The 72,089-nt window shown below is 37.4% G+C and overlaps 5 protein-coding genes across 7 annotated transcripts; 4 read left to right on the plus strand and 1 right to left on the minus strand.

Annotated features, from left to right (window-relative positions):
* The first annotated feature begins 12,216 nt into the window (after nucleotides 1–12,216).
* On the plus strand, nucleotides 12,217–14,353 carry LOC135733810 (ecto-ADP-ribosyltransferase 5-like). The gene is made up of 3 exons (XM_065252592.2): nucleotides 12,217–12,338; nucleotides 12,463–12,537; nucleotides 12,628–14,353. Exons 2-3 carry the CDS (start codon nucleotides 12,481–12,483, stop codon nucleotides 13,414–13,416), a joined length of 846 nt encoding a protein of 281 aa, XP_065108664.1. The 5' UTR covers nucleotides 12,217–12,338; nucleotides 12,463–12,480; the 3' UTR covers nucleotides 13,417–14,353.
* A 6,447-nt stretch (nucleotides 14,354–20,800) lies between these two features.
* LOC135733748 (erythroblast NAD(P)(+)--arginine ADP-ribosyltransferase-like) lies at nucleotides 20,801–21,731 on the plus strand. The gene has a single exon (XM_065252537.2). The coding sequence runs from the start codon at nucleotides 20,810–20,812 to the stop codon at nucleotides 21,515–21,517; it is 708 nt and encodes a 235-aa protein (XP_065108609.2). The 5' UTR covers nucleotides 20,801–20,809; the 3' UTR covers nucleotides 21,518–21,731.
* Nucleotides 21,732–32,450: 10,719 nt separating this feature from the next.
* Nucleotides 32,451–40,563, plus strand: LOC135733811 (erythroblast NAD(P)(+)--arginine ADP-ribosyltransferase-like). Of its 3 annotated transcripts, none has more exons than XM_065252594.2 (3): nucleotides 32,451–32,547; nucleotides 32,827–32,953; nucleotides 39,264–40,563. In XM_065252594.2, exons 2-3 carry the CDS (start codon nucleotides 32,897–32,899, stop codon nucleotides 40,017–40,019), a joined length of 813 nt encoding a protein of 270 aa, XP_065108666.1. In that variant the 5' UTR covers nucleotides 32,451–32,547; nucleotides 32,827–32,896; the 3' UTR covers nucleotides 40,020–40,563. The 3 variants fall into 3 exon arrangements, with proteins under 3 accessions (XP_065108666.1, XP_065108667.1, XP_065108665.1); XM_065252595.2 differs by lacking the exon at nucleotides 39,264–40,563 and adding an exon at nucleotides 33,042–34,295; XM_065252593.1 differs by lacking the exons at nucleotides 32,451–32,547; nucleotides 32,827–32,953 and adding exons at nucleotides 38,635–38,766; nucleotides 39,049–39,175.
* Nucleotides 40,564–56,849: 16,286 nt separating this feature from the next.
* LOC135733749 (uncharacterized) lies at nucleotides 56,850–61,255 on the plus strand. The gene is made up of 8 exons (XM_065252539.2): nucleotides 56,850–56,886; nucleotides 56,980–57,468; nucleotides 57,639–57,728; nucleotides 57,899–57,988; nucleotides 58,160–58,222; nucleotides 58,414–58,478; nucleotides 59,227–59,273; nucleotides 61,192–61,255. The coding sequence occupies exons 1-8, from the start codon at nucleotides 56,850–56,852 to the stop codon at nucleotides 61,238–61,240; spliced, it is 930 nt and encodes a 309-aa protein (XP_065108611.1). The 3' UTR covers nucleotides 61,241–61,255.
* A 3,390-nt stretch (nucleotides 61,256–64,645) lies between these two features.
* Nucleotides 64,646–69,804, minus strand: LOC135733750 (uncharacterized). The gene is made up of 13 exons (XM_065252540.2): nucleotides 69,759–69,804; nucleotides 69,256–69,627; nucleotides 69,021–69,122; nucleotides 68,333–68,565; nucleotides 67,786–67,964; nucleotides 67,593–67,686; nucleotides 67,146–67,490; nucleotides 66,941–67,058; nucleotides 66,422–66,513; nucleotides 65,972–66,086; nucleotides 65,381–65,653; nucleotides 65,073–65,246; nucleotides 64,646–64,987 (listed from the first exon to the last, which is right to left on the minus strand). The coding sequence occupies exons 1-13, from the start codon at nucleotides 69,790–69,792 to the stop codon at nucleotides 64,797–64,799; spliced, it is 2,322 nt and encodes a 773-aa protein (XP_065108612.2). The 5' UTR covers nucleotides 69,793–69,804; the 3' UTR covers nucleotides 64,646–64,796.
* Nucleotides 69,805–72,089: the final 2,285 nt, after the last annotated feature.

The raw sequence follows: 72,089 nt of genomic DNA on the forward strand, positions 1-72,089 counted from the left end.
AGAAGCCACCCCCTTGGTCCGCCCATGGGTAAAATACTGCCGCCGAGGGGTGTGTGACCCCAGAGTCATAAACCGTTCCCGTTCTGTACATTAAAAAAGCTTCTTTCGACAGTCATTGTGCCTAAGAAAAAGCTATCAAACTGCGAACAAAAACTGTTACTTGTTCATTATCTTGTGGTAAACTGTAGATGATCTTATGAATCAGGCATTACAGAACAAATGTGGGTGTCTGATAAGCCTCTCAAAACACTTAGGATGGGTGAAAAATTGGGGGCCGGTCATTTAAGCATGTGATTTTAGCTTGCTTTGGTATAGGTACAATGATAAGATGTTTTTCAAAGCACAACAGAAAATATCTGTTATAAAGATTTAACAGAACCATGATAACAGATTACCATGATGACCCTTGCAAACCTTTATTAATACAGTACTGAGATATCTATACTTTAGTAAAATACTTTAGTGATATCTATACTTTAGAATAACCAGGTTTAAAACAGATGTTAAAATTACTAAAAGGAATTTTTGGAAAAAAATACACATCAAAAACGTTTTACTTCCTCTTTAGTCAATGTGTCACGTCAGTGTATTATGCTGAACCTGTATGTTTATCTTGTTGTTAACCATAGTCTCTCACCGTTCTTACCACATGATATACTTATTCTAATCACAGGCTTTCTGATCATTTAACCACACTTTATTTCAAGTAATGTTTCGAGGTAACACTTTCTTTTACGGTGTCTTTGTTACACATGTTACATGTAATTATGCATAATTACATGCAACTAACCCTAAACCAAACCCTAATCCTAACCCCAACCCTATAGTAAGTACATGTTATTAATGATTATTACTTAGTACTTAAATGTATAATTACACTGTAACAGTGATACTGTAAAATAAAGTGTGACCTGTTTCGATTACAAATATTTCATACAAACCTGCATACTATACAATTATAACCATTCCAAATAATTTAACGTTAAACTAGTTTTAGACAGACACGATTCGAAATACTGATATTTTTAAACTGTAACTGTGGGTTAATTTTTACTTGTTTACTTTTAACTTGTTACATGCACTCTAGAAATGGCTGGGTTATTTTTTACTAGGGATGAAATTGCTTTGTAATTTAAGTTGTTGGTGTTAGATTCATGCCAATAATGTATTTGAACAAACTAGTATTTTTGTTTATTACTGGCAGTTTAAATTAGAATAGTTTTAACACATACAACGTGGCTGTCGTGGTGTTATTGACTTGTGTGTTATTGATTAATAAAGAGGCAAATTTAAGGCAAGTTACGGCTCAGTTTTGGAAGATCTGGTTAAATGCTGGTTTTAATATGGTTAGAACCTGTTCTGGCCCAGGTCTGGGCCGGTTATGGGCTATTATCTGTCTGAGACATTGGCCAGTTATGGTCTGTCTGTAATCCAAACCTGGGCCACTGTAGGGCCATCATTCTTCGTTGAAAGTGGGCCGAGGAAAAACTGTGGTGTGGGCTTGGCCGGAACAAAATTGCTATGTGTGATATAGTCAGTTAAATCAGGATGTTAGGACCGGTAAACAGAAATACAAAGACGTACAATACAAATGGTATTCACTTCACTTTTGGTTGACACAAACGATACAGACTCTAAAGAAAACACAACAGGGATGCAATTCAACTTATGGTACCACTGTTAAATTTGATGGTGTCAAGAGCACAGAGATTCGTTTTGGCTCATTTGCGTCCTCCTCTCTTGATCGTAAAGTAACAACTCGTTTCGGAAATCAATCTTGTTTTGAAATCGAGACTTGAAATATCACAATGTCATTATCTCTGACTGATCATCATTTACATACTTTTATTTCCCTTTTTTATGTAAAGCTTGGCTTTTATAAAAGTTAATGATTGCAGTTTTCATTATATCTGCATGATACTGTTTTTTTTTTAGATTATATGCAGAATTAAATGCATTTGTTGCATACAAGTTGTTCTGCCGCATACCATACGTACACAACGTTCCATTCTGCTTTAAACATGATCTGGAAGGGGGGTCCTAAGGACTGGAATTGAGATCCACTGTGCTAAATGACTAAATTTAAATGTAATCAGGTCTCGGTGTGGCTAGAAAAACTGAACTTAGGTGTAATAAACCACATTTATGTTTTAATGGGGGTCATGTGTGTTTGGATTTTCTTTTCCCTATAATAAAAACCTTCATACAAAAAATGCATGTTGTGTGTACTTGTGTTATCTTTGATTAATATTTAAAGTTGTTTTATGATCTGAAATGTTAACCTCAACGTCGCCCTGTGGCGTTAACCTCAATACTAGCTAAATGCATGGAAAGAGTAGTCAGTTATCATCTAAAACCATATATATCAGAACAATTAGATGTACTGCAATTTGCATATAAACCGCAAAGAGGAACAGAAAAGCATTTAATTATAACAAGAGACACAACACACCCCTTGAATCATGTTTTTAAAATGATTACCATCACGTCGTCGTTACAGAACACCAAAAGCAACTAAAGCAATATATAAACAAACTTTCGTACCAAATGCAATACGTTTTTTAAATAAGGGTTAGGAAATATATATTTTAATGTATGTTTTTTTAATATTGTATGTATATATTTATATCAATTTTATTATTGTGAATGTTGTGTATTGTTAATTGTTATGTTGATTGTATGGGAGACCAAAGATCAATTATCAGCTTTGGCTGAACAATAAAGTACTACTACTACTACAACAAGTGTTACTGTTACGAACCCAGAAGTTGTTTAGAGGTTAAAAAAAAACAGGAAGGGGGCCAACACTTTTTTCGCACTCTGTATTCAAATAATTTCATATAGTTAATAAATGTTAAAATGAGTGTACAGAGTTTTGCGTAAAAAAAATCAGAATAATTGCAAATGTGAAATTTGGTAATGTTTTGGTATTTTCCTTCCTGTTAGACTGCCTATCCAGGAACCATTGGGGGGTGTAAAGCCCAAGTTGCCACTGAGACATGGGTGTCCAATCCTGCTCCTGAGTGTCGATGTTTCTGCAGAGTTTTGCTTCAACCCTAATCGAACACAGCTGATCCAGCTAATCAAAGTCTTCAAATACAGACTAGAAACCTTCAGGCAGGTGTGTTGAGGGAGGTTTCAGCTAAACTCTGCAGGACATTGGCCCTCCAGGACTGAGTTTTGACATTCCTCCACTAGGAGAATACTAACAACATTAATTGGCCATTCTTTAGCCACTCAATTGAACTGGAATGGCTCAAACCAAAAGAGACTTTTTCAGAACCTGAGGCTAAGGAGGGTTGTAACAGGTAAGCTAGAATTTGGTATTAGAAATAGCATCTATAAACAAATTCCCACACAGTGGTATTTGTTTTAAGAAGGTTGCGGTCATGACGATGTTGCTCTTGTTCTTTTTTGTCAACCAATCAAGTAACTTGTCATAATGAGTAAAAAATGAACAAATAAATTAATGAGTAAACTCCTGCCCTGCCCCCCGATACTATCATATATCGCCGATCTCACATGCTGACGATAGAACGATCTCAAAATGGGGCATATCGCCCAACACTATTGTGTATACAGCAAGGTTTTTGGGTGGATATGGAAAACTTTATTAGAAGGAAAACATCTCTGAAAAGCAAATAGGCCTATATCAAATACTACATCCCCCACACCATTACACCACAACCACCAGCCTGCACAGTGGTAACAAGGCCTGATGGATCCATGTTCTCCTTATGCCAAATTCCATCTACCATCTGAATGTCTCAACAGAAATCGAGACTCATCAGACCAGGCAACATTTTTCCAGTCTTTAACTGTCCAATTTTGGTGAGCTCGTGCAAATTGTAGCCTCTTTTTCCTATTTGTAGTGGCGATGAGTGGTACCCGGTGGGGTCTTCTGCTGTTGTAGTCCATCCGCCTCAAGGTTGTGGGTGTTGTGGCTTCACAAATGCTTTGCTGCATACCTCGGTCGTAACGAGTGGTTATTTCAGTCAAAGTTGCTCTTCTATCAGCTTGAATCAGTCGGCCCATTCTCATCTGACCTCTAGCATCAACAAGGCATTTTCGCCCACAGGACTGCCGCATACTGGATGTTTTTCCCTTTTCACACCATTCTTTGTAAACCCTAGAAATGGTTGTGCGTGAAAATCCCAGTAACTGAGCAGATTGTGAAATACTCAGACCGGCCCGTCTGGCACCACAACCCATTCTCACAAGATGCGTACAAATGACACGCAGTGTGATTATCGTGCAATACAGACGCCAAATTCCGCTTTTGCGTGCATATGATACGCCAGTCCTTCCCATTCACTTATATGGCGAATCGTTTCGTGTCGTTTTATTTATTGTTTTCTCATTTGTTTTCTGTTTTTAAACCATTTTAGCTTGGGTTTAGGGTTAGATTTCAGATTTGTTTAAACCGGTTATTTAATATACAGGTTTCTATATGTTTTTGTCTATATTAAGCCATGGTCGCTTGGAGTTGGGGTTAGAGATGGGGTTTGGGTCAGGATGTCATTTTTAAATAACAAAAAGTTGTTCTAACCCTAAACCCAAGCGAAAATGAAAAAAAAAAAAAACAGAAAACAAATGAGAAAACAATAAATAAAACGACACGAAACGATTCGCCGTATAAGTGAATGGGAAGGACTGGCGTATCATATGCACGCAAAAGCGGAATTTGGCGTATCTATTGCACGATAATCACACTGCGTGTCATTTGTACTCTTTTTGGTGAGAATGGGCTGGGCACCAACAACCATGCAACGCTCAAAATTGCTTAAATCACCTTTCTTTCCCATTCTGACATTCAGTTTGGAGATTGTCTTGACCAGGACCACACCCCTAAATGCATTGAAGCAACTGCCATGTGATTGGTTGATGAGATAATTGCATTAATTAGAAATTGAACGGTGTTCCTAATAATCCTTTAGGTGTGTGTGTGTGTGTGTGTGTGTGTGTGTGTGTGTGTGTGTGTGCGTGTGTGTGTGTGTGTATCGCAAATCGCAAGATGAATACCGTGCATGGGCGTCGGAACCATTATATGTGGGTGGGACAGGACCCACCCACTTTTTAAGATCAATGATAATGGACCCACCCATTTTTTCTCTAATTTAGCGCATTTGTCTGTTCACTTATCAAAGCGCTGTTAGTCAAAATCCATTCCACTAGAGCAGGGATCCCTAACCTTTCCTTTTTTTGCCCCGTTTCAGCTTTTAAACATAATTCGCGGGGGTGAGTGGTCGCTGAGTTGCTGTTCGAACAAAGTGCTGAAAAACCTCTTTTGCCAAATGTATAACTTTTTTAACAGAAGTAAATGTCAAACAACCATGCATTAGGAAAATTAATAACTGCTTTATTTATAGAATATTTTCTATAGACGTGTAAAACCATATTATAGCGGATTATTTTACTTTCACTGTTTCACGAGTTTGCCTGCCCATTTAGTCTTAATAATTAACGGTAAACGAACTTAGCTTGCTGTTCTTAAAGGCAGCTCGAACCTTAGGTCGGACTCGAGCCCCAAGTTCAAGAAACAGAAGAAAAAAGGAGGAGATGATGAGGAGAGATGCCACAGAATTGCGTCTGTCGTGGAGGCACAGAGACTCCCGTTTTGCTTTTAATGATAATTAACACAGCACTAAATGTGGTTCCTTACGTTAAAAGTATAGGCTACTTGTTAAAATATTATTACTGCTGTAAAATAGTTTATTTTGATTATGGTGCCACGATCGCTGGATAATTTTCAAGTTTTTTTACAGAAGCCTGCAATACTTTTCATTTGCCATATCACAGAGTTGAACGTCTTCACATATTGTTCACGTACATTTGCAGATAATTCATAAAGTCATACCTCTGTTTAATCGATTGTGTTTTAGAAGTACACATGCTCAAACTCTTATGACAGCATTGTTTCCCGACGGATACCATTAAATAAAGTGATCTCATTTCCAGAATCTCACATTTATATTTCTCTAAGAGAGAGAAAGAGAGATTGGGTATAACAAATAAAAAAGGTATACAAAATTTGTATCAGTTTACCTTCATTCGTTTTTCTTACCTTTTATTTCCTCAAAATAAAAAGTAAACATTGTAGCCTACTGTCAGCAGAGTAGAGAAAAAAAATGACACCGAGAAAGATAAATGAAACATGACATCTGTCATTATTTAAAGGGCTATTACCAGAATTTCGACCGCAATAGGCTACTGTCTTTTATTTAATAAACGCAAATCTTCAGGCTAATTAAAAGTAAACATGAAAATGTCATCTATTGCAGTAAATGTATTTTTTTGGGGGGGGGGTTACGTGACTTTTCATTTGCTTCCGACGCCCATGATACCGTGAATTGGATCGTATCATGAGATTTGTGTATCGCTACAGCCCTATCTACAAGTTTCACTTTTTGAATGGAATTTGTGAAATAAATAAACTTTCGATGATATTCGATGATATTCTAATTAGGGGTGTAACGGTACGTGTATTCGTACCGGACCGTTCCGGTTCCTAGCTTTCGGCACGGTGCACATGTGCACCGAATGGAATCTTTTGTGTGCGGAACATAGCTCATTTTTCGTGTTTCCACATGAACGTATTAAGTGGCGGAAGTCTCCGCGTTCAGCACAAGTCTTCTGTCAAACATATAACATAATTCAGCCCGCAGAAAGATTTTTATTTACTTAGTTGTATATTCGTTTGATTATTGATGTAAACGTTTGCGTGTCGCGTCTGAATGCGCGTGTTAAACGCATGTCAACGCGCTGTTTTGTTCTTTCAAAAGTGCGTGAGAGGTGGTGCGTCTTGCGTTGCTACGCCATCATGAGTCGCGCTTTCTGTGACAGCGAGAATAAGGAATGCATGATCAGATTTTTCATCTGCACCTCACGTCAATCATATCATTGACACAATGCGATCAGTCAGTCTGGACAGAGAAGAGCTGTAACCCGGGCTTACTCAGCTGTTACTCAGCTGCGGAGGGGTTCGTTAGTTTAAATCACAGCTTACATTGGCAACACAAGCAAAGATTAGGAGAAACGTGCAAAAGATAAAAGATGGCTATGTATGCAACTCACTAACCTCAATATGAGTGTATAATAAGTAAATCATCATGTTGCTTGTTATGCAGTTACACATAGAGCAGTAATATTATTTTTTATACAGAGATGGTACATAGCCAATTCAATACTGCGACTTAAAAAAATCCCAAATAAATCAAAACAGAAAAAAAAATTTGGTGGCAAAAATGTAGGCTAATAGTTCATAAATGTAGGCTATTCGGGAATTGAATTTGTTAGTTAACTCTTTCACCGCCAGCATTTTTAAAAAAAGTTGCCAGCCAGCGCCAGCGTTTTTCATGATTTTCACCAAAGTTTAATGCCTTCCACAAAGATATTTTCTTCTTTAAATATATAAACATATAATATACCAAATGAAAGAACAGACCCTCTGCTTTCAAAAAAAAAAAAAAAAAAAAAACGTTTCATCCTACCTTCAGTGGTTCTTTTGCAATCAGCTTTTGAATATGGGTAGGTTTCTGAAAAAACACCACATTTTGAGCAAAAAGCAGAGATAATTCCATTTTTGTGACGGACTTTTCATAGAGATCCCATTCAGAGCGATCTTTAAAACAGACACGGACATGCAGCCGCTTGCCATAGGGCAATACTTCCGGTTTTAAAAAGTTGCGGAAAATCTCGTCATTGGCGGGAAAGCGTTTTCTCTTAATTGACGAGATATCTCGTCAATGGCGGGGAAAGAGTTAAGTGCAAGGTTTTAGTAGAAAAATTTTAAGAGAATGTTAAGAAAAGATTTACCTACTGTTATAAAATAATGTAAAAAAGTAATAAAAAGTGTTTAAAAAAAAGTGTAAACAAATTGTTAAAAAAGTTTCTAGTAATAAACAACCTGCAGTTTAATGTATGCATTTTCCCCCTTACTGTACCGAAAATGAACCGAACCGTGGCTTCAAAACCGAGGTACGCACCGAACCATGATTTTTGCATACCGTTACACCCCTATGACCAGCACCTGTTTGTGCATGATGAATACTATGTGCATTTTTTATTCATTCTATTTTGACATTAACTCTTTCGCCGCCAGCATTTTTTTTTAAAGTTGCCAGCCAGCGCCAGCGTTTTTCATGATTTTCGCAAAGTTTAATGCCTTCCAGTAAATGTTCTTCTTTAAATATATAAACATACAATATATCAAATGAAAGAACAGACCCTCTGCTTTCAAAAAAAAAAAAAAAAAAAAAACGTTTAATCCTACCTTCAGTAATTCTTTTGTAATCAGCGTTTGAATATGGGTAGGTTTCTGCAAAAAACATCACATTTTGAGCAAAAATCAGAGATAATTCCATTTTTGTGACGGACTTTTCATAGAGATCCCATTCAGAGCGATCTTTAAAACAGACACGGACATGCAGCTGCTTGCCATAGGGCAATACTTCCGGGTTTAAAAAGTTGCAAAATGGCGCCACCTGGTGGATAATAGCGATATTGCGGAAAGACGGAAATACTCGTCATTGGCGGTGAAGCGTTTGCTCTTGATTGAAGAGATATCTCGTCAATCAAGAGAAAACGCTTCCCCACCAATGGCGGTGAAAGAGTTAATTGACTGTCGTATTATATGTGTACATGGACATTTCTAGTATTGTCTGTACCTTGTTTTTTATTAATACAATTTTGAAAAAAAAACAACAACCGCAATTTAATTTCCACCCTTGTATATATCACTAAATAATACATACAAATATGACAGCAGATGTGCAATATAACATTCTGAAAAACAAAATCATATTAAAAATAAAATCTATTATTACAATGAGTGACACATTTTGCATATAAGAAACTATTCTAATTTATATTCATTGTGAACCATATTTACAACTATCAATGTTTGCCCTTTTCAGTTATTTTATGATTTTACAGTATGAAAGCTTTTTAAACCATATAAAATACAATGTCACCTAATTATCTGTACGCATTTCACCACAAATACAATAATTAAAGAAACCTCTTCCATAAGATTTAAGTTAAATCGTCCACAAGTTATTAACTAGCTGTCCCTAGTTTCTAAAAAAAAAAAAAATAGTTTGGCAATATTTCTATACTACATGTTCAATTCTCAAAATAGCAATTTCTTTTCATTTATATCAGACATTTCCCTATAAGGCTCTGTATGAGATCTCTTGTCTGATTTAAACCAGTTTGACACAGCTGAATTAAAATGTGTTTTTTTTATTTTGTTATTGCAGAATTGCAAATTATTATTAGATCTGATGTATGAGAACTGAAATAAGGAACTGAAATAACTGTGCTCTTTGACACTTGTGGCACATTAAATGCACACTTATGGGGTGAAGTCAGCATGTAGCTTAAACTAGAAAAATGCATTTCCCGAGGAACTGCAAAAGTGTGCTTGCTCTGGTGCGGTCACTTACGTGATTTGTGAAAATTTTAGAATGTTTTTTATATGAAAATATATCACGATTGTCATTTTTGACAATCAAAATAAAAAGGTCCGGTCCAGCGCGACCTAACGTAAATGCGTAGTGACGTAGGGAGGTCACGTGTTACATATATGAAACGCACATTTGCGGACCATTTTAAACAATAAACTGACACAAAGACATTAATTAGTATCATTCGACATACAACAACGTAGGAACGGTCCTCTTTCAACACACTTGTAAACACTGAGGGGGAGTTTCGCGTTCGCCCTCTGTGACCTCTTGACGTCATGACGTATTGCGGGAGGTCGCGCTAGACCGGACCTAGACGAGAAATTGTGCTTTAAAAGTGTATATTTTCTATTTTGATTGTCTAAAATGACAATCGTATTGCTAGATAAGACCCTTATGCCTCATTTGGGATCGTTTAGAGTCCTTTGAAAGTGTTGAGTTAAGTATTAAGTGTTGGGCCCTTCATCCTGCAATGTTTTCCTCAAAAAACGTAATTTCTTCTCGACTGAACAGAGAAAGACATAAACATTTTGGATGACATGGTGGTGAGTAAATTATCTGGATTTTTCTTTTAAGAAAATGGACTAATCCTTTACAGTTTTTTACGATTGCTATGACAGATTTTTCAATACTTTTAACAAGTTTCCAAAACTCTTAACACAGTTAGCACTACATCCACACGTGTATGCTATACTATTAACACGTTTCTTGTTGCTTTAACACAAAATGCATACAATTAACACAAATTTAAAATGCTTTAACTTCTTTTACAGACAAGCTCAAACAAGACCAAAACAATAGATTTTGAAAGTCAAATTTACAAATGCTTTCACACAGCATGTCAAAACAGATAACATCATGTGATAAACTTCACTTATAGTCAAAGTAAACAGCTGTTCATATGATGAATTGAAACATAAATATATCCCCTGTATTTTATTCCATTGGGATTGAAAAAAAACGTATTGTACCAAATACCAATGCAAATATCAATCACAGCTGATTCCCACCTAGGAAACACACTCAGGTTCTTTCAATTGCACTACTATATGGTATACGTAAGGGATAATGTAGAGGCAGCCGGTAGTTATTGGGAAATAAGCCCCGACAGTGTGATCAGGATTGTATCACGCTGAAGGGGCTTATTTCCCAATAACTACCGGCTGCCTCTACATTATCCCGCTTATTACACGGCTACTTGCCACATAAGAAAAAAAAACTGGACATGAATATGAATTTGAAACATTTTATTGGCATATTTGTTTTAAATTAACATTTTTATCCTTCCGCGAAACTTTGCACAGATGCATAAAATGATCGTAATACCTTATTAAGATCCTCTGCTTCATACTTGTCTGTCTCCATTTTTTTCTCTTTTAGCCAGTCTTTGAGAAGTTTTAATGCCCATTCTGTATTTTTTTGTGTGTTGGCTTCGTAGCTGTCATGCTCTATTTTGTCAAGTTCAGTCTCAGTAAGCTCTCTGTGTCTTCGTGGTTGTCGAGTGTTTGTCACAAGATGGCGCCAAACAGACAGTAATCTTTATTGATCTTTATTGGCGCGGAGCGATTTTACTCGTGCAAGTAGTCCGGCTATGCGTTATTATTTTGGACCGGTTATTATTTGAAAAGAACGAACCTGCAAATGTCTCAACTGACCAATCAGAATCAAGCATTCCAGAGAGCCGTGTAATAAAGTAGAGTTAAGGAGGGCCTCTATAGGTTGATCTTGTGTGGAAAAGGAAGAATATGAGCAACAAAAAAATAAGATGTCTGCACGAGTCAACGGAAGACCACCAGGACAAGGGAGAGGTTTTCCTCCAGTCCCACCTGGATGCAATAGATGGTGCAAAAGACATGGCAAAAGATTCCTCACAAGATGCCTTGCCAGAGAAGATATCAGGTGTAATGCGAATGAGAACATGTGGCCAAATAAAAACGCAATAGATAAGATGATAGGATTTTCCTTTGACGTTATTTTTCAGTGGCTTTCTCTGTTTGTATTTTTTGTATTTTTACTTTTTTTACTATAAATGGAAGTAATATTGAATATGTTTGTTATCTTGCAGTAATGTCCTGTTGTAAATACTGTAAAGTCTTTACTGCAACAATTCTGTCTACTTTTTTTCATAAACCGTACTCTAAGATGGATGATTCATTTTTGTCTTGAATTACTGTAGCAAAACAAACATAATGCATGCATTTACTAAACCCAACTAAACAAAAATATAAACAAGTTTTCAAAAGAAACTGCAGTGCAAAACTCAGTCTATAATCAATTCAATCTACTGTCTATTGTATAAGGACAGACTTACACATAACGGTATTACTAGTTGATTCTGAGACATGTTTACAGTGTTTTTGTAAACAGTGTGAGAGTTTAGTTTACAATGTGTGTTTTTGAGGATAAAATTAACTGTTTTGCCAGTTGTGTGTTTTAGGTGTGTTAGTGCGTTAAGAGTTTAGAAAATTTGTTAAAAGTATTGAAAAAAGTGTCATAGCAATCGTAAAAAACTGTAATAATAAGAAAACTTATGAAGAACAAGTCATTTAAAAAAAACTGCCAGATATTGACAGACATAACTGTATCATATGATTTCCTAATGTTTATAAAGCAAACTTTGAATATCTCTGAATATTAAATGGGTGTTGTTCATTTTTCTTCATAGCCTTTGGACCCCCCCCCCCCACACACACTACTTTCAAATATAAAACCCTCAGTTTGTTCCTCATTGCCACTCTGCAGATGTGATCTCAACAGTTTGCATCGTTTCAGCATAATTACTTTACTAAACCATAGCTTTGATATACTTGTTACTCTATTCATCAAACACTGGAACATAAGTCGCCTGAAGGTCGTAATATCTAAAAAAAGGTTAGTTACTGTAAATGTTTTTGTTTTACATTTAACATTTTTTGTTATTTATTTTTTTAAAGTAAAAATGGCTCTAACAATTTTTTTTTACTGTACTATATTCATATCTGATTTCCATTCAAAGGATTCAGACTAAATCAGGATGTTGACCACTGCAGCTCTTTTTCTCATTGTCGCCAGTAAAGTTGTCCAAGGACAGGTAAGATTGAATTATGAATTGACAATTACTGTATGATCAACATGATAACAATAGATATGAATTTATTATTATTTTATCCCATTGCTATAGGATAACAATCAAGCTGTTCTATCCCAAGCACCAACATATCCATTAAGTATGTCAGAATATTCAGTTGATGACCGGTATGATGGTTGTACAGAGAAGATGGCAAACCTGGTGGAGACAAAATATCTATCTGAAGAAATCACTGCTAACATATCAGGCTTTGGAACTGCTTGGAAGACCAGTGAAGGAAAAATCCCTGAACCAAAAGATAACTTAAATAGAAACCATTTAATTGCCATTTCCGTGTTCACTGGTCATACCGTATATAAACAATTCAATCAGGATGTTAGGAGTGGTAAACTTAATTACAAAAACATGAAATACGCATGGTATTCACTTTACTTTTTGTTGACAGAAGCGACACAGATTTTAAAGAAAACACAACAGGGATGTAAATCAACTTATGGTGGTACCAGTGTTAGGTTTAATGAGAATGTTCTGCACAAAGAGATTCGTTCTGGCGTATTTGCAACCTCTTATCTTGAACGTAAAGAAGCAACCAATTTTGGAAATGAATCTTGTTTTGAAGTCACGACTTGTTATGGTGCTGAGGTGACAAAATACTCTGAGGTTCCTTCCCAGAAAGAGGTGCTGATTCCCCCATATGAGACATTTAAAGTGACTGAAATCAAGCATGACTGGTGTAAGACTGTGTTTGTGGTGAAAAGCTCTGGAATAACAAGTGACTTAAACTGTGCAGTTGGATCAGTCGAGTCCCAGATATCTCACAGATGTCTGTCGCTTTGGCTGACTAACTTTTACATCTTCGTTCATTTCTCTTTATTATACTAAATATTACTTTAACTTCTTATAAAGCCACACACATAACATACAGGAAAAAATATACCCTGTCCATGAATTAAGAATTTATTTCTACAGTTAATTAATACATGATTTTAACAAGCTAGCTCCTTATTTTTGGGAAATCATTCCCATGCTTTATTTGATCATTTCTACGTTTTAGGTAAACCGTGTGCATGCTATTTTTTACCAATTTCTGCCAGCAAATTCATACATTTATTGTCTTTTTACTGTGCAGTGATGCAACTTCTTATCCAACCTAAAAGACTGTTTTGGTTGTTTGTCCATTCCCCCAAATAGGACCAACAGATGAGTTAACTAAATTAGCACCTCTACGGAGCAGGTAAAAATATATAAATATATTAGGGTATGAAATTATATTTCGGGGTATCATTTTGCTATGCTTACATGCATTGGGTTATGATTATCAATTTAAACTCACACAATACCTTGGCTGCGTTCAGCCTCAACAAAACATTGCACAACGTTTATTAAACAGAAACAGTGATGCGTTGAACTCCCTGTTGTGATGACACAAGAGTTGCAAATACGGTAGCTGAGAAGGCCATGCTTTGTGTTATTTTTTAAATGTTTCTGGAGCCTGATGAAATCATTATAAATACGTGTGTAATACTGTAAAATACGCTCGCACACTGTTTTGAACTTGAACTAGGTGTTTCAAAACTTCTTGTAAACATGTTTTTGCCCTCCAGTTTTTGCAGCTTGTTTGCGACCCTGAATTAATTTGCGTTGCTATTGGTAGATTGCGTTGGACATTATGGAAATCAGCTGTTGCGCCTGTGTTTTTTAATTTGTGCCTTTTTAGTAAATAACCTGCAGATATTTCCACTCCCATCTGTGCTTTTTTTGGAATCGCACTTAATTTGTGCTCCCGTGCTTAATTTTCTCTGTTTAGTAAATCTGGCCCTAAAACTAACTCTTAAATACATTTTATTACTTGGTAAGGTGTTCTGCATGTTACGTAAGGGATAATGTAGAGGCAGCCGGTAGTTATTGGGAAATAAGCCCCGACAGTGTGATCAGGACCCGACGCGAAGCGGAGGGTCTTGTATCACACTGAAGTGGCTTATTTCCCAATAACTACCGGCTGCCTCTACATTATCCCGCTTATTACACGGCTACTTGCCACATAAGAAAAAAAACTGGACATGAATATGAATTTGAAACATTTTATTGGCATATTTGTTTTAAATTAACATTTTTATCCTTCCGCGAAACTTTGCACAGATGCATAAAATGATCGTAATACCTTATTAAGATCCTCTGCTTCATACTTGTCTGTCTCCATTTTTTTCTCTTTTGGCCAGTCTTTGAGAAGTTTTAATGCCCATTCTGTATTTTTTTGTGTGTTGGCTTCGTAGCTGTCATGCTCTATTTTGTCAAGTTCAGTCTCAGTAAGCTCTCTGTGTCTTGTCGTGGTTGTCGAGTGTTTGTCACAAGATGGCGCCAAACAGACAGTAATCTTTATTGATCTTTATTGGCGCGGAGCGATTTTACTCGTGCAAGTAGTACCGGCTATGCGTTATTATTTTGGAGCGGTTATTATTTGAAAAGAACGAAACTGCAAATGTCTCAACTGACCAATCAGAATCAAGCATTCCAGAGAGCCGTGTAATAAATGTAGTTAAAAACTACATAAAACACTGAAGTACAGCATTTTTTAATACTTTAAATATAAAGCATAAAACTCTTCTTAAGAATCTTTTTTCATTTTTTTGTGGGTCCCATGTTTGGTTTTAAAAAAATTTTACCATTGCAAAAGTCATAACATTTTAGATAAAATGCACATTTTAATTATGTCCCCAGGATTTACCCAACAACCCCCTCCCCCCAAATTTTTTTTTTAGGAATATTCCACAAGTCACATTTTCAAGAGAAACTTACATAATCTGGTCTTCTGAAGGCCATGTGAATATCAAAAGTCTTTTTTCTCATTTTCTTTTGAGTATATTTTATGATTTTGATGCTATGAATGTAAATGTTAATCTAAATGTTAAGTCATGTTACCTATATCATTTCTTTGATGTTTTCGATTTATTTTAAATAAAAGTAAAAAATGGTAAATCCCGAGAATTTTCTCGGTGTCTTCATGCTATTAGCACATATTTAATGCAGCTATTTCTCTTGTATTTGCTAAATCTTTGCTAAAAACTGTTACTTTCAGTCCTGTTACCAAAATGCCATGTTAAAAAATAAAGTAGTTATCCATGATTGACTGATAATCATTGTTGCCGTGACTGTTAATCAGTCAGTCACAGAAGTGGTGAAAATGCTGTTTGTCTCATGTAACCAATAAACAATATCCATATATTGACGCTCACGTTTCATGTTTCTTTTAAGCACATCCACTGTAAAAAAAATGCAGCATGAAGTTAAAACAACTTGGTTGACGTGACGTTTTTTCCAACATATCCCAAACCACAAGGACAACGAATCAAATAAATCACTACACATGTGATTTATTTGATTCGTTGTTCTTGTGGTTTGGGATATGTTGGAAAAACATCACGTCAACTTTAAGGTGCAGTGTGTAATTTTTAGAAGGATCTCTTGACAGAAACGCTAAATAATATACAAAACTATATTATCAGGGGTGTATAAAGACCTTTCATAATGAACCATTATGTGTTTATTGCCTTAGAATGACACGTTTTATCTACATACACAGAGGGTCCCCTTACATGGAAGCCGCCATTTTGTGCAGCCATGTTTCTACAGAAGCCCTTAACAGACAAACTTTTTTACTAAGTTGTCTTCAACGATGACATGTTTGTCCGGTAGCGGCTACAGTAGTTTCTCTATGTGTTTCAAAAGCAAGAGGTAAGCAGTGGACTGAGCCATTGGTTGCAATTCACAACCTCACCACTAGATGCCGCTAAAATTTACACACTGCACCTTTAAACACAGAATTAGTGAACACAAAAGTTCAATTAGAAGAAGAGATATGAATTACCTGGTAGCTACCCATTTTAATGCACTTAATCATGACATTTCCTCCTTACGTTTTTGTGGAATTTAAAAGGTTAATATGCCACCTAGAGGTGGAGATATTGATTTACTACTGCAGAGACGTGAACTCTTTTGGATTTATACTCTTCAAACATTATCACCCTTAGGGTTAAATGATGAAGCACTATTTAATGTGATGCTTTGAACTGTGGATTATACTGTACTTGTATAGGGATGTTGTTTCAGGATCCATATGATATCATGTGTTTATTGATTGGGCTATAATCATGTGACGATTCTGAACTATGTACTTATCACGTGACTTGATGTTTCTCCATTGTGATTGGTCAGTTGTCCATTTTAAATTTGATGTTGTTTGTCACAAGTTGTAGTTGCCTGAGGAAGATCAATCGATCGAAACGTTGCAACATTTATTAATTTTTTTCAGCAAGCAGATAGTGTGCGGGAATTGCTTTTCATGTTATGAGGCTTTCTGTCTTCTTATCCCACGCACCTATCTATTCACTTCAGGTGTGCAATGCTAATTTGTTTAAAATTTATCTTAAAAAAAATACAGAAAAATGCACACCGCTCCACATTTTTCTGGTAACAACAATCACCGGATCCAAACATTTTCGGCATGCAAGCAATTATTGTGTGCATTTTACATGCTGTTTTAGCACAATTGTACATCCTGGATGATGGTACAACACTGGCACCGAGGGGTGTTTGACCCCAGAGTCATAAACCGTTCCCGTTCTGTACATTAAAAAAGCTTCTTTCGACAGTAATCGTGCCTGAAACAAAGCTATCAAACCGCGAATAAAAACTGTTGCTTGTTCATTATCTTGTGGTAAACTGTGAATGATCTTATAAAACAGGCATTACAGAACAAATGTGGGTGTCTGATCAGCCTTTCAAATCACTTAGGATGGGTGAAAAATTGGGGGCCGGTCATTTAAGCATGTGATTTTAGCTTGCTTTGGTATGGGCACAATGATAAGATGTTTTTCAAAGCACAACAGAAAATATTTGTTATAAAGTTTTTAAAAAACTATGATCACCAGATAACCATGATGACCCTTGCAAACCTTTATTAAAGGGATAGTTCACCCAAAAATGAAAATTCTGTCATCATTTAGTCACTTTCATGTTGTTACAAACCCGCATAAATTTCTTTGTTCTGATGAACACAAAGGAAGATATTTTGAGAAATGTTTGTGATCAAACCGTTTGTGGACCCCATTTACTTCCATAGTATTCTTTTTCCCTACTATGGAACTGAATGGGGTCCACAAACGGTTTGATCACAAACATTTCTCAAAATATCTTCCTTTGTGTTCATCAGAACAAAGAAATTTATGTGGCTTTGTAACAGCATGACAGTGAGTAAATTATGACAGAATTTTTATTTTTGGGTGAACTATCCCTTTAATACAGGACTGGGATATTTATACTTTAGTAAAATACTTTAGTGATATCTATACTTTAGAATAACCAGGTTTAAACAGATGTTAAAATGACTAAAAGGCATTTTTTGAAAAAAAAAACCTCAAAAACCTTTTGCTTCCTCTTTAGTCAATGTGTATTATGCTGAACCTGTATGTTTATCTTCTTGTTAACCATAGTCTCTCACCATTCTTACCACATGATATACTAATTCTCATTACAGGCTTTCTGATCATTTATTTAACACTTTATTTAAAGTAATGTTTCGATTACAAATATTTGATACAATCCTGCATACTATAAAATTATAAACATTACAAATAATTTAACGTTAAGCTAGGATGACCAGAATTTTCAAAGGATGGACAGACACGATTCGAAATACTGATATACTTAAACTGTGACCGTGGGTTATTTTTTTCCATGGGTTAAATTGTATTTGTGCATAAATAATATTCAAGTGCTTGATGCAAACTATCACACAATAGAAGATTTTTCACATATCCAGTTTAGCTGGTTTATAGCAAGCTTGTTTGAGGGAGGTTTGAGGGAGACATTTACTTGATCAAGCTGGTCTTACCTGCACTTTAGAAATGCCTGGGTTTTTAAAAATAATAAAGTTAATAAAAAATTGTTTTTTGTTACAGAAATCTAGATTTACAGTATGTTTCTGCAACCTGAGAAAACTACAATAACTTGCTTTAAATGGACTTTTGGTAAAGTATGTGTCAGGGCCCTGTTTGGCATCATGGATTTGATTAAGAGTAAACTTTTATTGGTTTTTAATAAAGTCTTTGGCAAACAACTAAGATCTTCAATTACTTAGATTTACAATAACGTTTACATGTTCAATTCTCAAAACACCACACAATTTACTCTATTCAGTCATTTTATCTGAACTTGCTCCGTAAGACTTTGTATAATATCTATTGTATGATATAAATCATGAGAATATGATCTATTAACTTTCTATAGATATTTATGTAAAGCTGCTTTGCTACATACCTTCATAGAAGAGCTATTGAAATAAAATGTAATTTGCTGACTGACCATTGCGGTGTTGAGCTGACGTTTCAAGTCATTATTTTTTTTTTTTGCTGTAATTACAGCATTTCAACTCTCCGAAAGTATCTCATGTTATATTCGTGCCTGAGACAAAGCTGTCAAACCACGGACAGAAACTGTTGCTTGTTCATTTCCTGTGGCAAAGTTTAGCCCCTCTTTATTGACAGCAGGCCAAATTGGCTTATCATTATGTTTTATTAATATATAAAATAGTTGTGAGATACAGAAAGTGTTAAACCTGGTTACATCCAATGCCCTCTGTCTACTTTTTGTCATGTTGAGCTTTCCAAATCATTAACAATTATTAGATCTGGTGTATGAGAAGTTTAACAAGAATGTTGTTTCACCTGTAAGAATGAGAATAAATAATAAAATATTGCTGCAATTGAACACCTGTGGCACATTACAGTCACCTGTATGGTGTGAAGTAAACATGTAGCTTAAAAAAGTGAAGGATCTTAATGTCAAAAGCCATGTGCTTTCAAACACAGGACAAAAGAGCAAACAGAGATCATAAGCCATGTGCTTTAACAGAAAAACACAACACAATTAAAGGATATAAACATAGAAGAGACATGAGTTTAAGCATAAAGTGTGGGTCCTGACACCTGGCACAAGAACCAAGATAGTTTGTCTCCCTTTAAATAATGGACAAAGTAATGTTTAATAAAAAGAGATCTAATGAGACCATTAGGCAAGACCTGTTAAACTGAATCTTAACCTAGGATCTGTAAGAACAAACAATTTTGGTAGTTGGATCTTTACAAGTCTATCTGTGCTTCACAAAATCCTGACACAGATAAATGAAGAACTGTGATGTAATTCTCAAATGCTCATTTAATATTCAGATGTGATCGGTTTCTTAAAGGTCCCGTTTTTCCTGATCCAATTTTTCAAACTTTAGTGTAATACCTGCAAAATGATAAAGCTCAAAGTTCAATGCCAGGCGATGTATTTTTTTACAGAATTCCCCTTTTAAAGCCTACAGCCACTGGCCAGTTTTGACTACAGCCCTCTACTTCCCAAATTAATGACGTCAATAAAAGAGTTTTTTACTAAGCTCTACCCACAGGAATATGTCAGTCGCCAGCTTTGGTTTAAACAGCTCTGCTAAGCTCATCTTCTGGTCGAATCACAACACACTAAACAAACTACACAATCAAAACTTTATAATACAAGGAAAACATCAGCCTGTTTTTAGGACACAAAACATGAACACACAGCGTACCATAAACACAATCATAGCTTCAAAAACACAGACAAAATGGGACCTTTCAGAACTGATGATGTTTCTTAGTTTGTCTTTGACCCGCCTACTACTTTCAGAAAGTATAAAACCCTTTGAGATTGTTCCTCATTGCCACTCTTTCTTTATGCATACAGGTATGATATCTTAACATACACTTTTATTACTTTACTGAACTTAAACTTAATACTATATTTATCAAATTCTGTAATAATCACCTGATTAGATATTCACAGAAATATGCTTGCTTTAAAAAGTTAAAATGTTTAAAATGTCTCTTTCAACAAATTGTTAAAAAACTCGGAACAGTGTGCACAGTTTAGTATTGTGCAAAAAATGTGAATGAGTAACACAATATTGTATTTGTTGTCTTTTGCAGTTTCTTGACTTTATTGTATTCATACCTGATCTCCATTCGTTGTGCATCTGAGGATTCAGACTACATCATGATGTTGATCACTGCAGCTCTTATTCTCATTGTCTCCAGTAATGTTGTCCTAGGAAAGGTAAGACTGAATTAAGAGTCTGTATATTAGTATACAGTCATGATTACATTATTACTAAGCATATTAAAATGTTTCTCATTGGATATAGGATGACAGACTGGGTATTAAAACATTTAAAACATTATTATTACAGGGATATCCATTAAATATGGCAGAGGATTCAGTTGATGACCGGTATGATGGCTGTACAGAGAAGATTGAAAAATTGGTGGAGACAAAATATCTAACCGAAGAAATCCGTGCTAACACATCAGGCTTTGGAAAAGTTTGGGAAAACAGTACAAATAACATCCCTGGACCAAAAGACAATCTGCAAAAAAAACATTTAATTGCCATTTCTGTGTATACTGGTGTTATAGTATACAGTAAATTCAATCAGGATGTTAGGACCGATAAACAGAAATACAAAGACAAGACATACAAATGGTATTCGCTTCATTTTTGGTTGACACGAGCAATACAGACTCTAAAGAAAACGCAACAGGGATGCAAGTCAACTTTTCGTGGTACCAGTGTTACATTTGATGGTGCCAAGAACACAGAGATTCGTTTTGGCCAATTTGCGTCCTCCTCTCTTTATCTTAATTTAACAACTAATTTTGGAAATGAATCTTGTTTTGAAATCAAAACTTGTCACGGTGTTGATGTGTCAAAATACTCCCAGTTTCCTAATCAGAAAGAGGTGCTGATTCCCCTGTATGAGACATTTAATGTTACTAATATCAGGACAGGTCAGAAGGGTGACTGGTGTAAGACTGTGTTTGAGTTGAATAGCACTGGTATAAAAAGTAACTTAAACTGTGCAGTGGCATCAGTCAAGCCCAAGAAATATCACAATGTAATTATCTCTGACTGATCAGCCTTTACAATTTTTCATTTCAATTTAAGCATGGCTTTTATATAAAGGTTAAGGATTCCAGCTTTAAGTAGTTTATCTGAATGATAATATTTTAGGTTTTTTTTCTCGATTATATGAAGAGTTAAATGCATTTCTTGCATATTTAGCTGTTCTGTCGCTTACGTACACTGTAAAAAAAATCTTTGCTGCCTTAAATTGTTTAGTTTAATCAACTCGGATTTACTATTATTTACCTTGACTAGAAATGAGTTGTCATAAATTACAAAATATAGTTGAAATAAGTCAGTGTTGTAGCAACTCATCTCTTGTCAAGATAAAAAATAGTAGGTACAATAGAAATGACTTGTAAATCTGAGTTGATTAAACATAAAAAATAAGAAGCAAATAATTTTTTACAGTGTACACAACTTTCCATCCTGCTTTTAAAACTAAAGAATGTCTTATAAAAAATCTAGTTTTTACAAATTTTAAACTATAAGAACAATCCAAAAGCATGTTAGGTACTGCGTGAATAAATTTCCCCTATAGTTTTTTTTATGTAGTTCTGCAGCTAACAAACCCTGATAACCCTGATGCCCCAGAGTCATCTTGACCGGTACTACTTAGGTTTAATGCTTTACTTCACTGTCTGGTTTCTCATGCTATGTTTGAATTTGAATAAAATATTTCAAATGTATATTTTGTGTCAAATTCTTATCATATATATTTATGCATTTGGCAGACGCTTTTATCCAAAGAGACTTACAGTTCATTACAAACTATAATTTTTTATCAGTATGCGTGTTCCCTGGGACACCATGACCTTCTGCTGAGCTATACAGGAACACTTATGTGACAAGTAGTTGTTCATTTACTCACCCTCATACAATCAAGGGCGTAACTTTGGGTCTACGATTGGGGGGGTTAAACTCGCGGCATATTTATTTATTTATTGAATCATTTTCTTGTGTAAAAGGTAACATGCTAATTTGCCGTTCCTGTATTAGAACTACATTTGTGATACTTTAAGTCCAGGATAAGAAATAGCAGATAAGAAACTGTTCACACATTAAAATTAGACAACTATTCTTTCACCTTGCACATAGTCTTGTCTAGTAGTTTCTCTTGTTAACTATCTTTTGGAACAGCTGATTTGCAACAGATAGTGTAGGCCAGAGTATGATAACATTATATTTTTAGGGGGACATTTTGCAAATATTACAGGTAGGTCTAATACATTAATAAAAAAATAAATTAATACTATATTCTAAAACATAAAAGATGAGGGAAGCATGATGTTTTAAGAGATTAGTTCATAGTTATTAGTTATAGTATATTAGTTTTTTAACAAACTTTAATATACTGTATATTTTGTAATGCACTGTAAGTCGCTTTGGATAAAAGCCTTAATATTTAAATAAAAATATAAAAATCACAGTATTTAATCTGTATTTAAATACATTTTACAACATATGACACTCTTAACCCAATACAGGGTTTCTAAATTGATGCTTATATATTTTAGTCAAGTAACCTAATGTCAATTACTGTAGTTACGGTAGTGCAACTCTATATGACATAACAAATAACTGATTTAATGATTTTAAACAGATTCTTGTCAGTGCAGTTTTGACATACAACGATGGCCGGGCAAATTGTAATTTCGAGCCCTGCGATAAGTTATTAACATAATTGAAAAGTTCCTCTTATTTAACAGTACTCACTTTGTTTGACATCTTTGTTGGAAACTGTAGCGGGACAGGCTGCATCTCTGTCGGCATCCTCTCTGACTTGGGGTGTGGGAGGCGGGTGGAGCGGACGAGGGCGCTTGGCAATCGTTAGCTGAGCTCCTGGTTAACAACACTGATGTTGATTACTATCGTTAGCTTGAACTGCTAGCTAAAAACGGGGATGTAGCATTGCGAGGTTGTTTGTAAATCTGATAAAAGGTTTCAGTAGTACGCTTTATTAATGATGGCAGGCTGTGAACCAGGTAGTGATTGACAGTTCTCTAATCCAATTGCGTTGGGCATTGTCAGATTGACGGCAACCTAGCCCAATGGCGTTTAGGCGAATCAAATTTCAAGGGAATCCGGTGCCTCGGTCCTCCTATCGCATAAGTAACTTATTTTACTGAGTATTTTAGGGTATTTTTGCGTTTATTCATATCATGCGATTGGATTAGCTACAAGAGAAGTGGAAATACGGCGTATACCTGCGTATACCCTGCACCAAATCACTGTTAAGAAATGGGTATATGCAAATCCGACTGAAAAAGAAGTGAGTATACGCCTTATACCTGCGTATCCCCTGGACTACAGCACTGGGTCATACCAAGTAGTCGGGCGGGGGGTACATTACAGATTATTTAAAATATAATACTATCTTTCTTGCTGGCAAATTAAATTAATAAAGAAAACGAACAAAAGTATTCATTCAGAACATTTCATATTTATTTTAATCTGAATGATGTGATGATAATGGGGGGGGTTATATTAGCTGGATTTGATTTTTGAGGGGGTCATGACCCCCGTAACCCCCGTGCAAATTACGCGCATTCATACAATTATAATAATGTGATAAATAAGCGATAATTAAATCATGGTAGTTAAAGTGTAGTAACTAGGTTTTCGTATTATTTCGTATTACCATAGTTTCTTACACACGGCAGGACGTTGGCACTCCAGGAGCGACGTTGCCTTCAACTGTACTAGAGCTTGGCATAACTAGACAGATTGTATGTAATTATTAAAAAAAATAATACAAAAATAACGAAAACTACAAAATATCTTGATATTCAGTATTATTTTGTCTTATTCTAAATAATTTTAGGTAATCTCGAGGCCCCCTTAAGTTTATTGAGGCCCTCTTGAGGAGAATCACTGCTCTAGATAAAGCGAAAACCTTACAATGCAAATGAACAGTGCACATTGCAAGTTAATGTATAAGCAATAAGGTAGAGGAGGCTGTGTTGTATCGTGAATTTGTCACTGCTGAAGGGCAACAAAGCAAAGTGACTGCAACTCATTTAGCCGTGACTTATTTACAATACATTACTTGCCTCAAGTACCTTATTGTTATCAGAATCAGGTACTGGAGCTAAATGTTTTATAGTATTTTGCATACTGTTTATTTAAGGCTATAATCTATTATAATTCTAATATTATCACTATTTGATACTCAGCAGGTTCACTTTCACTCTAGTTTCCATATATTTCCTAGGAATTAAAATATTACATAATACACTGTTCTATTTCTAACAAAAGTGAATCATGAAAATTATATTACACAATATTTTATCTGTCTGTGTCAGGACGTTTGCAGGACACAAATAGACTTTTATTATGTATTCCACGTGTGTTCATAAATGGAATGGGGTATAATTATTACATTATTTAAATAAGAAATAACTCCATGTAACTTCAAGTACTCCATCCTAAACTATGTTTTAAACTGATATGCTTTGTTGTTCTTTGCTTTTTTGTGTTCTAATGTGAAGAAATTGTGAAAAGCGCTACAGAAATACAATTGAATAAGAGCACCTATTACATTTACTAAAAACAATGCTATTTTGTATAGAGAACGTAACAGATTGGTAAGTTAAGAATACTAAAACATTGAAATCATGTCTGCATTCGTGTTTGTAGAAACGACAAACAAGCGCTACTCTGCCCTGCAAAAAAACTCGTGTTTGAATCATGGTTTAGTCGGTAGTAAAGGTTTTAAATATAAAAACATAAACTACTTACAGGAATGTTAGAAGCGTGAGGAATTATGATAATGACCGTCGTATCCACGTCAACCGGCCGAGGAAATTATCTGTTGCCTACAATCTGTGTGTTAGTTGTAGTCCAAGAAAAGACATTTAAGCTGGAGGAGATACTGTAACTCACGTCATTGTTTACTTTGGGATTCGTACCTTTGCATATCATTTAACATTTACCAATACACTGTTTCACACCAAAGGCAATTTAAAATCATGAATCGAATAATAGATGCTCTTTAAAGCAATATTGAAAAACATTTTAAGGTCTTTTCTTATTAAGTAACTGTACTTGAATGCCTATTTTTTATTCCATTTACATTCATAGATTTGGCAGACGCTTTTATCCCAAACGACTTGCAGTGCATTACTGTAGTGCTCTGTATTTAGTCCGATAAAAGTTAATTTTCTTCGCTGTTTTGCCTCTGAAAAAAAACTATTAGAACTGACGAGAAATAATATAATGCAGCAGAGTTTTGTGTATCTGCTCTTGTAACTGTGTAACAATAAAAGCATGTGTACTTATGTTGTGAAGTCACCATAAAAAGTCTATTTGTGTCCTGAAAACATCCACAGTCAGATGAAAAAATTTGTAATATAATTGCAATAGTGGGAACTTCATATTTAGAAATACTCAGTTCCCTTAAGAACGGATTCTTAGAATTGAGTGCATTAGGTCTGCCTATTATTTCAAATATAAAACCCATTAATTCCTCATTTGTGCATGCAAGTATGTAACATTCTGTACACTTCACTACACTTTACTTTACTGAACTTTCAGTTTGATACATTGAAACTTCTTACTGGAACCAAATTCACCTGAAGGTCTTTACATCTGAAAAGGTTTGTTACTATAAATGTTTTTTGTCTTACAAAGGATATCTGTACAATTTTAATCGACAGCTATAGTGTGACGATGTGATATTCACAGGTAATTAAAAGTAAATGTTTTCATACAGTACAGGTAGCTCTTTAAAATGAAAGTTCCCTTTCGAGGAACTCGAGCTGCGTCGCCATAGCAACGCTTTGGGGAACGCCTCAGCGTCACTAATCTGAAGCACGTGTAAAACATAAACAATGATGAGATAATTGTATTCTGACCGTGATGCCGTGCGGACCAGGGGTATAAGAAGGCATCCCACACAAACACACTCGCTTTTAGTGCCTCAGCAAGTGACTACGTGTATGTTTGCATAAATCTGAAGTATGTTTAAGAAGTTCAAGTATGTGTATCTCCCTGTCAGCGCGATATCACAGACAAGGATACACATGTATATGTGTCTTCGAGCGCAGCACGCACAGTTGGCTTTTGAGGAAACTGGCTGTGTGCACTGTGAGCATTCCCGTGCACGTGTTGCGCTCCAGCTTCGCGCTTTAGAGAAGGATATCTCAGGCTCGCGCCCTCACGGATCCGGTCCCGCTTCTGTCGAGGCAGAGTGGTGACTGCACTCATGCGTGCAGGCGGCAGTATCCCCGCCTACACCCGTGACATCTGTCTCTCGCTCTCTAGGAAGCTTGGGTTCGCGGCTGCGATCCCACTTCTCAGCGGCGGTTGCACTCGTGGGAGTCACCATATGATTTCGCGCAGGCGGCTGTATCTCCGCCTGCACGTGAAGTCTCACTCGCCGGATCGGGCAGGCGCCCTGTGTGAGAGCCATATATTTTCAGCTGTCTATCTCCGGAAAGATGGATCATCTTCATAATCCGCCTACTGTTTAAGGCTAAACGTGCAGTTTCCACGTGAAGCCTCCTCTTTTTACAGTATGAAGGTATTATATATATACATACGTTTTTACACCTGTATGTGTAGGCTATGTATCTGCCTGTCACAGCCTGCATGAGCTGTTTGTCATTGTTTGTTTGATGAGTCAAACAGTGATTTTGTGTCTATGCTGTGTGTTGCTTGTACAGCTGTGCACAGCATTTATTCTCCTGATCGGCCGCTGGTGCGCCATAATTCAGATAATGATTTTGTGCAGTGGTCACCAATCCTGGTCCTGGAGGGCCGGTGTCTCTGCAGAGTTTAGTTCCAAGTCAACCCTAATCAAACACACCTGAAGCAGCTAATTAAGGTGCTTCAGGTGTGTTTGATTAGGGTTGGAGCTAAACTCTGCAGAGACACTGGCCCTCCAGGATTGGTGACCACTGATTTTGTGTGTTACGATTAGAGATCCTCATCTGCTGAGGCGGGTGACGTCTTCGTTCGTGGCACTCACTTTCTTATTGAAGCAAAGCATTCTCTGGTGGTGTGGAGAAAACCTTGGTTTCCATTCTAAGGCCTGTTTTTGGGTGCGTGCTACTGGCGTGTGACACTGACAACAGACGCACTCCCCACAGGTTGGAGTACAGTATGGAAGGCCGAGAGGTCCAAAATCACTACATTATTGATTTTGGGATAATGGCGTTGTGGTCTCTGGACAAACTGTGCTCATTGACGACAATTTGGATCCCAGGCCACTTGAATGTGGCAGATGCCCTGTATGGCAACACCCATTGCTGGGGAGTTGAGACTCCAGCCAGATGTGGTGAACCCCATTTGGAGAGGATTTGGATGCGCAGAGGTGGATCTGTTTGCGTCTCAGGACCGCACACACTCCCCAATGTGGCTTTCTCCTTTCCCCAATCACTCTGCCACAGAAGTTCTGGAGGAAGCTTGCCAGAGATATGGCCTGTTGGTTTGGCCTCTGAGGGGGCCAGGCTCATAGCTCAGGTCTTCCAGCTGAGGTTGTGGAGACCATACTTTACTCCAGACAAACCCAGTTAACTGCCCTGTTAATGTGGTGCTGAGGTTTCTGTAGGAGCAATTCCCTGCTGGTTTAACTTCTTCCACTCTTAAGGTTTAGGTGGCAGCAGTCTCTGCCTACCATACTCCTTTGGAAGGATATTATGTTCCCAACTGAGGTTGTGGAGACCATATGGTTACTCCAGAGCTCCCCCAGGAGCTTAGGCACTAAGTGGAGAAACTTCACCTCATGGTGTCCAGCTCACCTGACAGACCCAGTTAACTGCCCTGTTTATGTGGTACTGAGGTTTCTGCAGGAGCAATTCTCTGCTGGCTTACTTCCTTCCACTCTAAAGGCTTAGGTGGCAGCAGTTTCTGCCTACCATTGTAGCAAATGGCTCGGAGTCAGATCGGGGCCATTTGGCATCTGGATTTCAACAGCCCTAAAATTGTGATAATTAGATAACCCTGTCTCCTCTATCACCTATCAAGGCTGTAAAGTGGGCGACAATTAAAACAAATGCCGTCGTAAAAGGAGGTTCAAAGGAGTTCCATCAGAGCCGATCGAATGACGACTGCCAGAGACACAGCAGGGGGCACAGACTATATGTCTGTGATGAAACCACATTTAAAGATCACAATGAGCTGTTTAAATGTATATATATTTTATATCCCTTTACTGCATGATCGTGTATGTGTGATGTAACTGTGTGATAACACTTTAGTTAGATTTTGTTCACTGTAGCATGGTTCATATCTTAGGTATGAAATTATTATTCAACGTGATCTTAAACCCATGTCTTGTCTAGTATCAAATTAATCCACTCGTTATTTCCTAATCATTTCTATGTATCATATTACCATAAGCCGCATCAATGTCATTTAATATCGATTTGAAGAGTTATGGAAACAAACTTTTATAATTTGGCAATTACGCAAATGTGATGTCTAAAAGAACAAAGGCTTGTTTCCCGCGCGATCGAACACTTCGCACATTGGCCATTCACCTAAATGGGCTGGGCGCGTTAAAGGTCAAAACGGCCTATCGTCCAAGCCATCATTGCTCAGTTGCTCAGTTGCTCAGCGCTCAATCGCTCAATTCGCCAGCGCAGTTTGGAAACTCGCTGAGACTCACCCAGAGTCCCTCGGATTCATCATCTTTTCTCTGAGCCCTGTCCTACTCTTCGGGACAGTAATTTCCTGGCTTGCACTTTGCACTTCGAGTTCGGACAATTTACGCGGAACACTCTGCCATACGGAACAACCAAACAGACTTACGAGCACACCTGGATTATCTCTCTCTCTCTCTCTGCTCGCACCCGCGCGCACCAGACACTTCGTACTACATCACAAAGAGCCAAATGCAAGTATTAACCTTGTTCTACTCGCTGATGTTTAAGCTTTACCCCTTATGAAAATTAAGGCGATCCTTAGAGATTTTCCGATGGTTTGTGCAGATGTTAAGCAATAGTGCTATTGCCAATCTTTTACTCTCTCTCTCTCTCTAGCTTTTCAGTCTTTTCTTCAGTCTTTCATATAAAATCAATACGGGATGCGATTTGTCCCGTATTTAACATAGGTCCACAACTCCACATTATGCAGCATTCCAAGAAGTACACTTATAAAAGAAAGTAGGCCTGACATGCTCCAATAGTCGTCCCCTAGTCCTTTCATTATTTCAGGAAGCCTCTAGTCCTCTTATCTTATAGTTTCAGGTAAGCTAAAGCTTCTGAGTGCAAGGCAGTTGGAGAGTTTTTGAATAAATCAATCATAAATTTAGCACGAATTTGGCTATATTTAAGAAACGTGCGTTATTTGACGCATTTATCAGATCTTGCTCTTTTAACTTTCTACCCGTGCATGCACGTGCTGCGCATCCAAGTGATTGACATCAGAGGAGCGCGAGAAAAACTCAAGACAGCTATGAACTTGAAAGAGAACTTCCCTGCGCCTCGTCCATTAATTGTATATAGCAGGAAAAGTTATCAGTCTCTTCTGATAACTGAGAAATGGTGTGGCCTGTGATCATGTGAACTGACTGAAATGCGTGTGTCTCACAGTGAATGCGTGAGACTTGAGAGCCCTGTATATATATATATTTTTTTCCCCCAATATACTTTTTGGAATATCAAAGCATGTATGGATCTGTTAATTGAATAAGTTAATAAGATATGGTTAACATCTCACAAGTTCCTCCAAAAGCTTATTTTTACTGGTCTCAGTCACACTTTGTTTGCCTATGTTATTTATTGTCATAGCTGTGAATTCAATATGACCGCTTAAGTTGTGATAGTGAGAAATTGAGTTCATCTGTTCACACTGATTTTTAATAGCAGATATCATGTTATAATGTCACCCTATGGCTGGCAGGTTGTGACTGTGGTGCCCTTGAGCAAGGCAACTTAACCCTAATTGCTCCCGTGTGCTGGGATAGCAGCCCACTGCTCAGTGTGTGTGTGTGTGTTCACGACTTGCAATGTGTGTATTCACTACGCATGGGTTGGATTAAATGCAAAAGTCACATTTTGGGTATGCGTTGCATACTTGACAAGCATGTAACTTTCACTTTTTCACTTCACTTTACATTAATACTGTTGCTTTTTCATTAATACACTAATGCTTTTTACATCTCTGATCTCCATCTCATGTTGGACTGTGCCTGCTGCACCATGACTGTTCCTGTTATGATTTCGTCTTTCATCAGCTTTCTTTCTGATTGGGTATCATTTTATGTGACATCTAAAGCATGTGTGTGTGTTTTGTCCTTGGGGTTCCTCCAATATTTACGATTTGCAATCGAAGCGGCCCGGACATGCTTTGGAGCAGATTGACCATCAAGGCACAGTTTTCAACATAATTCAACATCAAAGTAGGGTAAGCAGATTCTCAGGATGGACAGACACCCTCACCCCACTACACACATGAAAGTATCTGTATCGGTATTGCAACAGGCACAGAGTTGCAATTGGCCTACTTTTAAATTATTGCTGATGGGTTATTTATTTTTGTGGGTTAAATTATATTTGATTAAAATGCTTGTATTTTACTGAAAGTAAACACATTTTTTGTGATGAAGAGGTACCAGTGCAGAGCCTGTGTACGTTTCCTTGGTAACTAATTGGGTTTTTTCCAGGCGTTTTGCTAGTTTGTTTGTTTATTCTTAACACCATTCCAGCACCTATGACTAAATTCATGCAAGATCCATACAGGCATGCTTAGGAGGGCCAATTTGACATTTACAATTCACATAACCTGCATATTTTTGGCCTATAGGAGGAAACCAGAGTGCCCGGAGTAAACCCATGCTGACACAGGTAGAACATGCAAACTCCACACATAAGGCCACCAGGGGCTTGAAACAGGGACCTTCTTGCTGTGATGCAACTGTGCTACCCACTAAGCCACTGTGCCTCTCCGAAATGTTGCTAGTAAATGTTAAAAAAGAACATTTTACAATTTGGTATGATGTTTTAAGGTTTGGAATTTGGGCTACAGCATCAAGGGGTTTATTTTGTTCCACAGATCTGGCAACCCTGGATTTATGATTCTGCAATTGGACTGAACTAACTTGATTTAAATGGACTTCTATGGCCTCATTGTTAAATACTACATAGAAAATGTCCTAAATGTGATTTTAATAATAATAATTTGTTACATTTATAGCACTTTTCTGCAGCGCTTTACATACGAATGGGGGAATCTTCTCAACCACCACCAATGTGCAGCATCCAGCTGGATGATGGAATGGCAGCCATATGTCACCAGAACGCCCACCACACACCAGCTTATTAGTAGAGAGGAGACAGAGTGATAAAGTCAATTAGTATATGAGGGGATGATTAGTAGGACATCAAGCAAGTTTGGCCAGGATGCCGGGGCACACCTTTACTCTTTTTTTGAAAGACATCCTGGGATTTTAACGACCACAGAGAGTCGGGACCTCTGTTTAACTTGTCATCCGAAGGACGGTGCTTTTTGAAAGTATAGTGTCCCTATCACAATACTGGGGTGTTAGGACCCACACAAACCACAGGGTGAGCACCCCCTGCTGGTCTCACTAACACCTCTACCAGCAGCATCGTGGTTATCCCAGAAAGTCTCCCATCCAAGTACTGACCAGGCTTAACCCTACTTAGCTTCAGTGGGCAACCAGTCTTGGGCTACAGGGTGATATGGCTGCTGGCCGTACCATCGTATGATCATTTTCATAAGATTTTTAAATTGAACAAGTTATGATCATTTAAAAGTACCTTCACCATTAAAACACAATGCTCCAAGTTGTCTGAGATAGATGGCTGCCAGGCAATGACGTTATAGAGACTCCACCAAAAGTCATCTAGCCTTCATTATACAGATGATAACTATAAAAAAATACTCATTAAATATTCAAATGTCATTTTCTTGGAAACCTTTGACCCGCCTACTACTTTCAAAAGTATAAAACCCTCTTAGTTTGTTGCTCATTTCCAGATCTCAACATCATATCCACTTTACTGAACTTTGATACTTTGAAAATTTAAGAATACTGGAACAAAATCACCTGAAGTCTGAACATCTGAAAAGGTTTGTTACTGTGAATGATTTTGTCCACCAAAGATGCCTGTGAATTTTAACTAATAGTTTGCAGATATTATTAGACATTCACGCTAGTCGTCTGCTGTCTGGGCAGGTAACGCTTGAGTTAAAGAAATATTTTTGCTTTTTTTAACTGGCTCTTTATAAAGTATATTGAATGCATCTTCATGTGTAAATTTAAAACTATAAAAAGTTGTGATGTGCTGTTTTCTATTGTGCAAAGATTTTGGATTTATTACACAATGTTGTATTTGTTGTCATTTGCAGCTTCTTCGCTGTATTATATTCATACCTGATCTCCATTCGTTGTGCATCTGAGGATTGAGACTAAATCAGGATGTTGATCACTGCAGCTCTTATTCTCATTGTCACCACTAAAGTTGTCCTAGGACAGGTAAGCTTGAATTAAGAGTCTGTATATTAGTAAACAATCATGATTACATTATTACTAAGCATATTAAAATGTTTCTCATTGGATATAGGATGACAGACTGGGTATTAAAAGACAGAGATATCTATTAAATATGGAAAAGGATTCAGTTGATGAACAGTATGATGGCTGCACAATGAAAATGGAAATATTAGTGAAGACAAAATATCTATCTGAAGAAATCCATGCTGACATATCAGGCTTTGGAAAAGTTTGGGAAAACAGTAAAAAAAAGATCACTGGACCAAAAGGCATTCTGAAAAGAGATCATTTAATTGCCATTTCTGTGTATACTGGTGGTATTGTATATAGAAAATTCAATGAGGATGTTAGGACCGGTAAACAGAAATACAAAGACAAGACATTCAAATGGTTTTCGCTTCATTTTTGGTTGACACGAGCGATACAGACTCTAAATGAAACGCAACAGGGATGCAAGTTAACTTTTCATGGTACCAATGTTACATTTGATGGTGTCAAGAACACAGAGATTCGTTTTGGCTCATTTGTGTCCACCTCTCGTACATCTAAAGTAGCAATGAAATTTGGAAGTGAATCTTGTTTTGAAATCATAACTTGTGAAGGTGCTGATGTGTCAAAATACTCCCCGTTACCTAATGAGAAAGAGGTGCTGATTCCCCCGTATGAGAAATTTAAAGTCACTGATATAAAGAAGGGTGACTGGTGTAAGACTGTGTTTGTGTTGAAGAGCACTGGTATAAAAAGTAACTTAAACTGTGCAGGCAAGCCCAAGAAATATCACAATGTAATTATCTCTGACTGATCAGCCTTTACATTTTTTCATTTCAATTTAAGCATGACTTTTATAAAGGTTAAGGATTGCAGCTTTAAGAAGTTTATCTGACTGATAATCTTTTAGTTTTTTTCTCGATTATATGCAGAGTTAAATGCATTTGTTGCATATTTAGCTGTTCTGTCGCTTACGTACACTGTAAAAAATCTTTGCTGCCTTAAACTGTTTAGTTTAATCAACTCGGATTTACAAGTCATTTTAATTTACTATTATTTACCTTGAAATGAGTTGTTATAAATTACAGAATATAGTTGAAATAAGTCAACTTCATTTGTTGTAGCAACTCATCTCTTGACAAGATAAAATAAAGTATGTACAGTAGAATACATTTTTTGTATAGTTCTTATTTAAACAGCTTTACCACTGATAACAAACCCTGATAACCCTGATGAGTCATCTTGACCGGTACTACTTAATGCTTTACTCTGCTGTCTGGTTTCTCATGCTATGTTTGAATTTGTTACAAAAACCAAATAAAATATTTCAAATGTATATTTTGTGTCAAATTCTTATCATATATATTTATGCATTTGGCAGACGCTTTTATCCAAAGAGACTTACAGTTCATTACAAACTATATTTTTTATCAGTATGCGCGTTCCCTGGGTTGGAAACCATGACCTTTTGCTGAGCTACAGGAACACTTACGTGACTAGTCGTCTTTCATTTACTCGCCCTCATGCAATTATAATAATGTGATAAATAAGCGATAATTAAATCATGGTAGTTAAAGTGTAGTAACTACGTTTTTGACAGATTGATAACAATTCGTATTACCATAGTTTCTTACACACGGCAGGAGCGACGTTGCCTACACCTGTACTAGAGCTGGGCATAACTAGACAGATTGTATGTAATTATAACAAAAAATATTACAAAAATAACGAAAAGTACGAAATATCTTGATATTCAGTATTATTTTATCTTACTCTAAATAATTTTAGGTCATCTCGAGGCCCCTTTGGAAGTTTATTGAGGCCTGCAGTGACTGCAACTCCTTTAGCCGTGACTTATTTACAATACATTACTTGCCTCAAGTACCTTATTGTTATCAGAATCAGGTACTGGAGCTAAATGTTTTATAGTATTTTAGTAAATCTATTATAATTCGAATATTTTCACTATTTGATACTCAGCAGGTTCACTTTCACTCTCAAATTTAAATATCCTAAACTATATTTAAAACTGATATGCTTTGTTGTTGTTTGCTTTTTTGTGTTCTTATGTGAAGCTGCTTTGGTACGATGAACAATTGTGAAAAGCGCTACAGAAATACAATTGAATAAGAGCACCTATTACATTGCTACTATTTTGTATAGAGAATGTAACAGATTGGTAAGTTAAGAATACTAAAACATTAAAATCATGTCTGCATTTGTGTTTGTAGAAACGACAAACAAGCGCTACTCTGCCCTGCACAACACTCGTGTTTGAATCATGGTTTATCATTTTACTCCACTGCAGTTACAAAAGAACAGAAAAAACTCTTAAATTCGGTCAGTTAATAAAGATCTGTGAGATTAAACATTACTGGCAGATATGTCTGGATCAGATAAGGGTTGGTCAGTGGTCTTCCAGGAGACAGATTGGATATCGCTGACATAAGCATGTTTGGTCTTATCACCATAAGTGTGGTTACTTCATGATAAATCAGCAAACGCTGAAGATCAGCACTTTTCAATGTTAAATGAAATCAACTGATCTGAATTTGGTGCATGGATTAATTTCCAGCTTTATCTTCCTGGTCGGAGACCCTTGACTCTGTATTTAAAGCAGAAGAGGACTTCACTGTGCTTCACACATCGCTGGACTGAACAGTGACTACAATGAGATCTTTTGGTTCATAACTACACTGCTACTGCTGCACTCCTGCACCCCAGGTAATCCGACTACACTAATAACAGTTTCTCATAACCGGTTAAATAGTTTAAAAAGTCTTAAAATAGGAGGAAATAACGGTAAGGAGTCCATTCCATGCAGCCGCCCATACATGCTCTACATTCGTGACAAACAAACACATACAGCATGTGGTGGATTTTTGATTAGGAAGATTTTGGGTTTGACGGCTACCCTCTGAAAAAAAGAGTGAGTAAAATAATATACTATCAGTGACATCAAAACATCTATGTATTGGTTATCGAGTTAATTTGATCAATACCACATTTTCAATGACCTTGTTCTTCTAATAGAAAAATTTAGTTTTAAATTTTTAACTAAGCTTTTATAATTCGTTATAGTGAAGTATAAGAAGCAAAGTTTGTGTTTTGATGTCACTGATAGTATATTATTTTACTCACTCTTTTTTTCAGTGGGTAGCCGTCAAACCCAAAATCTTCCTTATCAAAAATCCACCACATGCTGTATGTGTTTGTTTGTCACGAATGTAGATCCATAAAATGTTGATTTTTTTTTAACTTAATTTCTTTATTTATTAAGAAAGTAATATATTACTTTTTTGCATCTTCTGTATAATAAAAAAACCTTTTTATATTTCAGTCTATAATGCTGAACATGCTGCTAGTTTGGAGGTGGAAGCAAAACTTTTGTGATGTAAACAGCTCTGTTTCATGGCAGTGATGGTAAATGTGTATTTGCTGGTAGCATTAAATCAATCATTTTTTAAGGTTAAAACAAAATTGACATTAACAAGACACCGAACAACGCTTTGGTATAAAGACCAGAATACATGCTTGGAAAAAAATCTGGAAGTTCTGTTTGTGTGTGTGTTGTCTATAAACAGGGATGGATTAAGACAAAAAATCAGCCGACAATAAAAAATACAAATATACTAAATAAAATAATTGAAAGAATACATATTTACAATGAGCACTTAACTCAAATAACTAGGGCGTAATATTTGAGCAAGTGCAGAACCAATTCAAATGACAACACTGTACTGTATGTTTATAAACTTCTTGTGTGGGAGTGAAGGAAATCCTATTGCAATCGGTATTTGCCAGTCCAAACCTAAAGGTTTTTATCATGGAGCTTTTCAGCGCCTCCTTTCCTTGTTGGTTTGTTCAACAGGCAAACTTCCTGATTTCAGATCAGTTTATTTTAATATCTAACTGCATTTAAAAGGAAGTGTTGATCATCAGCTTTTACTGATCTACACTCTTAGAACGAATGTGTTAAAAAATACATTAAAGTTGATTCTGGGACAACACATTAAATGTGTTTTCCCGGAATCCACCCATCTCTTTGTTATTATTGAAACAACACATTTTGTGTTACTTTTAACACAACTTGTGTTATATTTTAACACAAAATCAACACAAAGCGACACATAATTTGTTAAAAGCTTAATGCACAAAGATTTGTTAATCCTTTCTAAGAGTGTATCCTAATAAAGCTCTGTTTGATTGAGATCAGGTGTTGATGTTCACAGTGAACTTTTAGGGGTGGTTTCACGGACAGGGATTAGCTTAAGCCAGGACTAGGCCTTAGTTTAATTAGGAAATATAACTAGTTTTAACAAACATGCCTTACTGAAAACATTACTTGTGTGCATTTTGAAGCAAAATTAAGGACACTGATATATTTTAAGATATGGCATTGCAAGTTGTTTTCAGTTTGGACAGCTCTTACATTTATTTTAGTCTAGGACTAGTCTAATCCCTTTCCGGGAAACCACCCCTTAAACTTTATTTTACTTTACAATCATATAAATAAGAGTGAGTGCAGGTGCTATCAGCTCCCTTGTTCAGTCAGGGCACTGTGATTAGGGAGTCTGCCATTACACCAAACGTTAGTTACCTAAAAATTCCATGCAACGCAAAAAACAGTGAGCATAGATGGTCCCCATGTTCTCTTACCGGAAATCAACTGACCTTTTCTAAAGCCCTCCAACCGAAAAACATGCAAGCCTACTCAATAAACTTTATGATATGCAAACTTTTATAAAGAAAAACGTTTGTTTTAGTTTACATATAAACACACATTGCTAGACAGTGCAAACATTGCATTTCGAATATGTTTGTGATATGTTTGATAAACTGTAATTAAATAAAGGTTGTATTGAGCAGCTGCACTCTGCTTGATTGATTCGTTGTTATGGAGTTATTAAATCATTATTTTTAATTTTGTTGTCATCAATTAAATGTTTCATAAAAGTGACTTTACTAAAAAAGGACGATGACTGGGCTGGTCAGTCATTGGGCCAGCTTAATGTCATAAAAAAAAAAACAATGGGCTGCTGCTTAAATGTCAGTGGGCCGGTCTGTCTAGAAAAAAAGACGCTAATGGGGCTGCTCAGACAGAGATAGTATGAGATATATCGGCCCAAAAAGTACGTCGGCGCACCGGGAAACTGCCCAGTGTGCCAGATGGCCAGTCCACCCCTGCCTCTGTTTAACTTGTCATCCGAAAGACGGTGCTTTTTGAAAGTATAGTGTCCCTATCACAATACTGGGCTGTTAGGACCCACACAAACCACAGGGTGACCACCCCCTGCTGGTCTCACTAACACCTCTACCAGCAGCAACGTGGTTTTCCCAGAAGGTCTCCCATCCCAGTACTAACCAGGCTTAACCCTACTTAGCTTCAGTGCGCAACCAGTCTTGGGCTACAGGGTGATATGGCTGCTGGCTAAACCATCTTATGATCATTTTCATAAGATTTTTTAATTGAGCAAGTTATGAGCATTTAAAAGTACCTGCACCATTAAAACACAATGCTACATGTTGTCTGAGATAGATGGCTGCCAGGCAATGACGTTAGACTCCACTGTAAGACATCTAGCCTTCATTATACAGATGATAACTATAAAAAAATACTCATTTAATATTCAGATGTCATTTTCTTGGAAACCTTTGACCCGCCTACTACTTTCAAAAGTATAAAACCCTCTTAGTTTCTTGCTCATTGCCAGATCTCAACATCATATCCACTTTACTGAACTTTGATACTTTGAAAATTGAAGAATCCTTGAACAAAATCACCTGAAGTCTGAACATCTGAAAAGGTTTGTTACTGTAAATGATTTTGTCCACCAAAGATGCCTGTGAATTTTAACTAATAGTTTGCAGATATTATTAGACATTCACGCTAGTCGTCTGCTGTCTGGGCAGGTAACGCTTGAGTTAAAGAAATATTTTTGCTTTTTTTTTTAAATGGCTCTTTATAAAGTATATTGAATGCATCTTCATGTGTAAATTTTAAACTATAAGAAGTTGTGATGTGGTGTTTTCTATTGTGCAAAGATTTTGGATTTATTACACAATGTTGTATTTGTTGTCATATGCAGCTTCTTCGCTGTATTATATTCATACCTGATCTTCATTCGTTGTACATCTGAGGATTCAGACTAAATCAGGATGTTGATCACTGCAGCTCTTATTCTCATTGTCACCAGTAAAGTTGTCCTAGGACAGGTACGATTGAATTAAGAGTCTGTATATTATTGTACAATCATGATTACATTATTACTAAGCATATTAAAATGTTTCTCATTGGATATAGGATGACAGACTGGGTATTAACAGACATCCCAAGACATATCCATTAGATATGGCAGAGAATTCAGTTGATGACCGGTATTATGGCTGTACAGATGAGATGGAAGAATTGGTGGAGACAAAATATCTAACTGAAGAAATCCGTGCTGACATATCAGGCTTTGGAAAAGTTTGGAAAAACAGTGCAAATAACATCCCTGGACCAAAAGACAATCTGCAAAGAAATCATTTAATTGCCATTTCTGTGTATACTGGTGATAAAGTATTCAGTAAATTCAATGAGGATGTTAGGACCGATAAACAGAAATACAAAGACAATAAATACAAATGGTATTCGCTTCATTTTTGGTTGACACAAGCCATACAGACTCTAAAGAAAAAGCAAAAGGGACGCAAGTTCACTTTTCGTGGTACCAATGTTAAATTTGATGGTGTCAAGAACAAAGAGATTCGTTTTGGCCAATTTACGTCCTCCTCTCTTGATCGTAAAGTAACAATGGATTTCGGAAATCAATCTTGTTTTGAAATCGAGACTTATCACGGTGCTGATGTGTCAAAATACTCCCAGTTTCCTAATCAGAAAGAGGTGTTGATTCCCCCATACGAGACATTTAAAGTCACTAATATCAGGAAAGATCAGAAGGGTGACTGGTGTAAGACTGTGTTTGTGTTGAAGGGCAATGATATAAAAAGTAACTTAAACTGTGCAGTGGCATCAGTCAAGCCCAAGAAATATCACAATGTTATTATCTCTGACTGATCAGCCTTCAAATTTTTTCATTTAAATTTAAGCATGGCTTTTATAAAGTTTAAGGATTGCAGCTTTAAGTAGTTTATCTGAATGATAATCATTTAGGTTTTTTTCTCGATTATATGCAGAGTTAAATGCATTTGTTGCATATTTAGCTGTTCTGTCGCTTACGTACACTGTAAAAAAATCTTTGCTGCCTTAAACTGTTTAGTTTAATCAACTGGGATTTACAAGTCATTTTAATTTACTATTATTTACCTTGAAATGAGTTGTTATAAATTACAAAATATAGTTCAAATAAGTCAACTTCATTTGTTGTAGCAACTCATCTATTGACAAGATAAAATAAAGTAGGTACAGTAGAATAAATAAACAATTTTTTTTTTTGTATATAGTTCTTATTTAAACAGCTTTACCCCTGATAAAAAACCCTGATAACCCTGAAGAGTCATCTTGACCGGTACTACTTAGGTTTAATGCTTTACTCCGCTGTCTGGTTTCTCATGCTATGTTTGAATTTGCTACAAAAACCAAATAAAATATTTCAAATGTCTATTTTGTGTCAAATTCTTATTATATATATTTATGCATTTGGCAGACTGTCAGGAACTGCTCGCCTGGTCGCTCTATCACGACCAAGCGAGACAGTGGGGAACGAATCCAATTGCAGACGAGGTTGGGGTACATGAAACAAGACTTTAATAAATGACAAACACAAAGCAAAAACCCACGATGGGGAAACCAGTACTTGAAATAATATAAACCAGACTGGACTGACTTCTAACAAACAAGACTGGACTCGACCCAAACACGGACTGGACACAAGCCAATCTACGCGATCCGGGGAGACCTGACAGACGACATGATCAAGGACATGACAAATACATTTAAATACACAACGCACGAGCACAGGATGTTAGACAACAGGGCATTATATAAGGGAACAAATCAAGAGGGAACAGTGGAAACTAATCAAACATTGATGGGAGAGATAACGAGGAGACGAGAGGGGTGGGAACACAAACGAGACACAGCAGCACACAGACCAAACAAAGGCCATGTGCTACAACACAAAACATGGATACTGCCACGATCCTGCCACATGACTAAACAACTATGAATAACTATGACAGGAGGGCAGGATAATGACACAGACGCTTTTATCCAAAGAGACTTACAGTTCATTACAAACTATAATTTTTTATCAGTATGCGTGTTCCCTGGATTGGAAACCATGACCTTTTGCTGAGCTACAGGAACACTTACGTGACAAGTAGTCGTTCAATTACTCGCCCTCATGCAATTATAATAATGTGATAAATAAGCAATAATAGCCATAGTTTCTTACACACGGCAGGACGTTGGCACTCCTGGAGCGACGTTGCCTACACCTGTACTAGAGCTTGGCATAACTAGACAGATTGTATGTAATTATTACAAAAAATATTACAAAAATAACGAAAACTAAGAAATATCTTGATATTCAGTATTATTTTGTCTTATTCTAAATAATTTTAGGTCATCTCGAGGCCCCCTTAAGTTTATTGAGGCCCTCTTGAGAAGAATCACTGCTCTAGATAAAGCGGAAACCTTACAATGCAAATGAACAGTGCACATTGCAAGTTAATGTATAAGCAATAAGGTAGAGGAGGCTGTGTTGTATCGTGAATTTGTCACTGCTGAAGGGCAACAAAGCAAAGTGACTGCAACTCATTTAGCCGTGACTTATTTATAATACATTACTTGCCTCAAGTACCTTATTGTTATCAGAATCAGGTACTGGAGCTAAATGTTTTATAGTATTTTAGTAAATCTATTATAATTCTAATATTTTGACTATTGGATACTCAGCAGGTTCACTTTCACTCTCAAATTTAGCACCACCTACAAATAGTTTCCCTTCCACATTTTGTAGAGTCAATTGGGTGGCTGTGTCCACCCATGCACATTTTGTCCTGCACAGGGCCGTAGGCAGAAATTGTATTTTGGGCGGGCCGGAGCAAAAGTGAGTGGGCCTATAGTTTATCAGAATAAAATTACTTAAATGATAATTAAACCTTAGAGTGGAAAAAAAAAGAATAGACAAACTGCAAAAACAGTGACATCTTTACTTTCAATAGTCCATAATAAAACACTGTCTAAACATGTTCAACCAACAGAGCTCAATAAAGGCTGGACAAACCAGGCTTATTCAGGCTAGTCAGCAGTGCTAAAACAGTTCACCTGAAATAAAGTAGGCTAAAAATAAATTGAAATGACGAAAACTCTCAGCAGTTTGAAATAAATAACAACACACTGCCTAAGTTATGTTAAATCAACCATATACAGTGCAATCAGCCTGTTGGAAATTAAGCTTTTGTGCCAAAAATAGCAACTCGTTTAAATTAAACAATGTAAGTTTAATCTATAAGGCTGGCATACATCTATACACAACACACCACTTAGTTAAATCACTTCACGAGCAAAAATAAGGAAATTAGTTAAACAACATGCCTACCTTTGTTGTTTTAATTCTACAAAACAAGACGCAAACGCCTGGGTTTAATGATGAAAACAGAAATGATCTCATTATAGTCCAAAGAGTCACAGAGTTCTTTTTCAAAAAACAAAAGGTTGTTGAGGCGGGTAGTAACTCATGGATGCAAATTGGGTTGTGAAGGTGGTTCATCAATTGCAGTTAGATCGGCGGGTAACCTGTGTCAGACTGACCGGGAGAGAGCACTGAAACTGCCGCCAGGGAGCAAGCGGTAGCCAGCGCCACCAGCGCCTGACTAGCCTTCTTGTGGGTTAATGAAGAACTGGGCTCGGTAGATGGAGGCAGTGGCGTATCTTCTTCATCAACTCTTGCTTTTTTAAATAACACATTAAAGAAACTTTAGCCATTATTGTGGCAATGTTAATATTAGCTAAAAAAGCGGTTAGCAAAGTTAGCTGGCAGACTGGCCGCCCCCCACAGAGTCTATCTATCAGAACTCCTAGCAACCAAGCAACCAATTACGTTTCGGAGGCTTCCTACAACTTTCTTCAACAATTCCATTTTATTTAGAAAGCAAATTAAACACACACCAGTCAACAATAAATCCGGTTTATATTAATATATTTTCTTAAATACATTTGAATAATAAAAATAAACTAAAAATGTATTTTGGTTAAACTTGCCTGGGCGGGCCAGGGAGTTATGTGGGCGGGCCAGTGCCGCCCTGGCCCATTACTGGCTACGCCCCTGGTCCTGCATGCATGTATTTTGACACTACTGCACTGTTGCAGGCCTACTCAATATCATTTATTAACTATGTAATGCAGTGCAAATCAAAGATATCACCTTAATCAAATAACTTCTTTATTATTACATAAATACTAGTGTATAGTTATAAATATTACATAATACACTATTCTATTTCTCACAAAAGTGAATCATGAAAATTATATTACACAATATTTTATTTGTCAGGACATTTGCAGGACACAAATAGACTTTTATTATGCATTCAATGTGTGTTCATAATTGGAGTGGGGAAATTATTACATTATTTAAATAAGAAATAACTCCATGTAACTTCAAGTACTCCATCCTAAACAATATTTAAAACTGATATGCTTTGTTGTTCTTTGCTTTTTTTGTGTGTTCTTATGTGAAGCTGCTTTGGTGCGATGAACAAATGTGAAAAGTGCTACAGAAATAAAATTGAATAAGAGCACTTATTACATTGCTACTATTTTGTATAGAGAACGTAACAGATTGGTAAGTTAAGAATACTAAAACATTAAAATCATGTCTGCATTTGTGTTTGTAGAAACGACAAACAAGCGCTACTCTGCCCTGCACAAAACTCGTGTTTGAATCATGGTTTAGTCGGTAGTAATGGTTTTAAACATGAAAACATAAACTACTTACAGGAATGTCAGAAGCGGGAGGAATTGTTTGCTTATTGTTTACTTTGGGATTCGTACCTTTGCATATCATTAACATTTACCAATACACTCTTACACACCAAAGGAAATGTAAAAGCATGAATCGGATAATAGATGCTCTTTAAAGCAATATTGAAAAACATTTTAAGGTCTTTTCTTATTAAGTAACTGTACTTGAATGCCTATTTTTTATTCCATTTACATTAATGGATTTGGCAGACGCTTTTATCCCAAACAACTTGCAGTGCATAACTGAAATGCTCTGTATTTAGTCCGATAAATGTTAATTTTCTCCGCTTTTTTTTTTTTTTTGCTTTTTGTCATTTGTGCCTCAAAAAAAAAAAAAAAACTATTAGAACTGACGAGAAATAATATAATGCAGCAGAGTTTTGTGTATCTGCTCTTGTAACTGTGTAACAATAAAAGCATGTGTACTTATGTTGTGAAGTCAGCATAAAAAGTCTATTTGTGTCCTGAAAACATCCACAGTCAGATGAAAAAATGTGTAATATAATTGCAATAGTGGGAACTTCATATTTAGAAATACTCAGTTCCCTTTCAATACGGTTCACTTCGCATTGCGTCAGTTAGCTGACGCTATGGGGGAAACTCCTGTTTACTCCGTGACTGAAGCCTATTGGTTAACGTCTGTACAAAGTACAGACCAATGACGTTTGAACCCGCGCGCGGGAGGAACGCGTCCTTATATAAGCGCGGTTCAATCGTCAGGAGCTCATTATTTTCTCCTTCAGCGCGAACCTCTCGCTGCTCCGAAGAAAAAGAAGAAGCCTTACCTCGCCGTTGACAAAAGCCCTGCAGCGGAGTCCAGGCCTAGCGTCTTCCCCTGCCGTTTTCCGGCTGAGAACCGAAGATAGCAGAGTCCAGGTCTAGCGTCTTCCCCTGCCGCTTTCCGGCCGAGAACCGAAGATAGCCTTCGCTTGCCGTGGTTCGAGCCCTGTGCAGCGGACACACGCCTGACGAGGTCTCCCCTGCGGCCGCCCGGTAAGATCAATATTTTTAATATAAAGCTATAAGCTAAAAGAGCAGGCGCTGTTGTAATAGCGTCCAGCACAGCGGCTCGGTGAGCCTCTCTGCTATGAATTTCCTCCGAGCGCGTTACCGGTCTGGCACCTCCCACGCCGGGACCGCGCTTATGCTTTGGTTGTCTTATCCATGTTTCGTGCTCCCCCTGCTGTTCCTCTCTCGCCGGGATGAACACACGGCGAGCCATGAGACTAGATGGATGCATAGACAAGCACACACGGACTAACCCCCCCTGTGTTCTGTCACACCGCAACCGTTCATGCTTACAGAGTCCCTTCGCTCCTTTCACATTCAGTGGCGAGATCTCTGGCACATATATTAATCCCCCGAGTGCATCGGGTGATACCGTCACGACGCATGGCTGTTCTGTCTGTGTTGCTGCTCCCCTCTGCCGTTCCTCTCTTGTTGAGATGAACAAGCGGGAACCGTAGACCTGGATAGATGCATACGACAAGCAAACACGGGCGGTCTGCCCCTGTCTCTGTCATAGCACAGCCACTCGTGCTCCACGCTCGCGGAGTCCCTCGCTCCTTTCCCCACAGTGGTGAGGTCTCTTAACGGCTTAGCTAGCACGCGGTATTACGGCTCGCTGCCTCTAAATGCAGCTGTCCAGTGTTCAACGATTACAGAGCTTCATGCCCCTCCCCTCCTGGAGCGGCGCGATCTCATTCGTCTGCTCGATAGGGCCGATTCGCCGCTATTGGAGCACCAAGAACACTCATTATAAGAGAGCTTCATGCCCCTCCCCTCCTGGAGCGGCACGATCTCATTCGTCTGCTCGATAAGGCGGACACGCCTCTATTGGAGCGCTAAAACACTTATTATAGAGCTTTACTGGCCTGAGCCGATCTCACTTCAGATAGCTCATTTTTCGTCTGCCTGGTAATTTCTCTCTGGTTTAGACGGAATCAGAGGCAGAACGAATTTGTTTATAATATACTGAGGCCCGAATACCTCCCCTTATTCAGTCCCGTCCTATATCAGTGCGCTGAATATTGGTACATTCTTATATATATATACCCGGTTTTTCTGCCCTTTTAATAAACGGCAAAACCGCGGGCCTCGCGGCAGACTTCCTCTCTGCGATGGGTTCAGTCTGACATTAAACTACCTAGACATACTACCCTGCTCCGTGAGCCGTTCGGTCACCGTCACTACTGAGGCTTGTGCACCTGAACGGCTGAGCTCTGGTCTCCGCAGCATAGCTGCATCAACAGAGAACGAAACTGTCTGGGAAAAAGGGGTTATGTCGCGCCTCGGCTGGACTGCCCTGAAATGTTTTCTGTGTGCTGTTTATCCAAACATACTGTGTAATACTGTCGGCTATGCGACCTCACTATAGTGGCGAACGGTATTTAATTCCTCTAAAAAGAGTAATTTCCGTGCTTACTATACTGTGTATTGACACCCACGGTTGTACGGTGTCTCTAAACACTTTATCGCCTTACTGACAAGCAATCAGTAATACGCACACACGGCCCGCTGTCCATAATTCTATCGACGCTAGCCGAAAAAACCCCGGTTTGGCCATATACTGTGTATTGACACCCCACGACTGTACGGTGTCTCTAACACCTTTCTGCCAAATTCGCTCGCAGCCCACCTCAGTTTCTCCGCTACGATGCTGATGGCGCAAACGAGCACGGTCTTACGGCTGTTATTCTCTCTTCCTAGAGGAAGGACAGCCTCAGACTTTTGCATGGCTCCAAGCGTTTGAATCGCGCCCTCTCCGGACGGCCACTCAAAGGCTTACAGCCAAGCGGTTTATGACGTTTTTCGGCCATATAGCTGATTTATATTAGCGGATCCGAAGACGCTCACACCTCCGCTCCAATACTCGGAGATATTAAGGGTAATATCAACCTCAAGTGAGCTTGCTACCCGCCACAATAAGTTTCAAAGCTTAAAGCGCGCGCACAGTCAGACGCGCGCGGCATCTCGTTTAAGACGGGCGCACGTACCCCTCTAACGAGCCTCAGAAAGCTGAATATCGTGGCATTGTTCATAAGTCCACTTCAGTTTGACTAAGCAAAGGTCCCGCCCCGAGCTGACGGCCGGGAAGCTTGCTTAAGTTACACACTGCTGCATGAAGTGCTGTCATTACGAGCTAGCCCAGCATTTGCTGTGGGTTGAACACGCTTTACGACGGCAATCAGCCTTCGGCGCGTGGAACGCCGTTTGTCTCATATAAATCACCTTGTACTGTGAATACGGTACATTAAGAGGATGATTTAGCACTGCAGCACTCTCGACCGTGTTATTGTGATAATGCGGTCGGGCAATCTACGGTGGTTTCATTATTTACCGAACCAGACTGAGATCTCGCCCCCTGAACAAGCTGACGAGTCATCTCCTTTATAAACTCATTGCATCGCTTTATAAGCTATGTTCAATCAGAGTGATACGCATCTCATGCTTAAACTACCAATATTAACCCATTACGATGGGCGTGCGGAGATGGCATCCGTGGGACACGACCTACATTACGTGCCTTATGACACATTGACACAAGCTGCTAGGACCCCTTTCACGAGGCGTCCTTATGCAAAGTCTGATCCATTCTGTCTAGTGACATTTGAAAGTCAATACCCCCCGCGAATCGTGGGTGGAACACTTTCTCCTCACTACAGAGGCACGGCGGCTCTCTCCCCTACCTATATCTATGTGGCCGTGATAACAGCGAACCACGCTTTTACGACCGACCATTCATTTAATTCACAAGCCTGTCATCTCTCAGATGCGGACGGCGGCGGTAACAGCGAACCATGCTTTTACGGCTGGCCATTCACTTTATTCATAAGCCTGTCATTTCTCAGATGCGGACGGTGCCCGAGGCACAGCGCTCTGGAACTGTCCAAGGTCCTGGATGACACATACGTCTGACGTACATCAGACGATCAGCTGTTCATCTGCGTCACAGATCACTCACTAGAGCACCTGTCAATACAGGCTATTTATGGATCGTTGACGTTATCACCTCCCGTGACAATTATGCTCACTTGTCTTAGAGCATGGGCATGGTCTTAGAGGTTTCTCATTTGACAATTGTGACACGGCCGGCTGGTCCCCGCCGTCCACGTTGTCAGTTTACAGCTTCGACATCCCTGCTTCGCGCACTACTGAGGTTTGTTGCATTAAAGGTGCGCCCATTAGCTCACCTGTATGCACGATATGGTTTTTAATTATATGCGTCCACCGTGCGCTTAGAGAAGCTCACATGTACACGCTATAACATTTTGGTATACAATAAGATGCGCTTGGGAAAGCTCACCTGTATACACAGCTGTGTTATGATTTGTGACACATACATTGTTGTTCATCTGTGTACGTTCACGGTGCGTTGGGTGCCCACCGTTACGTTCATCAATCATATTTGTACACATTCACGGCACGTTCTGTGCACTGATTTATCTATACGCATTCACGGTGCACTGAAGAGTTCACCCGTGTGCGCACAATTTATTATCAGAACACATGACGGCGCGCTCGAGAATCTTGCCGGCCTGTGCATTATAACACTCTGATTCATCTATATGCATTCACGATGTATTCAAGTGTTCACCTGTGCCCGTGCAATTTATAGTCAATACACATTTACGGCGCGCTTGGAAAGCTCACCGATCTGTGCACTATAATACTACCTATATGCATCCCGATGCGCTCGAGGGTGCACCTGGGTTCACACTATTGTGGTATCTGTATAATCCCACGCTACGAACCGTTCTGCCGCATATTATAGTCAGATCGGCCGTTCGTGAGCTTCGCAGATCACTCACTACGTATGTCTGTTGCTAACAGTGGTTATTTAGATGGATCGTTGAAACCATCGCACTGGCTCACGCCCCTCTATGAGCTATGTCCTATATAGAGCCCACTCTCTGCGAGTTTGGCTTCTTCATGAACTTGGTCTACAGGGGTATCTATATCTATATTTGATATCTGCTACGCGGCCGGCTGGTCTTCGCCGTCTACGTTGTCAGATTGTACAGCTTAGACGTCCCTGCCCTACGAGCGCAGGTTCTCTCGGCTCAATCATGCACGCTCATGCGTTTTATGTGTACACCACGGTGCGCTCAGCGAGCTCACCAACGTGACTCTGAATTTACTTATCTCGCACAGCCGCGGCGCGCTCGGTACCTCGCCGTCTTGTGCTATGTTATGTGCCCCCGGTGCGTTTAAAACCCCACCGTGTGCGCGTCAACAATTTATATGGTGCTTACTCATTTGCTTTTTAAGCTGTGAATATGCCGGGTATAGGGCCACACGCAGTGTCTCTCCGGTAAGGCACTTCAGTACGTTGTGTATGCACGGCGTGATGGGATTACGTTCCCCCATAGCGTCAGCTAACTGACGCAATGCGAAGTGAACCGTATTGAAAGGGAACGCTTAGGTTACTCACGTAACCCCGGTTCCCTGAAATAACGGGAACGAAGCATTGCGTCTCTTGCCGTGCTACAAACGTCTACGCAGCGAGTGTTATTCGGCTGCGCGCTTCAGTCGAATATAATGAGCTCCTGACGATTGAACCGCGCTTATATAAGGACGCGTTCCTCCCGCGCGCGGGTTCAAACGTCATTGGTCTGTACTTTGTACAGACGTTAACCAATAGGCTTCAGTCACGGAGTAAACAGGAGTTTCCCCCATAGCGTCAGCTAACTGACGCAATGCTTCGTTCCCGTTATTTCAGGGAACCGGGGTTACGTGAGTAACCTAAGCGTTCTCTTAAGAATGGATTCTTATAATTGAGTGCCTTTGGTCTGAATATTATTTTAAATATAAAACCCAATAAGTTGTTTCTCATTCGTGCATGCAAGTATGCAACATTCTGTACACTTCACTACTTTACTGAACTTTCAGTTTGATACATTGAAACTTCTTACTGGAACCAAATTCACTCGAAGGTCTTTACATCTGAAAAGGTTTGTTACTATAAATGTTTTTTTTTGTCTTACAAAGGATATCTGTACAATTTTAATTGATATAGTTTTAACCTAAAAAAATTATTGATTTAATGCTACCAGCAAATACACATTTTACCATCACTGCCATGAAACAGAGCTGTTTACATCACAAAAGTTTTGCTTCCACCTCCAAACTAGCAGCATGTTCAGCATTATGAACTGAAAAATAAAAAGGTTTTTTTATTATACAGAAGATGCAAAAAAGTAATATATTCCTTTCTTAATAAAGAAAGAAATTAAGTAAAAAAATCAACATTTTATGGATCTCTTTTATAAATGACACATACAGGCACATCTTATCAGATCTTGACTTATCTTATTTCAGTATCATTTTACTCCACTGCAGTTACATAAGAACAGAAAAAAATCTAATATACTATAAGTGACATCAAAACACAAACTTTGCTTCTTATACTTCACTATAACGAATTATAAAAGCTTAGTTAAAAATTGAAAACTAAATTTTTCTATTAGAAGAACAAGGTCATTGAAAATGTGGTATTGATCAAATTAACTCTATAACCAATGCATAGATGTTTTGATGTCACTGATAGTATATTATTTTACTCACTCTTTTTTTCAGTGGGTAGCCGTCAAACCCAAAATCTTCCTTATCAAAAATCCACCACATGCTGTATGTGTTTGTTTGTCACGAATGTAGAGCATGTATGGGCGGCTGTGTGGAATGGACTCCTTACCGTTATTTCCTCCTATTTTAAGACTTTTTAAACTATTTAAACGGTTATGAGAAACTGTTATTAGTGTAGTCGGATTACCTGGGGTGCAGGAGTGCAGCAGTAGCAGTGTAGTTATGAACCAAAAGATGCTCATTGTAGTCACTGTTCAGTCCAGCGATGTGTGAAGCACAGTGAAGTCGTCTTCTGCTTTAAATACAGAGTCAAGGGTCTCCGACCAGGAAGATAAAGCTGGAAATTAATCCATGCACCAAATTCAGATCAGTTGATTTCATTTAACATTGAAAAGTGCTGATCTTCAGCGTTTGCTGATTTATCATGAAGTAACCACACTTATGGTGATAAGACCGAACATGCATGCTTATGTCAGCGATATCCAATCTGTCTCCTGGAAGACCACTGACCAACCCTAATCTGAACCAGACATATCTGCCAGTAATGTTTAATCTCACAGATCTTTATTAACTGATCGAATTTAAGAGTTTTTTTCTGTTCTTATGTAACTGCAGTAGAGTAAAATGATACTGAAATAAGATAAGTCAAGATCTGATAAGATGTGCCTGTATGTGTCATTAATAAAAGAGATTTTTTTTAACTTAATTTCTTTATTTATTAAGAAAGTAATATATAACTTTTTTGCATCTTCTGTATAATAAAAAAAACCTTTTTATTTTTCAGTCTATAATGCTGAACATGCTGCTAGTTTGGAGGTGGAAGCAAAACTTTTGTGATGTAAACAGCTCTGTTTCATGGCAGTGATGGTAAAATGTGTATTTGCTGGTAGCATTAAATCAATCATTTTTTTTAGGTTAAAACTAAATTGACATTAACAAGACACCGAACACCTCTTTGGTATAAAGACCAGAATACAAGCTTGGAAAAAAATCTGCAAGTTCCGTTTGTGTGTGTTTGTTGACTATAAACAGGGATGGATTAAGACAAAAAAATCAGCCGACAACAAAAAATACAAATATACTAAATAAAATAATTGAATGAATACATATTTACAATAAGCACTTAACTCAAATAACTAGGGCGTAACTAGGGCAGAACCAATTCAAATGACAACACTGTACTGTATGTTTATAAACTTCTTGTGGAGTTTTGTCAACACAGTCTCACACCCTATTCGTCACATACTGCCGTTTGGTCATGACCCCCTCACGTTCATAGCCGACGTTGAGGGTACCCCCTATTCGTCGCTTGAAAACGTAGAGGGTCGTCCTATAGATTTGAATGCAAACCCCTCATCTTTGAATTTTGACGAAATGGGTTTATCGGTTTGCCTGCGCAATATGGTTTTAGGCGATTGATTTTATGCTGCAAATGTGCATTTTGCGCAAGCGTGCGGCGCATATACGGTTACAATCATTATTGGTGAGGTGACCAAACATTTTCGTGGGACGGAAACCCTTGTCTAAATCGGTGTATCACGACTTTTCTCTCTCTTTTTTATATATTTGGTCTACAATAAAATGACATGTTTACAGGGCTGTATTTGCTGCATGCCTTAATTAACGTAGGATATTTTATTATTTTCGATCACGTACAGGCTACTGTTGGTCATTCCCCCTCACGTCTATAAGCTGACGTTGAGGGTACCCCCCAATTCGTCGCTTGACAACGTAGAAGGGTCGTCCGAATCCAAATCCCTCATCTTTGGATTTTGACGAATGCCTGCGCTGCAAAGTATGTTTTAGGCGATTGATTTTATGGTTCAAATGTGTATTTTGCAGTAGCGTGCGGCTGTTACATTCATTGGTGCGGTCACTACATTTTCGTGGGGCAGAAACCCTTGTCTGAAGCGCATCACGACTTTTTTCTCTCTTTTTATATATTTTTGGTCTACATTAAAATCACATGTTTACAGGACTGTATATTTGCTGTATGTTTAATTAAGGTAGGATATTTTATTATTTTCAGTACCAGGCTATGTCGGTCATTCCCCCTCACGTCTATAAGCCGACGTTGAGGGTACACCCTATTCGTCGCTTGACAGCGTCTTGGGGTCGTCCGATATTTGAAAGCAAATCCCTCATCTTTGGATTTTGATCATCTAGCGGTTTGCTTGCGCTTGAAAAGTATGGTTTTAGCCGATTGATTTTATGCTTCAAATGTGTATTTTGCAGTAGCGTGCGGCGCATACTGTTCCAATCATTATTGGTGCGGTGACCATACATTTTTTGTGGGGCAGCCAGAAACCCTTGTCTGAATCGGTATCATGACTTTTTTCTCTCTTTATCAATATATATATATATTAGAACTGGGCATAGATTACATTTTTTGCATAACATATGAGTTTGTGCTGTGTGTAATTATTATGTATATATAAATACACACACATTGAAACATTTACATGTTTATATATATTTATTTATATTTTTATATATTCTTAATTATATATTAATTAAAAACTATATTTAAATAAAACATTTATTAAATGTATATGTATGTGTGTGTTTAAATATACGATATTTACACACATCACAAACTCATATATTATAACTTTTATTTTGTATGAGATTAATCTAGATTAATATATATACACACTAAAATTTACATGTTCACAGAACTGTATATTTGCTGTATATTTTAAACATGCCTTAATTAAGGTAGGATATTTTAATTCCATCACATATACTGCCGTTTGGTCATTTCCCCCTCACGTCTATAAGCCGACGTTGAGGGTGCCCCCATTCGTCGCTTGACAACGTAGAGGGGTCGTCCTATATATAATAATAAATATTATATATATTATTTATATATATAATATTTTATATTATATATATTATATATTTAATAATATATAAATATATATTATTTATACGTCCTATATATTTAATAAATATAATATATTAAATAATATATAATAAATATAATATCTGACTGCAAATCAGGTTCGTAACATAAACAAAGTTTTTCTTCCAATATGACTTGAATATATATATATATATATATATATATATATATATATATATATATATATATATATATATATATATATATATATATATATATATATATATATATATATATATGCTATATATATATTGCTTTATGTTGGATAGTGAGCAACTTTGCTTTTTCGCGACAAAATAGCCTACTTTTATAGAACTTTTTATAGAAAGTTGTGATCAATTAAATAGCCTACTGCAGAAATGTGTATTGCTTTATATGGACATATCCTTTGGCAAAGAGATCGATGCATTCTGGGAAGTGATGCTTAAATATAATTGCTACATATAATACCCGTGTTTCATTCACTAAGACATTTATGCTGACCACTTAAAAATTTTGAGCAAGAATAAAAAATATTAAGACCGTGCTTTTTAATTGTGATTGATATTTTGGCGCAATTTTGTGCAACACGTCACTGTGTGCGACCATAGCAGAAACCATTGCCCTGCGCGATTCCACCACGGTAAGTCGCAAGTTATAACAGTCTAATAAGCAAGATAAATTAATAAGCATTTAATGTTACACGTCCAAAATTAATAAAAGTGCGAGTTTATTTAAAAGACAATTTTATTGTAAACATAAACTCATAATGTTAATTTTGGTCGTGTAAATGCTTAGATATAGATATAACAGAAGTCTGGCAAGGCAAAGTTTATACAAGTAACGTTACCCTGATCATGTTATTCCTGCTTGTTTTACCAATTGATTTAAGGCAGAACCAGGGTGTGTTCCAAATATCACGAACCCTTGCTCAGAAAATGACTTGTTTTTAAAATCATTCATTTATGATATTGTGATTGCATGAATGAACAAGAGCAGCATTTACTTAACGTCTTAGCTTAGTAACGTTAGTTATTCATAATGTAATATGTAGTTTGGTAATCTTTTCTTTTTTGATTTGTTCTTCTCTTTCTCTGCAGGTTCCTTAATCCCTGTCCTTAAAAAATAGCACCTGATCTTCTTTACATAGAAAAAAAGGCACTTTTAAGAGCCACATTTGTCTTGTTTGTCTTATTTGTATTGTTTATTGTCTTATTTGTATTGTTTATTGTCTTGTTATTTCTTGTTATTCCCCCTCTCTCTCTCTCGCTCTCTCTCTCTCTCTCTCCATCCATCTCTTTCTCCATCCATCCCTCTCCCTCCCTCTCTCTCTCTCTCTCTCTCTCTCTCTCTCTCTCTCTCTCTCTCTCTCTCTCTCTCTCTCGCTCTCTCTCTCTCTCTCTCTCCATCCATCTCTTTCTCCATCCATCCATCCCTCTCTCTCTCTCTCACTCACTCACTCACTCTCTCTCTCTTTCTCTCTCTCTCTCTCTCTCCATCCCCCTCTCTCTTTCTCCCTTACTATCTGAGTGGTTGCTTTTAAGAGGTACGTATAACCTGGGTTGCTTCTTCTTCTTTACTTTCTGTAATCAACTGAAAGTGTAAAGGTTGGGATTACAACATATAGATTAATTTGCTGGTGTTGCTTAATCACACAATATTCAAATTTAATGTAGAGACTGGCATATAATACCTGGTTATTGCACCAAATTAAATTTGCAGGAGTCTGCACAATATAGGCCAACCTATAAGATAAGATTGCTGTTGGCATGAAGTCTAAGTAAATCAAAGTTAAATTTTGTGAGGAATGCCTGTATTCAAAGATGTTTATGTCTACAGGAAAGCAAATAGCTCGCTTAGTGACTTTATGTTTCACAGTGTTTCTGCAACTTAAATAATTTGCCAGCTTGCAAACATCCAGATCTAGTATTACCTTTTATAATGTTAGAAAAGTAGCTTACTGCTGTATGACACATGCTAATAGATTGACTAGCTCTGTCTTTCTTGTACTTATGTGTGTTCTGATCCCTGTATAATATTTAATATTTATATTTTTGTATATGTGTACATTTCAGAATGACAAAGCCAAAATTCAGGCCTTGTCCTATCTGCCAGGTTCTTCAGCAGGCCAACCGCAAAACCTGCAGTGCTTGTTTTGCCACACTACCAAGCAAGCGGTTATTAAAAACTGCAAAAATTAATGATGACTGGGGCCAGAAGGTCATCAAAAACAAAAATGCATCTAGGGTGGTGGCCTCTGCCCAAATAGCTGTAAGTAAAAATGCTCATGTTGTATTCATTACTGTAAGTTTTAATCATTATTAAGCTTAAAGTACACACAGTATTTGGTACTATGCTTGTTAATGGACAGAAGACTTAGCAGCCATGCTCTATGCTGTGTATCAGGCTTCACATGCATGCCTTGATGTTGGAAGTTGGCACATCTTGTCAATATAAAATTTTAGACAAACAATCACTTTAAGAAACACACCATTCATCCCTATTTAATTTGCAGCACACATGAGGCTTAAGTGATAAATGTACATCACATGCAAGTTGCTCTGATAAACAGTTTGCTAAAAAACTCCCCATACACAATATGTAAAGATGCTTTTATTTCATGCAGTACAGGTGTACTTCTGTTGTGAAAAATCTTGAAAATACATTGGTGTATGTACATATGTAGGCACATTTCTAGAATACACTTAACTTAAAATACTTGTGTAACTGATGGCAGGGACTAGGGATAGGGATAAACTATGAATCAAGTAGTACCTAGTTTATAGACGGTTTTATTGGACGCACACGTTTGGTCGGAACTTTACTTCCGGTCTAAAGTTTGTTTAATGGTCTGACAAGTGTCTTAACTAAACTCTTGTTACACTTTAGCTATGTTTGTACTTGATTCGTTGCAGAGTTTACCGGAAGTTATGTGTGTTCAACAATAGCAGTTTGTTTATGTTGTTACTGCTGAAACCGTCTGTAAACCATGTAAACTGCCCTCTGTTTCTAATTCAAAGTGATAGAGTTAGTGTGGAGTAGACGCCATCTTCAATACTGATACAACATCTGATTCATTATTTTCAAACAAAATCGAGGACTGACAGTTGCAATTTAAGAAATACTCATAAATGAATATTTCTGTGTATTAATATTACAATATTTAATCATCACATACTTAACACTTATTGAAAGCTTTAACAAATATTTTTTTGCCAGATTAGGTCTTTAAATAGTAGATGGACTGCCATATATCTACTAATGTAGCAACATTATTTATTGGAAATGTGTTAATTAAGTTTGTTTCATTTCAGGTCCAAAAACTTTTTGCCTTGGGCTATATGCCCATATTATTTATCAGCCAGAGGCACAAGGGCACAGGCAAGTTGATGGCAGATGTAATCACGCATCTGCCACCAACGCAAAACAACACACGCTTTTTAACAAGCATGAAGAAGGCATATGACTTCCTGATCAAAATGAATTGTAAGATAAGTTTTATTTGTAGTTCATTAGTGTTTGTTGTTGATTTCTTTGACAATGGGTACTGAATTTATATTTTTGCTAACTTCACAACAGATGTGCCTCAGCCCCAGCAAGACCAGCCCCAGCAAGACCAGCCCCAGCAAGACCAGTCCCAGCAAGACCAGCCCCTCCAGCAAGACCAGCCCCTCCAGCAAGACCAGCCCCAGCAAGACCAGCCCCTCCAGCAAGACCAGTCCCAGCAAGACCAGCCCCTCCAGCAAGACCAGCCCCTCCAGCAAGACCAGCCCCAGCAAGACCAGTCCCAGCAAGACCAGCTCATACTCCTAGACCAGCTCCAGCAAGATCAGCCCCTCCACATTGACCAGCCCCAGCAATACCAGCCCCTCCACATAGACCAGCCCCAGCAAGACCCTCCCCTCCACCTAGTCCAGCCCCAGAAAGACCAGCCCCTGCCCCTAGACCAGCTATTCCCACAAGACCAGCCTACCCCAGCAGACCAACAAATAATTACAATAGAATTATTTACGGTCGACTCTCAGGCTCAGCAGTATGTGGAGCCTCTACCACCCAGGAAAAGACAAAGTAAGTAAACTTGCATTGCACCACATCTGTAAATTTGTCCTATGTCTTTTGCAATCAGTGCACAATATAAAACAAGTTACACATGGTGAATTTTACCTTTTTTAATTAATTAAGCCGCTCCTCCAAGATACTGAATATACAATTCCCAACCTTTTTCCTTCCACCTTAAGCCCCACTATCCACCCCGGGGCTACCATCCACCCTAGGCCAAAACAGACGAGCCCCACCATCCATCCAACCTCAACTAAAGAAAAGACAAAGTAAGTTATCTTGCATTGCACCACATCTGTAAATTTGTTCTATGTCTTTTGCAATCAGTGCACAATATAAAACAAGTTACACATGGTGAATTTTACCTTTTTTAATTAATTAAGCCACTCCTCCAAGATACTGAATATACAATTCCCAACCTTTTTCCTTCCACCTTAAGCCCCACTATCCACCCCAGGCCTACCACCCACCCTAGGCCAAGACAGACGAGCCCCACTATCTATCCAACCTCAACTAAAGAAAAGACAAAGTAAGTAATCTTGTCTTGCACCCCATCCATAAATTGGTCACATGGTTTTGTAATCTTTGTATTAATATAAAATAGGTTAACCAATGTGAATTTTACCCCCTTCTATTAATTAAGCCACTTCCCCAAGATACTGAATATATAATTCTTAATTTTTTCCCCTTGCTCCCCAAGCCACAGGTACAGGAGCCACACAAGCCCCACCCTCTACCCTGGCCAAAAAGAAGAAAACAAAAAGCAAGTAGACATTTTTGCACCCCATGTGTATATTAGCATACAGCGATTGAACAAAACTCAGGGTGTATTCACACTTGGTCTCTTTTTACCCCCAAAGTAAACTAAGAACACTGACTCATATATGAACACCTCAAGCAAACTGCGATCCATTTGAAGTGAACTAAACTTGTTTTTTGTCTTTGTCATTTAAGGTTGCAAATGCAGTCGACAGACAATTTATCCGTATGATAAAATATTGGAAAGACGGATGAATGAGGTAAGATGTAGAACCATATTTTTCATTTGGCTGTCTAATTATCCCATCAGTCAATCCAAATGTGACAAAACAGTAACACTGAGCAGTAGTTATCAAACTTTTTCAACTATCGAGCCTCTCACAAGTGCTACCCCTTACGAAAAAGAAGTATACTTCAAGTTCATTTTATGAAGTATACTTAACTAATGAAAACAATGTAAAAAAAAAACAATGTAAGAAATGTATTTAATAGGCTACTCGATCCAAACCGTTAACAAAACTAAAAGCCAAGTATACTTTAAATACTTAATTATACTTTTAAGCTTATCTCGATCAAAAGATAGAGTACAAGTAAAGGCCAAATATAATTTGACTTTTCTGTCAGTTTAAGTCAAGTACACTTAAGTGTAATAAATTGTATTTTTAAGAAATACATAAAGTATATTTTTGAGAATTTAAAAATGTAGACAAATAGTATATTTTCTTATTGTTTTTAATTAAGTATACTCATAGAAAATTTTAATTAACATATTTTTCATAAGGGACATATTGTAAATACTAAACAAAACTATAATGCAAATGGAATGCGACAACAGATTATCATTTTTATTGAGCTTACAAAAAATACATAAGTACTGTGTGTGTGTGTGTGTGTGTGTGTGTGTGTGTGTGTGTGTGTGTGTGTGTGTGTGTGTGTGTGTGTGTGTGTGTGTGTGTGTGTGTGTGTGTGTGTGTGTGTGTGTGTGTGTGTGTGTGTGTGTTTCTGCAGGGGAAGGCAGCAGAGGTCAAAGTACGCTGGCTACCTTGTTCTTCCTGGTAAGTGATGGCTGATGTAATTTAATCCATGGCTACACAGAGTTTTAGGGGTGGTTTCCCAGAGAGGGATTAGACTAGTCCTAGACTAAACTAAATGTACTGCACTGACATATCTTAAAATACATCAGTGCCTTTTCTTTTGCCTCAGAATTCACAAAAAGTAATGTTTTTGTAAGGCATGTATGTTAAAACTAGTTATATTTCCTAAGGCCTAGTCCTGGCATAAGATAATCCCTGTTAGAGAAACCACCCTATAGTGTTTTTAAAACCGGGGCCTCATTTATAAAATGCTGCATAAAACCATACTACATTTGATTTTCTGATCATTTATCAAAAATTTGTACATGTGATTCAAATCTATAAATCACAAATGAACTTGAACTTGTGCGCAGCCGAGCAGTTTCAGATCTCTGCCTTTAAACAATGCCTAATTAATAATGTCATAGACATATAAAAGAGTGCTTGTCAATGTTTAAAGGAATAGTCTACCCTTTTGCCATATTAAACTATGTTATTACCTCAACTTAGACGAATTAATACATATCTATCTTTTTTCAATGCGTGCACTGTACAGTGCGTCGTGAATGTGTTAGCATTTAGCCTAGACCCATTCATTCCTATGGTACTAAACAGGGAAGCCACCAAACACTTCTGTGTTTTCCCTATTTAAAGACTGTTACATGAGGAGTTATACCAGTAAGTATGGTGCCACAAAATAAAACTTTTTTTGGTACCATAGGAATGAATGGGGCTAGGCTAAATGCTAACACATTCACAACGCGCTGTACAGTGCATGCATTGAAAAAAGATAGGTATGTATTAATTCGTCTAGGTTGAGGTATTAACATAGTTTAATATGGCAAAAGGGTAGACTATTCCTTTAAATCCTTTACGAGCAGCAAGAATGGTTTTTATTTCCAAAAACCTGCAGCAATCAGATTAGCAAAAGTGTGTATGTCTGCTCAGAACCTGATGTGGCGCTAAGCACTTTTTCACGTCAAAAACAGTTTTTATAAATATGGACTTTGCCGTGGATTTTGCGTACGCACACTTCACGATCAAATCTGTGCATACCCACGCTTTATAAATCAGGCCCCTGGTCCCTTTCAGCCTTCAAAGTGAACTTTGAAGTGAAAGAAGGACTGATAATTGTTTTGGGCACCAGGAACTATCTGAGCATACTCGGATCACTTTTAAAGTGAACATAACTGAGACCTTATGAGAACATGTGCACACCAGCCTTCAAGTAGTCACCTGGCTCAAGTTGGGCCATATGACATTTGTAGCAAATACATTCTAACCTGTTAGCCCTATACATTATGCTAATTTTATTTTGTTTATTTGGGTTATTTTATACAGCGTTTACCAAACAGCAGTTATTTTTACAAAGTGAAACCTCCCAAATGTAGTCCAATTAAAATGGCTTGTGAGGTGGACTGAACCAAAAACAACTTGTCTCTTTCTGTTCACATTATGAGTTCACTTAAAGATGATGCAGATCACTTTCTAGTCCACTTCAGCTCTGATTAGATCTTAAGTCCAATTAATAGTTACATGTAGATTTGACACAGAGGCTGACATAGAGGCCTTTAACCACATCATTTCTGTGCCCATCCCGTTGTGGTAAGTATTTGCATAGCGACACAGTTAACCTGGTGCAGAACTTCAAAGAGTTGACTGTAGGGATGACTACAGAAGTTTTCACTTGGAACAAAATGACTGCTGCTTGACAAACTCCATATAAAATAAACTAGAAGAAATTATTCAACAGAAAAAGGGTAAACAAAAAATTAATTTTTCAGCTTCGGATGACATATCTTCAAATTTGACCCATAAGATTAGTTGTGAGCTGTAGGCTGTACTGTATATGCTATGTGTAGGATGACTTGTTTACTTATATATTGTTAACTATTTACAGTGGCAGAGTCTGGGAGGACACCTGGGAGCCGGCCAGCAAATTCGCCTGATGACCAATACTGTTGTACTATTTGTTTGTATATATTTGTCGATAATTAAATTCACAATTTTTACATTTTATGATTTGTCTGCCAATCATTGACTTCACTGAATACTTAAGGTGTCATGACTTTTGTGTGTATTTGATGGGAATAGTGAGATAGCGGAAAGTTGCAAGTAGTGACTGTCAAGCCAATCACCTTTATTTATATAGCTCTTTTTACAATTCAGATTGTATCAAAGCAGCTTTACAGTGATAACATGAATATAGAAAGACACTTTATTAGAAAATTACATCCTCGTCCACCTTAAGGCAGATTAGCAAGCCAAAGGCCAAGGCAACCAGAACAATTACCAAATTGGCTTTATACTAACTGATCATGAAAATTGTTGTCAGTATTGTTGGTAATTTTGGAGCAAATTAAATGGGCTGCCATCCCTGGTGACAGATGCCTCCCGCACCAGGATGTATTACTGAAAGACTGCATCCTCTTTTTTACCTCTGATCGCTAGCACACAACACTGTTTTTGTTATCATGGTTGTCTATTTAGAATAATTATGAGAGTTCTTAAGACATTTCAAACATTCCCAATGAAGAGAAGAGGCACATTTATCCATTTTCATTAATGGTACATGGGTCAGCAATTATTTTTCGGGTCAGGAAAGAACTATGACAAAAAATGGAAGTGAATTGAAATCACACAGTGTCTGAAGTGCCACTCATGCCATTTTTTCATATCATACAAAGACAGATTGTCAAATTTTACAAATAATTTCCTCAGCCTCTGTGTCAACAATCAACATGCAATATGTGCATGACATAAGTTGATCGGAGATCAGAAAGACCAGAGACATGAGCCTTGTAAATCATTAAAGCTAAGAACAATTCCAGCTTGGTAATCAAAATAAAAATCTAATGTTTTCTTGTCATAAAACCAGCAAGAGAGGTATTTTTCCCTCACAATAAGGAACATGGGAGGACACTGAGGACATCAATCTGGTCACCCTAGAATGACTTAACTGTGGGCGGTTTATTAAGGCCTGTGACAGTGGTAGGAAATCTAAGGCCTAATGTCTTCATGATCAAAGGCCTTTGATCTTAATTGTCAGGAAAATGTAGCATTATTCATGAAATACACTCAGGCCCTACTTATTCTAACCCTAACTTTAAACTATAGGCCTAACTTAAACCTACCTCAATTAAAAATGTAAATAATGTTGCTTAAGGCTGCAGCGGTTGTGCAGTAGTTTCATGATAAAATGCATATAGGGTTGTTTGCAGGTTGAAAGATGAGCAATAAACTGTGGCTTTGATGTGTTTCAGCCTGGTTACATATCATTTTGTTTATGTTGGTTTTGATTGTAATCATATATCGGATATATGATAAAATAAAATGTTAAGTCTTATGTGTGAAGCATTTGAAGGCAAATTTCCCTCTGGGGACAATAAAGGAGGCTATCACCTGCAAAGTGGTCTTCATAATATGTAAGTTGCCGTAGGACTATAGCAAGCACATCATTGGAAAGGTCTCAACCTCGACTGTAACATATGTCAGTCTGAAGAGGATACATTACTCATGATTTGAATTATTGACCTCTGCTCTGAACCTTGAACCCAGTAGGCCTACATTTTTGATGGCTTGTCATTTAGCAACAGAAGGTCCTACACACATAGGACCACCTGTTATAGAAAGCTCTGGACCTTAGCTGTCATGCAGATATGGTCTCTAAGTCTCAGGTATACAATGATAATGAAATGAAAACAATCAAAATGATATCTGTAACTCACAACTATGATTTTTTTATGTCTTAATTGTGCAAATCTATTTCTATGCATTGATGCATAATACAAGGATGGTTAGATAAAGGATCAGGGATGGATGAATGTGTGAATATCTATAGGTAGATATATTAGACAGAATTTTATTTTATTATTTGTGTCTAAACACAACAAACCCTCTGTTTGTTACAATGAACCCCACCTATGGGTAACGTTTGCACTCCACTCACTTTCAGTGTAATTGTATGATAGCGGTAGGTCCCATAGACAAACTTTAAGCGTTTATTCATAGCAGAGATGTGTGTGTGTTGATTGTGTAAAAAATGATTCATCTAACTTAAACATTTTTTGAATGATAGAGCCAAAGTCAAAAAGCTTTAGGTTGTGCCCCACTCTCCCTTATATCCGAAATTCTACACTACCAACTTATGAGAAATACCACTATTTTTTTAAACAACAACTTCCACTAGAGACACACAATAGAACACAGTTAGAAAGCTAGTGTTACTTTTAGTTCTTCTGGGCAGGGTGGGTGGACTTGTTCCTTTGTTTTTCTGCTTTCTACTGTAAATGGGCTTCAACTACACTAATAAAGGTCAAAACTGAGCAAAGTGATGTTGCTGGTGATTAAATATGTAAATTGAAGCTTTACTGGTGTTAAAGACCACCTGACCTGCATTGCAGGATATGGGATTCGCATGTGACCCGCTCAACCCACATTGTAGTGTTCTGTCTTACACCATACTGTAATGTAATAATTAGAACGATAAATAAAATAATAAATCATAATAATAAATAAATCTTGATATGAAGTATTATAGTTTTAATTTTTAGTATCTAGGAGATGGAGGAACTGTCATGATGAAATGTCTTCTTTCCCCCATACAGACACTGTACTTAAGACGACACACCACATTTTAGGCATTTATTAGCTGATACAAAAACAAAAATAACACGCATAGCTCAGACACATAACAAAAATCACAAATGTAAAAAGTAAACAGCATGTCTAGTTTTTACAAAGGCCTGGTAGGGACTGACCCTGTGATACATGATACTGGGCAGCTACTGAGTGATTTGCAGTGGTGGTTGTGCAAAAATAAACAGTGCAGGGATTTAATCAGTGCAAAGCTGTGCATGTTTAATATATGACTATGGAAAAAATAGCATAATGGCATAATAGGGTTGCTTAACAAAAAACATGCAAAGAAGATAAAAAAAATAGAACATCAGAAATTTCCACCTTTAGTATATAGACAGAATTTTATTGTATTATTTGTGTTTAAACACAATATATATTGTGATTTTTATATATAAGATTTATATATATATATATATATGTGTGTGTGTGTGTTTAAATATACATAATATTTACACACATCACAAACTCATATATTATGCAAAAAATTATTTTTATTTTGTATGAGATTAATCTAGATGAATCTATGCCCAGCCCTAATATATATATATATATATTAGGGCTGGGCATAGATTCATCTAGATTAATCTCATACAAAATAAAAATAATTTTTTGCATAATATATATATATATATATATATTATATGATTATATAAAGATTATATAATCTTTTTTTTTATATATATATAAAAAAAGATTATACAAACCAACAGGGGTCAATGTTGAAACCACAGTCCAAAATGTTTAGAGGGGCTAATGTAGCATATAAGACAGTCAAATGAATGGTGGAGACAATAAACAAAGTGATGTGATGGTTCTTCTTAATGCTGCCTCCCCAGCACACAACAGCATAAAAAGGACTCATGATTAATCTTGCTCAGAGTCACTACTGGTATGATATTCCTCAGAGTCACTATCAAAGTTCATTTCAGTTTCAGTCAGAACTTGAACATAGCATTTCTTTGCATGCTTTGCCAGGCTGTTGCTTGCTTGCCTTTTCTTCATCATCAAGCTCTGTAGACCTTGGATACCATCTTCAAGCAGGCCCCAAGTCTCACCTTACATGTAAAAACACATTGAGCCTTTATTAATTAGAAACATTGAGAAATATTGTATTGCATGCCAAGTATAACAGATATATACCTGATGTCACATTAGAAAGCTGGGATGACATCTGCTTCAGGGTGTCTGCATGGGTGCAAAGAGACTTCCAATGCTTCTTCATCTCTGCGATAAGAATCCCCTTCTCCTCCTCAAGTCTCCTTACCGCCATCACAATGTCAAACGCCTTCCTTTTTGTCCTTAGATCTACAGAGTCTGTAATACATAGATGAAACATAAGTCAGTTTAAGATTAGTATTTAAAAGTTTTTCTGGGTTTACAATCGAGGGATGCCAGATTTTGTCCTACTATGTGACTATTTCACATAGTCAACGGAATTGTGTACATACCACAGTGTGTAAGCTGCCATGGCCAAACAATCTCGTCCGATAGAATGGTGTCCATAGTCAGTTTTTCTGCATTAGGAACCAATGTGTTATACATTTCTACTACAGAATTTAAGATTTTTTTTTCCTCCCTGATCTTTCGGCGGATTCGGGCACGTCCTTTACATCCGTCACTATCCTTATAAAGACGCTGGGACCTCCTCTTAACACTTGCCACCAGCTCCTCAATTCGGCTGGCAACAGCGGCAACATCAGCATCATTTGGGGATGTTGTTGCTGAGTAGAAGAAATGAAGAAATAAGAAATATGCTTCTTGATTTCCAGGAAAAAATATTATTTCTGGTGAATGAGCAAAATAAAGCCTCAACAATCTTTTCATATTTCTCGGTAACTGAGAGACTACACTTGTAGGTACGGTTTAGTATAGTTAGGTTAGTTAGGTTCTTTATTGTCCCAAAGGGATAATCTTTCATCATCAGCCATCAGAGTATGTGCTCTTTGACTATAATTACAATGAGCCTCTTTGAAACTGCAGCCAAGATAAGTCAGAAGTGATACATCAAGCACCATATCAAACAGTATAAAATATCCTACCTTCTGCCCACTCATTGATATCAATGATCCACTTCTCCAGTTGATTGTCCGAGATGTCCATTTCTGTTTTCATGGCCTCCAGGTTATGCATCTGGCATTGCAGGGCTATTGTGGCCTTCAAACATAAATGACAATGAGGGAAATGCCTACCACTTTGACTATTGTTGATAAGGATTGTGAAGTACCTTCACTATTAGAAAACCACATACAACAATACTTTAATATATAGTATATTCGTATATACATATACTATCAATATGTGATATGAACATTTAATATTTTATATCAAGACACTAAAAAATACAATTTACACTATACATGCAACCGTTTGTATATTTCATATATATTAAAGAATATCTGGGCAAGTGTTCTCTATGTATTTGTGATATATGCCACTTTATTTTACAATATCGCTATGCATTTTTCATAAGGAAAAACTGGTGTCTTTACCTTCCGGTATCGGCGGGCAAGGGTAGAAGCCAAGTTGTCAAATTTTTGTTGGTTCCAGCGCATGGCCATGATCATCAGCATGTCTATGCGTCCTGCAAAAATAAAAAATATGAGATTATCACCCTTCTTTCTGTAGCAGTAGGAGAAGAAACTGTGCAGACTTAAATCACAACCTTTTCAGAGATAATAACTTACAGTACAGTACTATGGTACTAATCTAACTAATAAGTTGTGTTATATTTGATAACTGTCCCATGAAAGGGTTAGATAAATAGCACAAGATAGTGAAGAAATAGCATGAAACAGTGGTGCAAGACAGTATTTAAATGGCATAGAGCACTATGGCAGGACAGTAGGCGAATGGTACTATGATGTGACTTTTTTATATCGCACTGCACAGCCCTTCCTTATTATCCTCACGTTAAATAAAATAGGATGATGGTTTTTAATAAAAAGAGTCAGCAAATATGAAAGTTGCTCACCCATGTCATCAGGATCTAAATTTACTGGTTACCTTACCTGCTTTTGACATGTGCTTTGTCGTAACAGCAATCCTTGAGAGGAAGGCGTTGCACTGCTCCACCTCTTCCCCAAGAGTCGAACCAGCCCCCTCCTGATATGCTCCACTCCATTTTACCTTTAAAAAACAAAACCAAAATGGCAACTATCTTATGCAGGATTTCAGGGAAAGTATGAAGATTCATGGACAATCATTTTTTCTTACCTCACATTTGAAATCATGAGCTTTTGCATGAAAAACAGAAAGAAACGGCCTCATGGTGAGGAGATCCTGAAGCTCAGGGCATTTCTCTGTCACTCTCTGGAGGTAAGGCCAGTACTTGCATGCCACATCCATTGCAAAAAATGTAACTGGCTTACAGGCCATTTGCTTTTGGAGGTACAGGGGGTAGGCAAAAATCTCCCCCCTGAACATATTGAGGGCACGAAGGAGAACTCCATGACGACACACAGCAAGTTCCAGGCCCTCCTCGTCTGTTTTTCCTGAGGACTTCTGAGACATTTCACGGGCGGCTGACCATTGCCCTCCACAGACACCTCTTCCAGAGACCTAAAACATGGAAAATGGTTAACAGTCCAAACTTGTTCAAACAAAGTCCTCTGTAGGACGTGGTGTTTTATTGGTAAATATAGTGAAGTTGAACAAGTTTACATGACTGGTTGAGGTACGGACATAGTCCACGAATCTTGCGACGTCGTCATCATTCGCGATGAACACACCATCAAAGATGGCTTTTTCCTCCGATCTAAATAAAAAAGATGCAAATTATCTTTAAATATTCATGTGATTTTCAATTCACAGCAGTTACTTTCAAAGTAATGAACTGTCAATGCACGCACAGTACCTTGCTGCACTCTTGAATCTGTAGTGCTTACGGTTTCCATCGACGGATACTGCAAGCATGTCTGGGCTGCACGCTGGGCACTCAAAGTGGTCCTCCTGGCATAATTTGTTCACTTCGAATAGGACAGCTTCCCACTCCAAGAAGCTTTTCCGGAAGCTGTCTGCTGTGATGTTTCCACTCTGTTTCAAAGAAGAGTTCAGTAAAAGAAAAGAAAACAGTAAAATTGAACAAATTAAACAATATACTACACTGAAGTAAAATGTTCTAAATGGATACATTTTGGGATGTTTGTACTAACTTCAAAACCACTCCTTAGAATACATATCAAAGGATATAAACAAAGTGTAGATTACACTCATACACTATACACTGGGTTTTTTTTTTAGATCTTCAGAATTACCTGTTTTTTTTTTCAGAAATGCCTAATGAGAGAACATGCGTTTATGGTTGTTTATAAATGATCTAAATTTAACTTTTTTCCTAAACAGTGCAAATGTCCTCATAGTATTATTTATGGAGTTACACAGTTAATACCACAAATACTTACACGGCCAAAGCGAAGAGTGCGTTGATCCAGCATTCTAAGAAATGCTTGGCTGGACATCCCTGGTGCCGCCATCTTCAGCTGTTCAAAAGAAAAAAGGACATCTGTTCTGTACACAGTAGAAAAGTGAGAAGTGGCAGGCCAGTAGTCATTGCGGATCAGGTCATCCACTCCAGGACTCCAAGTGGCTTCACATGCTTTGCATCTAATCTGAGGCAATCTGAGATCATATCGCCCTGGGAAAAGAAGAAAATATATACACAAAGTTAATTCTGACAGACCAAACTGTGTCATTCTGACAACTGATATGGGAACCTTTGACTAAGGATGGATCAGGAGGACACTTCTACAAACATTTAGTAATTCACTCTATTGGAAGTAACTTTTTTCTGAGGCAAATTAACTATCCCAATTTAAACAAAGGATAATTGCTTTTCTCCACATAGGTGAGCCCAGCCAATCGAATCAACACACAACCTATTGACACCTCTGGATTTCCAGCAACATTTATTGCACAATGTAACATGTATAAATGTAACATATTCATGATTTGATATGTGCATTATTGTGACGAAAAGTGAGAGGGAGTGTATATTCCGTACAAGGTGTTATCAGCAAACAGCTGCGGGTGAAATTCTGCTGACACTTCTACAGAAATGACCCCCACCCAAACCCATAAAGTTCTTCTTACCATTCATTGTAACCACAACTATGGACTGTCCTGCAATGACACTGGACAATTCTCGTAGACAACCGCATATTGTCTCTGGCATCTCCAAAGGTACAAGACGCTCTTGAAAAAACACACGGATAAGAATTAAAGAATAACATTTATTTACTGCCAATTATTTTAAACAAGATATCCTTGACGGCTTCATCGACCTATCAGTTTTTCAGTCAAGTGTAAAAATGTGACTGCCACTTACCACACTGGGTTAGAACCTTCTCCACAACACAGGTTGTGGGAGGCAATGGGTAAAAAAATGCGTGTGTCATCGAATCCCTGTTGTGGAACACTTGTTCTCGGTGGACCCTGACATCACACTGGCCACAGAGGAATGGGTGTGGTCGACAATCACAACAACGGATAACGGCTGGGCCATTTCCACAATGTTGGCAGATCCGAGTTGCCGCATGTTGTCCAGCCACAATGATGTTGACCAGTCGGGGTCTCTCTTTCTCCCACCATCCTGATATGAGGCTCTTTCGGGTCAACCAGTCTGTTGAGGCTTGAAGAGCCGTTTCATCCTCATGTATGTCCTCAAACAGTGAGCTTTGAAGCTCTTGAAGGAAGGACTCTGTTAAAACAATGCAAAATATTTAAAAACAGTAGTTTATTATGACAAAGGAGAATAGCCTTGAACAATGGGCATTTTATAATAAATTAACATACTGTTTTGAAACAGTGAAATCAAAGTAAATAACACACCTGATGCAGTAATGGGAGGAAGGTCACTGGTCATTTCCTCACTCGTTTCCGGAGCCCTGATGTGAGAGACACCAGTCTTTCGACGCTGGCTGTGACTGGAACCTGCTTTACCAAAAAAGTGGTTGCTTTTACACTCAATGAAACAAACTTTACCTGATGCTACGCATAGGTACGTAATAATAACCTCAGATATGTTTTAATTCAAACCCATGACTTGTGATCATGTTGTATTCCATTTCAAGATGCAAAACTACATCTGGAGTCTACATTTTAATTAAAAATAATGTACAAAGAACAATTCCCGCACACTATCTGCTTGCTGAAAAAAATGTATTTAATGAAAGTTGCGTTGCAACGTTTCGATCAACTAATCTTCATCAGGCAAATCAGTTGCCTGATGAAGATCAGTTGATCGAAACGTTGCAACGCAACTTTCATTAAATACATTTTTTTCAGCAAGCAGATAGTGTGCGGGAATTGTTCTTTGTATATTTTGAGACTTTTTGTCGTCTTATCCTACGCACCTACCTATTGACTTCAGGTGTGCGACGCTAATTTGTTTAATTAACAATAATGTAAAAAAAATCTTACCTGGTTGTGGGATGCGGGATGATCTGGGCCTGCCGTAAATAATGTTTCCATCACTGTCCCTCTTAATCCATCTAACATCTTGCTTGCTGTTTGATGTCCGGCTGGTGGATGGATTACTGGTGGATGGTTCTGCATCCTGGTCCATGCTAATAAGCTGCTGGAGGTGAGCTTGATGTTCAGCCTGATCGACAAGGTCACTCATCTCCTTCAGGAGATGGTCCATCTCAGGATCTGACATGGCAACCACCACTCAGATGATAAGGGAGAGAGAGAGGGAGAGAGAGAGAGAGAGAGAGAGAGAGAGAGAGAGAGAGAGGGAGGGAGAGGGATGGATGGATGGATGGAGAAAGAGATGGATGGAGAGAGAGAGAGAGAGCGAGAGAGAGAGAGGGGGAATAACAAGAAATAACAAGACAATAAACAATACAAATAAGACAAACAAGACAAATGTGGCTCTTAAAAGTGCCTTTTTTTCTATGTAAAGAAGATCAGGTGCTATTTTTTAAGGACAGGGATTAAGGAACCTGCAGAGAAAGAGAAGAACAAATCAAAAAAGAAAAGATTACCAAACTACATATTACATTATGAATAACTAACGTTACTAAGCTAAGACGTTAAGTAAATGCTGCTCTTGTTCATTCATGCAATCACAATATCATAAATGAATGATTTTAAAAACAAGTCATTTTCTGAGCAAGGGTTCGTGATATTTGGAACACACCCTGGTTCTGCCTTAAATCAATTGGTAAAACAAGCAGGAATAACATGATCAGGGTAACGTTACTTGTATAAACTTTGCCTTGCCAGACTTCTGTTATATCTATATCTAAGCATTTACACGACCAAAATTAACATTATGAGTTTATGTTTACAATAAAATTGTCTTTTAAATAAACTCGCACTTTTATTAATTTTGGACGTGTAACATTAAATGCTTATTAATTTATCTTGCTTATTAGACTGTTATAACTTGCGACTTACCGTGGTGGAATCGCGCAGGGCAATGGTTTCTGCTATGGTCGCACACAGTGACGTGTTGCACAAAATTGCGCCAAAATATCAATCACAATTAAAAAGCACGGTCTTAATATTTTTTATTCTTGCTCAAAATTTTTAAGTGGTCAGCATAAATGTCTTAGTGAATGAAACACGGGTATTATATGTAGCAATTATATTTAAGCATCACTTCCCAGAATGCATCGATCTCTTTGCCAAAGGATATGTCCATATAAAGCAATACACATTTCTGCAGTAGGCTATTTAATTGATCACAACTTTCTATAAAAAGTTCTATAAAAGTAGGCTATTTTGTCGCGAAAAAGCAAAGTTGCTCACTATCCAACATAAAGCAATATATATATAGCATATATATATATATATATATATATATATATATATATATATATATATATATATATATATATATATATATATATATATATATATATATATATATATATTCAAGTCATATTGGAAGAAAAACTTTGTTTATGTTACGAACCTGATTTGCAGTCAGATATTATATTTATTATATATTATTTAATATATTATATTTATTAAATATATAGGACGTATAAATAATATATATTTATATATTATTAAATATATAATATATATAATATAAAATATTATATATATAAATAATATATATAATATTTATTATTATATATAGGACGACCCCTCTACGTTGTCAAGCGACGAATGGGGGCACCCTCAACGTCGGCTTATAGACGTGAGGGG

This window comes from Paramisgurnus dabryanus, chromosome 3 (genome assembly GCF_030506205.2).
Source record: "Paramisgurnus dabryanus chromosome 3, PD_genome_1.1, whole genome shotgun sequence".
NCBI classification, from domain to species: domain Eukaryota; kingdom Metazoa; phylum Chordata; class Actinopteri; order Cypriniformes; family Cobitidae; genus Paramisgurnus; species Paramisgurnus dabryanus.

Excerpts from the sequence above, each read along its gene's own strand:
- LOC135733811 (XM_065252594.2), top strand. The coding sequence starts at position 32,897 with ATGTTGATCACTGCAGCTCTTATTCTCATTGTCACCACTAAAGTTGTC. Across the intron at positions 32,954-39,263 it reads CTAAAGTTGTCCTAGGACAG|GATGACAGACTGGGTATTAA; the intron begins GTAAGCTTGAAT and ends CATTGGATATAG.
- LOC135733749 (XM_065252539.2), top strand. The coding sequence starts at position 56,850 with ATGAAGAAGGCATATGACTTCCTGATCAAAATGAATT. Across the intron at positions 57,469-57,638 it reads ACCACCCAGGAAAAGACAAA|CCCCACTATCCACCCCGGGG; the intron begins GTAAGTAAACTT and ends TTCCACCTTAAG. Across the intron at positions 59,274-61,191 it reads TGGCTACCTTGTTCTTCCTG|TGGCAGAGTCTGGGAGGACA; the intron begins GTAAGTGATGGC and ends AACTATTTACAG.
- LOC135733748 (XM_065252537.2), top strand. The coding sequence starts at position 20,810 with ATGGCAGAGGATTCAGTTGATGACCGGTATGATGGCTGTACAGAGAAG.
- LOC135733810 (XM_065252592.2), top strand. The coding sequence starts at position 12,481 with ATGTTGACCACTGCAGCTCTTTTTCTCATTGTCGCCAGTAAAGTTGTC. Across the intron at positions 12,538-12,627 it reads GTAAAGTTGTCCAAGGACAG|GATAACAATCAAGCTGTTCT; the intron begins GTAAGATTGAAT and ends CCATTGCTATAG.
- LOC135733750 (XM_065252540.2), bottom strand. The coding sequence starts at position 69,792 with ATGACCAGTGACCTTCCTCCCATTACTGCATCAG. Across the intron at positions 67,965-68,332 it reads GCACTCTTCGCTTTGGCCGT|AGTGGAAACATCACAGCAGA; the intron begins GTAAGTATTTGT and ends TCTTTGAAACAG. Across the intron at positions 66,514-66,940 it reads AAAGCACATGTCAAAAGCAG|GACGCATAGACATGCTGATG; the intron begins GTAAGGTAACCA and ends TTATTTTTGCAG.